Source organism: Lolium perenne, chromosome 2 (genome assembly GCF_019359855.2).
Source record: "Lolium perenne isolate Kyuss_39 chromosome 2, Kyuss_2.0, whole genome shotgun sequence".
Classification (NCBI taxonomy): Eukaryota; Viridiplantae; Streptophyta; class Magnoliopsida; order Poales; family Poaceae; genus Lolium; species Lolium perenne.
Genome location: NC_067245.2, coordinates 245,806,782 through 245,878,695, shown reverse-complemented (window position 1 = coordinate 245,878,695; position 71,914 = coordinate 245,806,782). Strand labels below are relative to the sequence as shown.

At 45.2% G+C, this 71,914-nt stretch overlaps 4 protein-coding genes and 1 long non-coding RNA gene across 5 annotated transcripts; 3 read left to right on the top strand and 2 right to left on the bottom strand.

Annotated features, from left to right (window-relative positions):
* Positions 1 to 20,392: 20,392 nt before the first annotated feature.
* On the bottom strand, positions 20,393 to 22,536 carry LOC127335487 (uncharacterized protein At4g06744). Its single transcript, XM_051362139.2, has one exon. It carries the CDS (start codon positions 22,210 to 22,212, stop codon positions 20,893 to 20,895), a length of 1,320 nt encoding a protein of 439 aa, XP_051218099.1. The 5' UTR covers positions 22,213 to 22,536; the 3' UTR covers positions 20,393 to 20,892.
* Positions 22,537 to 23,449: 913 nt separating this feature from the next.
* Positions 23,450 to 33,832, bottom strand: LOC127335486 (uncharacterized). Its single transcript, XR_007872820.2, has 3 exons — positions 33,504 to 33,832; positions 32,134 to 32,214; positions 23,450 to 24,428 (listed from the first exon to the last, which is right to left on the bottom strand). It is a non-coding gene; the product is annotated as an uncharacterized lncRNA (long non-coding RNA).
* An 18,338-nt stretch (positions 33,833 to 52,170) lies between these two features.
* On the top strand, positions 52,171 to 54,045 carry LOC127335485 (uncharacterized protein At4g06744). Its single transcript, XM_051362138.2, has one exon. It carries the CDS (start codon positions 52,309 to 52,311, stop codon positions 53,638 to 53,640), a length of 1,332 nt encoding a protein of 443 aa, XP_051218098.1. The 5' UTR covers positions 52,171 to 52,308; the 3' UTR covers positions 53,641 to 54,045.
* An 11,597-nt stretch (positions 54,046 to 65,642) lies between these two features.
* LOC139835774 (uncharacterized) lies at positions 65,643 to 66,787 on the top strand. The gene is made up of 5 exons (XM_071825639.1): positions 65,643 to 65,775; positions 65,870 to 66,077; positions 66,171 to 66,365; positions 66,446 to 66,617; positions 66,711 to 66,787. The coding sequence occupies exons 2-5, from the start codon at positions 65,871 to 65,873 to the stop codon at positions 66,785 to 66,787; spliced, it is 651 nt and encodes a 216-aa protein (XP_071681740.1). The 5' UTR covers positions 65,643 to 65,775; position 65,870.
* Positions 66,788 to 66,976: 189 nt separating this feature from the next.
* LOC139835302 (uncharacterized) lies at positions 66,977 to 68,141 on the top strand. The gene is made up of 4 exons (XM_071825180.1): positions 66,977 to 67,079; positions 67,160 to 67,375; positions 67,444 to 67,564; positions 67,844 to 68,141. The coding sequence occupies exons 2-4, from the start codon at positions 67,166 to 67,168 to the stop codon at positions 67,915 to 67,917; spliced, it is 405 nt and encodes a 134-aa protein (XP_071681281.1). The 5' UTR covers positions 66,977 to 67,079; positions 67,160 to 67,165; the 3' UTR covers positions 67,918 to 68,141.
* The last annotated feature ends 3,773 nt before the right edge of the window (positions 68,142 to 71,914 follow it).

The window sequence follows — 71,914 nt, the reverse complement described above, 5'->3', positions numbered from 1 at the left end:
CCATCCTCAAACTAGTGGGAAAGTAGAATTATCAAATAGAGAAATTAAATCTATCTTGCAAAAGACTGTTAATAAATCTAGGAAAAATTGGGCTAGTAAGTTGAAGGAAGCGTTGTGGGCTTATAGAACCGCTTATAAAAATCCTATGGGTATGTCTCCTTATAAAATGGTTTATGGAAAAGCTTGTCATTTACCTTTAGAACTAGAGCACCAGGCTTATTGGGCTGTAAGAGAACTTAATAAAGATTTTAAACTTGCCGGTAAGAAAAGGTTGCTACAATTGAGTTCTTTAGATGAGTGGAGAAGTGAAGCTTATGAAAACGCTAAACTTTTTAAGGAGAAAGTTAAGAAATGGCATGATAGAAGAATTATTAAAAGAGAATTTAATGTTGGAGATAAAGTCCTATTGTATCGGTCTCGTCTTAGATTTTTTTGCAGGGAAATTACTCTCAAAATGGGAAGGACCATATGTCATTATGGAGGTGTATTGTTCAGGAGCAATAAAAATTGGTTCCCTGAAAGGTGATGCCACACAAGTGGTGAATGGACAAAGACTCAAGCATTATATTTCTGGAGATTCTTATAATGAAGATGTTGATGTTATTCGAGTGGTGACTCCGGAAACTTTCATCAAAGATCAAATTGATAGTTCTGCAGAGTTCGACTTTGAATAGGTAACAGTTTTGGTAGTAAAAAGTCTGCGTTTAACTTTTCGAACAATGTTTTTGCTATTTTTAGAAAATATGAAAAATTACGAGATCGAATCGGAGCGGAGGAGACGCACGAGGGCGCGTCCCCACGTGGTGGCGTGGGCCCCACCCTGATCGCGCCGCCATATGGTGACGGCTCCTCGGAGTCCCTCTCCCATTCGGGTTCGACCTGGTACTTTCCTTTTGTCGTGAAAGTTTTTGCTATATAATCCCCTGGATCCCCCGAGGTCCGTATATCGTTTTCTCGCTGTGTTTTGTTTCGACTGTTTTCTGCGAGGATCTGTTTTTGATCTAGAAGCACCATGGTCTCCAACAACAAGGGCAAGGGGCTTTCGGAGGAAGATATTCAAGATCCCGAGTGGAAAGAGATGGATGAGAGTGTCAAGGAAGAAGTGAAGAAGATGTCATCAATAAAAAGAGAGCGGCAAGCTGTTGGGAGTAAGCCAATCTTGGTGGGATCGGTTAATACTCGACGTTCTTTTTCTCATAACTTGCAGGGACCCTTACCACCTGCTCCTAGCCTCAACTCTTTCCCTGATGTGGAGGAAGCTTTACGGGTTACCGATGAGTTTTGCGATCAATACCGCGTTCTGAGAAGGGAAGTGGAGATACTTCAGGAGGAGAATAACCGACTTCGCAGAATGCTAGAGCGGTTCCTCACTCCCATCAGGGTCGTTCCACCATCACCACCGAAGGAGTAATTCATCATTGGTATTGGCACCCCCTTGGTTTGTTCCAAGCTTGGGGGGGTGCCGCGGTATCACATCATCACTATCTTTTACCTTTTTACTGTCAAGTAGTGTCATATCATGAGTAGGGAAGTTATCATATAAGATGGTTTGCAGTGTGGAAGTATCTCTCTTTTAGTTGGTTATCTATGTATCCCTTGGTGTGAGTTATCGTTATGAAATATTAATGAGAAGTTTTATCATTTACATTTTTGCACACCTTATTTTAGTTTGCAATTTATGTTATATGATTGATCTTGTTGTTAGTATTGGTATCACTTTGGAAGCATCAAGTAAATCTATTTGGTTTTGGCAAACTTAGCATTGGTCAATAGCAACAATACTTTGAGGCTTAAGTAGAAAAGAGGGAAGTACATGTCGATAGATTATTTCATTATCTTTCTTTCTTGTTAGCTAATGAGCTTAGTATTCTGAAGTTAAAATTGTTTGTGCTCACAAGGAAGATGCATGATTGTTTCTATCACATGTATATCTGTTTGTTTCCCTCAACTCTTATGCTTCCTAATCAACCTTGCTAGCCAAAGACCTGTACTGAGAGGGAATGCTTCTCGTGCATCCAAAGCCTTAAACCAAACCCCTGCCATTTGTGTCCACCATAACTGCCTATTATGTGGTATTTAGCGCCACTCCAAGTAAATATTTCATGTGCTACCTTTAAACAATTCAAAAGTTATTATCTCTTATTTGTGTCAATGTTTTATAGCTCATGAGGAAGTATGTGGTGTTTTATCTTTCAATCTTGTTGGACGGGCTTTCACCAATGGATTAGTGGCATATACATCCGCTTATCCAATAATTTTGCAAAAAGAGCTGGCAACGGGGTGCCCAGCCCCAATTAATAACTTTCATTACTAATTCTCTTCACATGTTTTGCCCTGATTATCAGTAAGCAACTTAATTTTGCAATAGACACTCCTCCATGGTATGTGAAATGTTGGAAGGCACCCGAGGATTCGGTTAGCCATGGCTTGTGAAAGCAAAGGTTGGGAGGAGTGTCATCCATAAATAAAACTAAAGTACATGTGTAAACAAAAGAGAAGAGGGATGATCTACCTTGCTGGTAGAGATAACGTCCTTCATGGGAGCCGTGATACGTCTCCGACGTATCGATAATTTCTTGTATTCCATGCCACATTATTGATGATATCTACATGTTTTATGCACACTTTATGTCATATTCGTGCATTTTCTGGAACTAACCTATTAACAAGATGCCGAAGTGCCAGTTGTTGTTTTCTGCTGTTTTTGGTTTCAGAAATCCTAGTAACAAAATATTCTCGGAATTGGACGAAATCAACGCCCAGGGTCCTATTTTGCCGCGAAGCTTCCAGAAGACCGAAGAGGAGACGAAGTGGGGCCACGAGGTGGCCAGACTATAGGGCGGCGCGGCCCAAGCCCTGGCCGCGCCGACCTATAGTGTGGGCCCCTCGTGTGGCCCCCTGACCTGCCCTTCCGCCTACAAATAGCCTTCGTCGCGAAACCCCCAGTACCGAGAGCCACGATACGGAAAACCTTACTGAGACGCCGCCGCCGCCAATCCCATCTCGGGGGATTCTGGAGATCTCCTCCGGCACCCTGCCGGAGAGGGGATTCATCTCCCGGAGGACTCTTCACCGCCATGGTCGCCTCCGGAGTGATGAGTGAGTAGTTCACCCCTGGACTATGGGTCCATAGCAGTAGCTAGATGGTTGTCTTCTCCTCATTGTGCTTCATTGTTGGATCTTGTGAGCTGCCTAACATGATCAAGATCATCTATCTGTAATACTATATGTTGTGTTTGTCGGGATCCGATGGATAGAGAATACTATGTTATGTTAATTATCAAGTTATTACCTATGTGTTGTTTATGATCTTGCATGCTCTCCGTTATTAGTAGAGGCTCTGGCCAAGTTTTTGCTCTTAACTCCAAGAGGGAGTATTTATGCTCGATAGTGGGTTCATGCCTCCATTGAATGCAGGGACAAAGTGACGAAAGTTCTAAGGTTGTGGATGTGCTGTTGCCACTAGGGATAAAACATTGATGTTATGTCTAAGGATGTAGTTATTGATTACATTACGCACCATACTTAATGCAATTGTCTGTTGTTTTGCAACTTAATACTGGAAGGGGTTCGGATGATAACCTGAAGGTGGACTTTTTAGGCATAGATGCATGCTGGATAGCGGTCTATGTACTTTGTCGTAATGCCCAATTAAATCTCACTATATTTATCATGACATGTATGTGCATTGTTATGCCCTCTCTATTTGTCAATTGCCCGACTGTAATTTGTTCACCCAACATGCTTTTATCTTATGGGAGAGACACCTCTAGTGAACTGTGGACCCCGGTCCTATTCTTTACATCGCATACAATCTACTGCAATACTTGTTTTACTGTTTTCTGCAAACAATCATCTTCCACACAATACGGTTAATCCTTTGTTACAGCAAGCCGGTGAGATTGACAACCTCACTGTTTCGTTGGGGCAAAGTACTTTGGTTGTGTTGTGCAGGTTCCACGTTGGCGCCGGAATCCCTGGTGTTGCGCCGCACTACATCCCACCGCCATCAACCTTCAACGTGCTTCTTGGCTCCTCCTGGTTCGATAAACCTTGGTTTCTTTCTGAGGGAAAACTTGCTGCTGTGCGCATCATACCTTCCTCTTGGGGTTCCCAACGAACGTGTGAGTTACACGCCATCAAGCTCTTTTTCTGGCGCCGTTGCCGGGGAGATCAAGACACGCTGCAAGGGGAGTCTCCACTTCCCAATCTCTTTACTTTGTTTTTGTCTTGCTTTATTTTATTTACTACTTTGTTTGCTGCATTATATCAAAACACAAAAAAAAATTAGTTGCTAGCTTTACTTTATTTACTGTCTTGCACTCTATATCAAAAACACAAAAAAATTAGTTACTTGCATTTATTTTATCTAGTTTGCTTTATTTACTGTTGCTAAAATGAATACTCCTGAAAATACTAAGTTGTGTGACTTCACAACCACAAATAATAATGATTTCCTATGCACACCTATTGCTCCACCTGCTACTACAGCAGAATTCTTTGAAATTAAACCTGCTTTACTGAATGTTGTTATGCGAGAGCAATTTTCTGGTGTTAGTTCTGATGATGCTGCTGCCCATCTTAATAATTTTGTTGAACTATGTGAAATGCAAAAGTATAAGGATGTAGATGGTGACATTATAAAATTAAAATTGTTCCCTTTCTCATTAAGAGGAAGAGCTAAAGATTGGTTGCTATCTCTGCCTAAGAATAGTATTGATTCCTGGACTAAATGCAAGGATGCTTTTATTGGTAGATATTATCCCCCTGCTAAAATTATATCTTTGAGGAGTAGCATAATGAATTTTAAACAATTAGATACTGAGCATGTTGCACAAGCATGGGAAAGAATGAAATCTTTGGTTAAAAATTGCCCAACCCATGGGCTGACTACTTGGATGATCATCCAAACCTTCTATGCAGGACTAAATTTTTCTTCGCGGAATTTATTGGATTCAGCTGCTGGAGGTACCTTTATGTCCATCACTCTTGGTGAAGCAACAAAGCTCCTTGATAATATGATGATTAATTACTCTGAATGGCACACGGAAAGAGCTCCACAAGGTAAGAAGGTAAATTCTGTTGAAGAATCCTCTTCCTTGAATGATAAGATTGATGCTATTATGTCTATGCTTGTGAATGGTAGGACTAATGTTGATCCTAATAATGTTCCGTTAGCCTCATTGGTTGCTCAAAATTCTAGGCCATATCCTGCTAATGGTAACTCTTATGGTAGATATGTTTCACCTAAGGAGGAAAAGATGTTAGAAATTGAAAGATCCACCAAGGACTTTATGCAATCACAATATGAGCAAAATAAATTGTTTACCAAAACTATGAATGAACAATCTACCTTGTTGAAGAATATAGGAAATCAACTTGAAAATCTGAATATGGAGATTTCTGGGTTGCAAACTAAACTTGCAAATGCTGAAAACCGAATCTCATACATGTCTGCGTCACAATCTTCTTTAATTAATAAAATGGCTGCTAAACCTGAGGATATTGAAAATAAAATTGTTACTACAGCAAATGCCATCCAAGTTAGAATTAATGAGAATATAAGATTAATGGCTGAATTGCGTGCTAGGTGGGATAGAGAAGAAAATGAAAAACTAGCTAAAGAGAAAAATGTAGCTAAAGTTTGGACTATTACCACCACAAGTAATGTTGATTCCTCACATGTTGCTGCACCTCCTACTATCAATGGTAAAATAATTGGTGTTGGTAATGTTTCTACTCCTAGTGCAAAGCGCGCAAAATTACCTGAAATTGCTAAAACTGCTGAAACTGCTTGTGATAAAACTGCTGAAATTTTTTCCAACCTTGGGGATGATGATCCCATTGCTGTAGCTCATAATGATTTAGATTTTGATGATTGCCACATCTCTGAAGTTATAAAATTCTTACAAAAACTTGCTAAGAGTCCCAATGCTAGCGCTGTAAACTTGGCTTTCACAAAACATATTACAAATGCTCTCATAAAAGCTAGAGAAGAGAAACTAAAACTTGAAACTTCTATTCCCAGAAAGCTAGAGGATGGTTGGGAACCCATCATTAAAATGAGGGTCAATTATTTTGATTGTAATGCTTTATGTGATCTGGGTGCAAGTATTTCTGTTATGCCTAAGAAAGTCTATGATATGCTTGACTTGCCACCATTGAAAAATTGTTATTTGGATGTTAATCTCGCTGATAATGCTAAAAAGAAACCTTTGGGGAGGGTTGATAATGTTCATATTATGGTTAACAATAACCTTGTCCCCGTTGATTTTGTTGTCTTGGATATTGAATGCAATGCATCTTGCCCCATTATATTGGGAAGACCTTTTCTTCGAACCGTTGGTGCTACTATTGATATGAAGGAAGGTAATATTAAATATCAATTTCCTCTCAAGAAAGGTATGGAACACTTCCCTAGAAAGAGAATTAAGTTACCTTATGATTCTATTATTAGAATAAATTATGATGTTGATGCTTCATCTCTCGATAATACTTGATTTACACTTTCTGCGCCTAGCTGAAAGGCGTTAAAGAAAAGCGCTTATGGGAGACAACCCATGGTTTTTACTACAGTACTTGGTTTTTATTTTGTGTCTTGGAAGTTGTTTACTACTGTAGCAACCTCTCCTTATCTTAGTTTTGTGTTTTGTTGTGCCAAGTAAAGTCTTTGATAGTAAAGTTCATACTAGATTTGGATTACTGCGCAGTTTCAGATTTCTTTGCTGTCACGAATTTCGACCTGCCTCCCTGTAGGTAGCTCAGAAAATTAAGCCAATTTACGTACGTGATCCTCAGATATGTACGCAACTTTCATTCAATTTGGGCATTTTCATTTGAGCAAGTCTGGTGCCATTTTAAAATTCGTCTTTACGAACTGTTCTGTTTTGACAGATTCTGCCTTTTATTTCGCATTGCCTCTTTTGCTATGTTGGATGAATTTCTTTGATCCATTAATGTCCAGTAGCTTTATGCAATGTCCAGAAGTGTTAAGAATGATTGTGTCACCTCTGAACATGTTAATTTTTATTGTGCACTAACCCTCTAATGAGTTGTTTCGAGTTTGGTGTGGAGGAAGTTTTCAAGGATCAAGAGAGGAGTATGATGCAATATGATCAAGGAGAGTGAAAGCTCTAAGCTTGGGGATGCCCCGGTGGTTCACCCCTGCATATTATAAGAAGACTCAAGCGTCTAAGCTTGGGGATGCCCAAGGCATCCCCTTCTTCATCGACAACATTATCAGGTTCCTCCCCTGAAACTATATTTTTATTCCGTCACATCTTATGTGCTTTGCTTGGAGCGTCGGTTTGTTTTTGTTTTTGTTTTTGTTTGAATAAATGGATCCTAGCATTCACTGTATGGGAGAGAGACACGCTCCGCTGTTGCATATGGACAAGTATGTCCTTAGGCTTTACACATAGTATTCATGGCGAAGTTTCTTCTTCGTTAAATTGTTATATGGTTGGAATTGGAAAATGATACATGTAGTAATTGCTAAAATGTCTTGGATAATGTGATACTTGGCAATTGTTGTGCTCATGTTTAAGCTCTTGCATCATATACTTTGTACCCATTAATGAAGAAACACCTAGAGCTTGCTAATTTGGTTTGCATATTTGGTCTCTCTAAAGTCTAGATAATATCTAGTATTGAGTTTTGAACAACAAGGAAGACGGTGTAGATTCTTATAATGTTTACAATATGTCTTTTATGTGAGTTTTGCTGCACCGTTCATCCTTGTGTTTGTTTCAAATAACCTTGCTAGCCTAAACCTTTTATCGAGAGGGAATACTTCTCATGCATCCAAAATCCTTGAGCCAACCACTATGCCATTTGTGTCCACCATACCTACCTACTACATGGTATTTCTCCGCCATTCCAAAGTAAATTGCTTGAGTGCTACCTTTAAAATTTCATCATTCACCTTTGCAATATATAGCTCATGGGACAAATAGCTTAAAAACTATTGTGGTATTGAATATGTACTTATGCACTTTATCTCTTATTAAGTTGCTTGTTGTGCGATAACCATGTTTCTGGGGACGCCATCAACTATTCTTTGTTGAATATCATGTGAGTTGCTATGCATGTCCGTCTTGTCTGAAGTAAGAGAGATCTACCACCTTAATGGTTGGAGCATACATATTGTTAGAGAAGAACATTGGGCCGCTAACTAAAGCCATGATTCATGGTGGAAGTTTCAGTTTTGGACATATATCCTCAATCTCATATGAGAATAATAATTGTTGCCACATGCTTATGCATTAAAGAGGAGTCCATTATCTGTTGTCCATGTTGTCCCGGTATGGATGTCTAAGTTGAGAATAATCAAAAGCGAGAAATCCAAAATGCGAGCTTTCTCCTTAGACCTTTGTACAGGCGGCATGGAGGTACCCCATTGTGACACTTGGTTAAAACATGTGTATTGCGATGATCCGGTAGTCCAAGCTAATTAGGACAAGGTGCGGGCACTATTAGTATACTATGCATGAGGCTTGCAACTTGTAAGATATAATTTACATAACTCATATGCTTTATTACTACCGTTGACAAAATTGTTTCATGTTTTCAAAATAAAAGCTCTAGCACAAATATAGCAATCGATGCTTTCCTCTTTGAAGAACCATTCTTTTACTTTTATGTTGAGTCAGTTCGCCTATTTCTCTCCACCTCAAGAAGCAAACACTTGTGTGAACTGTGCATTGATTCTTACATGCGTGCATATTGCACTTATTATATTTCTCTATGTTGACGATTATCCATGAGATATACATGTTATAAGTTGAAAGCAACCGCTGAAACTTAATCTTCCTTTGTGTTGCTTCAATACCTTTACTTTGATTTATTGCTTTATGAGTTAACTCTTATGCAAGACTTATTGATGCTTGTCTTGAAGTGCTATTCATGAAAAGTCTTTGCTTTATGATTCACTTGTTTACTCATGTCATTTCCATTGTTTTGATCGCTGCATTCATTACATATGTTTACAAATAGTATGATCAAGGTTATGATGGCATGTCACTCCAGAAATTATCTTTGTTATCATTTTACCTGCTCGGGACGAGCAGAACTAAGCTTGGGGATGCTGATACGTCTCCGACGTATCGATAATTTCTTGTATTTCATGCCACATTATTGATGATATCTACATGTTTTATGCACACTTTATGTCATATTCGTGCATTTTCTGGAACTAACCTATTAACAAGATGCCGAAGTGCCGATTCTTTGTTCCTGCTGTTTTTGGTTTCAGAAATCCTAGTAACAAAATATTCTCGGAATTGGACGAAATCAACGCCCAGGGTTCTATTTTGCCACGAAGCTTCCAGAAGACCGAAGAGGAGACGAAGTGGGGCCACGAGGTGGCCAGACTATAGGGCGGCGCGGCCCAAGCCCTGGCCGTGCCGACCTATAGTGTGGGCCCCTCGTGTGGCCCCCTGACCTGCCCTTCCACCTACAAATAGCCTTCGTCGCGAAACCCCCAGTACCGAGAGCCACGATACGGAAAACCTTACTGAGACGCCGCCGCCGCCAATCCCATCTCGGGGGATTCTGGAGATCTCCTCCGGCACCCTGCCGGAGAGGGGATTCATCTCCCGGAGGACTCTTCACCGCCATGGTCGCCTCCGGAGTGATGAGTGAGTAGTTCACCCCTGGACTATGGGTCCATAGCAGTAGCTAGATGGTTGTCTTCTCCTCATTGTGCTTCATTGTTGGATCTTGTGAGCTGCCTAACATGATCAAGATCATCTATCTGTAATACTATATGTTGTGTTTGTCGGGATCCGATGGATAGAGAATACTATGTTATGTTAATTATCAAGTTATTACCTATGTGTTGTTTATGATCTTGCATGCTCTCCGTTATTAGTAGAGGCTCTGGCCAAGTTTTTGCTCTTAACTCCAAGAGGGAGTATTTATGCTCGATAGTGGGTTCATGCCTCCATTGAATCTCGGGACAGGATGTGAAAGTTCTAAGGTTGTGGATGTGCTGTTGCCACTAGGGATAAAACATTGATGCTATGTCTAAGGATGTAGTTATTGATTACATTACGCACCATACTTAATGCAATTGTCTGTTGTTTTGCAACTTAATACTGGAAGGGGTTCGGATGATAACCTGAAGGTGGACTTTTTAGGCATAGATGCATGCTGGATAGCGGTCTATGTACTTTGTCGTAATGCCCAATTAAATCTCACTATATTTATCATGACATGTATGTGCATTGTTATGCCCTCTCTATTTGTCAATTGCCCGACTGTAATTTGTTCACCCAACATGCTTTTATCTTATGGGAGAGACACCTCTAGTGAACTGTGGACCCCGGTCCTATTCTTTACATCGCATACAATCTACTGCAATACTTATTTTACTATTTTCTGCAAACAATCATCTTCCACACAATACGGTTAATCCTTTGTTACAGCAAGCCGGTGAGATTGACAACCTCACTGTTTCGTTGGGGCAAAGTACTTTGGTTGTGTTGTGCAGGTTCCACGTTGGCGCCGGAATCCCTGGTGTTGCGCCGCACTACATCCCGCCGCCATCAACCTTCAACGTGCTTCTTGGCTCCTCCTGGTTCGATAAACCTTGGTTTCTTTCTGAGGGAAAACTCGCTGCTGTGCGCATCATACCTTCCTCTTGGGGTTCCCAACGAACGTGTGAGTTACACGCCATCAAGCTCTTTTTCTGGCGCCGTTGCCGGGGAGATCAAGACACGCTGCAAGGGGAGTCTCCACTTCCCAATCTCTTTACTTTGTTTTTGTCTTGCTTTATTTTATTTACTACTTTGTTTGCTGCATTATATCAAAACACAAAAAAAAATTAGTTGCTAGCTTTACTTTATTTACTGTCTTGCACTCTATATCAAAAACACAAAAAAATTAGTTACTTGCATTTATTTTATCTAGTTTGCTTTATTTACTGTTGCTAAAATGAATACTCCTGAAAATACTAAGTTGTGTGACTTCACAACCACAAATAATAATGATTTCCTATGCACACCTATTGCTCCACCTGCTACTACAGCAGAATTCTTTGAAATTAAACCTGCTTTACTGAATGTTGTTATGCGAGAGCAATTTTCTGGTGTTAGTTCTGATGATGCTGCTGCCCATCTTAATAATTTTGTTGAACTATGTGAAATGCAAAAGTATAAGGATGTAGATGGTGACATTATAAAATTAAAATTGTTCCCTTTCTCATTAAGAGGAAGAGCTAAAGATTGGTTGCTATCTCTGCCTAAGAATAGTATTGATTCCTGGACTAAATGCAAGGATGCTTTTATTGGTAGATATTATCCCCCTGCTAAAATTATATCTTTGAGGAGTAGCATAATGAATTTTAAACAATTAGATACTGAGCATGTTGCACAAGCATGGGAAAGAATGAAATCTTTGGTTAAAAATTGCCCAACCCATGGGCTGACTACTTGGATGATCATCCAAACCTTCTATGCAGGACTAAATTTTTCTTCGCGGAATTTATTGGATTCAGCTGCTGGAGGTACCTTTATGTCCATCACTCTTGGTGAAGCAACAAAGCTCCTTGATAATATGATGATTAATTACTCTGAATGGCACACGGAAAGAGCTCCACAAGGTAAGAAGGTAAATTCTGTTGAAGAATCCTCTTCCTTGAATGATAAGATTGATGCTATTATGTCTATGCTTGTGAATGGTAGGACTAATATTGATCCTAATAATGTTCCGTTAGCCTCATTGGTTGCTCAAAATTCTAGGCCATATCCTGCTAATGGTAACTCTTATGGTAGATATGTTTCACCTAAGGAGGAAAAGATGTTAGAAATTGAAAGATCCACCAAGGACTTTATGCAATCACAATATGAGCAAAATAAATTGTTTACCAAAACTATGAATGAACAATCTACCTTGTTGAAGAATATAGGAAATCAACTTGAAAATCTGAATATGGAGATTTCTGGGTTGCAAACTAAACTTGCAAATGCTGAAAACCGAATCTCATACATGTCTGCGTCACAATCTTCTTTAATTAATAAAATGGCTGCTAAACCTGAGGATATTGAAAATAAAATTGTTACTACAGCAAATGCCATCCAAGTTAGAATTAATGAGAATATAAGATTAATGGCTGAATTGCGTGCTAGGTGGGATAGAGAAGAAAATGAAAAACTAGCTAAAGAGAAAAATGTAGCTAAAGTTTGGACTATTACCACCACAAGTAATGTTGATTCCTCACATGTTGCTGCACCTCCTACTATCAATGGTAAAATAATTGGTGTTGGTAATGTTTCTACTCCTAGTGCAAAGCGCGCAAAATTACCTGAAATTGCTAAAAAGCTATTTAAACTGCTTGTGATAAAACTGCTGAAATTTTTTCCAACCTTGGGGATGATGATCCCATTGCTGTAGCTCATAATGATTTAGATTTTGATGATTGCCACATCTCTGAAGTTATAAAATTCTTACAAAAACTTGCTAAGAGTCCCAATGCTAGCGCTGTAAACTTGGCTTTCACAAAACATATTACAAATGCTCTCATAAAAGCTAGAGAAGAGAAACTAAAACTTGAAACTTCTATTCCCAGAAAGCTAGAGGATGGTTGGGAACCCATCATTAAAATGAGGGTCAATTATTTTGATTGTAATGCTTTATGTGATCTGGGTGCAAGTATTTCTGTTATGCCTAAGAAAGTCTATGATATGCTTGACTTGCCACCATTGAAAAATTGTTATTTGGATGTTAATCTCGCTGATAATGCTAAAAAGAAACCTTTGGGGAGGGTTGATAATGTTCATATTATGGTTAACAATAACCTTGTCCCCGTTGATTTTGTTGTCTTGGATATTGAATGCAATGCATCTTGCCCCATTATATTGGGAAGACCTTTTCTTCGAACCGTTGGTGCTACTATTGATATGAAGGAAGGTAATATTAAATATCAATTTCCTCTCAAGAAAGGTATGGAACACTTCCCTAGAAAGAGAATTAAGTTACCTTATGATTCTATTATTAGAATAAATTATGATGTTGATGCTTCATCTCTCGATAATACTTGATTTACACTTTCTGCGCCTAGCTGAAAGGCGTTAAAGAAAATCGCTTATGGGAGACAACCCATGGTTTTTACTACAGTACTTGGTTTTTATTTTGTGTCTTGGAAGTTGTTTACTACTGTAGCAACCTCTCCTTATCTTAGTTTTGTGTTTTGTTGTGCCAAGTAAAGTCTTTGATAGTAAAGTTCATACTAGATTTGGATTACTGCGCAGTTTCAGATTTCTTTGCTGTCACGAATTTCGACCTGCCTCCCTGTAGGTAGCTCAGAAAATTAAGCCAATTTACGTACGTGATCCTCAGATATGTACGCAACTTTCATTCAATTTGGGCATTTTCATTTGAGCAAGTCTGGTGCCATTTTAAAATTTGTCTTTACGAACTGTTCTGTTTTGACAGATTCTGCCTTTTATTTCGCATTGCCTCTTTTGCTATGTTGGATGAATTTCTTTGATCCATTAATGTCCAGTAGCTTTATGCAATGTCCAGAAGTGTTAAGAATGATTGTGTCACCTCTGAACATGTTAATTTTTATTGTGCACTAACCCTCTAATGAGTTGTTTCGAGTTTGGTGTGGAGGAAGTTCTCAAGGATCAAGAGAGGAGTATGATGCAATATGATCAAGGAGAGTGAAAGCTCTAAGCTTGGGGATACCCCGGTGGTTCACCCCTGCATATTATAAGAAGACTCAAGCGTCTAAGCTTGGGGATGCCCAAGGCATCCCCTTCTTCATCGACAACATTATCAGGTTCCTCCCCTGAAACTATATTTTTATTCCGTCACATCTTATGTGCTTTGCTTGGAGCGTCGGTTTGTTTTTGTTTTTGTTTTTGTTTGAATAAATGGATCCTAGCATTCACTGTATGGGAGAGAGACACGCTCCGTTGTTGCATATGGACAAGTATGTCCTTAGGCTTTACACATAGTATTCATGGCGAAGTTTCTTCTTCGTTAAATTGTTATATGGTTGGAATTGGAAAATGATACATGTAGTAATTGCTAAAATGTCTTGGATAATGTGATACTTGGCAATTGTTGTGCTCATGTTTAAGCTCTTGCATCATATACTTTGTACCCATTAATGAAGAAACACCTAGAGCTTGCTAATTTGGTTTGCATATTTGGTCTCTCTAAAGTCTAGATAATATCTAGTATTGAGTTTTGAACAACAAGGAAGACGGTGTAGATTCTTATAATGTTTACAATATGTCTTTTATGTGAGTTTTGCTGCACCGTTCATCCTTGTGTTTGTTTCAAATAACCTTGCTAGCCTAAACCTTTTATCGAGAGGGAATACTTCTCATGCATCCAAAATCCTTGAGCCAACCACTATGCCATTTGTGTCCACCATACCTACCTACTACATGGTATTTCTCCGCCATTCCAAAGTAAATTGCTTGAGTGCTACCTTTAAAATTTCATCATTCACCTTTGCAATATATAGCTCATGGGGCAAATAGCTTAAAAACTATTGTGGTATTGAATATGTACTTATGCACTTTATCTCTTATTAAGTTGCTTGTTGTGCGATAACCATGTTTCTGGGGACGCCATCAACTATTCTTTGTTGAATATCATGTGAGTTGCTATGCATGTCCGTCTTGTCTGAAGTAAGAGAGATCTACCACCTTAATGGTTGGAGCATACATATTGTTAGAGAAGAACATTGGGCCGCTAACTAAAGCCATGATTCATGGTGGAAGTTTCAGTTTTGGACATATATCCTCAATCTCATATGAGAATAATAATTGTTGCCACATGCTTATGCATTAAAGAGGAGTCCATTATCTGTTGTCCATGTTGTCCCGGTATGGATGTCTAAGTTGAGAATAATCAAAAGCGAGAAATCCAAAATGCGAGTTTTCTCCTTAGACCTTTGTACAAAGCATGGAGGTACCCCATTGTGACACTTGGTTAAAACATGTGTATTGCGATGATCCGGTAGTCCAAGCTAATTAGGACAAGGTGCGGGCACTATTAGTATACTATGCATGAGGCTTGCAACTTGTAAGATATAATTTACATAACTCATATGCTTTATTACTACCGTTGACAAAATTGTTTCATGTTTTCAAAATAAAAGCTCTAGCACAAATATAGCAATCGATGCTTTCCTCTTTGAAGAACCATTCTTTTACTTTTATGTTGAGTCAGTTCGCCTATTTCTCTCCACCTCAAGAAGCAAACACTTGTGTGAACTGTGCATTGATTCTTACATGCGTGCATATTGCACTTATTATATTTCTCTATGTTGACGATTATCCATGAGATATACATGTTATAAGTTGAAAGCAACCGCTGAAACTTAATCTTCCTTTGTGTTGCTTCAATACCTTTACTTTGATTTATTGCTTTATGAGTTAACTCTTATGCAAGACTTATTGATGCTTGTCTTGAAGTGCTATTCATGAAAAGTCTTTGCTTTATGATTCACTTGTTTACTCATGTCATTTCCATTGTTTTGATCGCTGCATTCATTACATATGTTTACAAATAGTATGATCAAGGTTATGATGGCATGTCACTCCAGAAATTATCTTTGTTATCGTTTTACCTGCTCGGGACGAGCAGAACTAAGCTTGGGGATGCTGATACGTCTCCGACGTATCGATAATTTCTTGTATTCCATGCCACATTATTGATGATATCTACATGTTTTATGCACACTTTATGTCATATTCGTGCATTTTCTGGAACTAACCTATTAACAAGATGCCGAAGTGCCGATTCTTTGTTTTACGCTGTTTTTGGTTTCGTAAATCCTAGTAACAAAATATTCTCGGAATTGGACGAAATCAACGCCCGGGGTTCTATTTTGCCACGAAGCTTCCGTAAGACCGAAGAGGAGACGAAGTGGGGCCACGAGGTGGCCGGACTATAGGCGGCGCGGCCCAAGCCACGGCCGCGCCGACCTATAGTGTGGGCCCTCGTGTGGCCCCCGACCTGCCCTTCCGCCTACAAATAGCCTTCGTCGCGAAACCCCCGCACCGAGAGCCACGATACGGAAAACCTTCCAGAGACGCCGCCGCCGCCAATCCCATCTCGGGGGATTCTGGAGATCTCCTCCGGCACCCTGCCGGAGAGGGGATTCATCTCCCGGAGGACTCTTCACCGCCATGGTCGCCTCCGGAGTGATGAGTGAGTAGTTCACCCCTGGACTATGGGTCCATAGCAGTAGCTAGATGGTTGTCTTCTCCTCATTGTGCTTCATTGTTGGATCTTGTGAGCTGCCTAACATGATCAAGATCATCTATCTGTAATACTATATGTTGTGTTTGTCGGGATCCGATGGATAGAGAATACTATGTTATGTTAATTATCAAGTTATTACCTATGTGTTGTTTATGATCTTGCATGCTCTCCGTTATTAGTAGAGGCTCTGGCCAAGTTTTTGCTCTTAACTCCAAGAGGGAGTATTTATGCTCGATAGTGGGTTCATGCCTCCATTGAATCTGGGACGTTCTAAGGTTGTGGATGTGTTGTTGCCACTAGGGATAAAACATTGATGCTATGTCTAAGGATGTAGTTATTGATTACATTACGAACCATACTTAATGCAATTGTCTGTTGTTTTGCAACTTAATACTGGAAGGGGTTCGGATGATAACCTGAAGGTGGACTTTTTAGGCATAGATGCATGCTGGATAGCGGTCTATGTACTTTGTCGTAATGCCCAATTAAATCTCACTATATTTATCATGACATGTATGTGCATTGTTATGCCCTCTCTATTTGTCAATTGCCCGACTGTAATTTGTTCACCCAACATGCTTTTATCTTATGGGAGAGACACCTCTAGTGAACTGTGGACCCCGGTCCTATTCTTTACATCGCATACAATCTACTGCAATACTTGTTTTACTGTTTTCTGCAAACAATCATCTTCCACACAATACGGTTAATCCTTTGTTACAGCAAGCCGGTGAGATTGACAACCTCACTGTTTCGTTGGGGCAAAGTACTTTGGTTGTGTTGTGCAGGTTCCACGTTGGCGCCGGAATCCCTGGTGTTGCGCCGCACTACATCCCGCCGCCATCAACCTTCAACGTGCTTCTTGGCTCCTCCTGGTTCGATAAACCTTGGTTTCTTTCTGAGGGAAAACTTGCTGATGTGCGCATCATACCTTCCTCTTGGGGTTCCCAACGAACGTGTGAGTTACACGCCATCAAGCCGCTCTTTGAAAGTCTGTTTGACAAGGGGGTTAGAGTGCCCACTACCATTCGTTGACAACAACAAACACCCCTCAAAACTTTACTTTTATGCTCTCTATATGATTTCAAAACTTGAAAAGCTCTAGCACATGATTTAATCCCTGCTTCCCTCTGCGAAGGGCCTATCTTTTACTTTTATGTTGAGTCAGTAAACCTATTTCCCTCTATCTCAAGCAAGCAATTGAGTTGTTGTGATCCAACCATTTATATTGTGATTTATTTAATCATGTCTTTTATTCTTCCTTGTTTAGTACAAATTTTATCTGAATGAATATGACTTTGAAGGTTATCAACAATTATGAGAAGATTGTCATGATTGAGCATGTAAGTTCTGCCATATAAGCTCTAATATAAAGACTCTGCTCAAAAGATAAGTACAATCTGTTAATTGTTCTTTGACCAAGAACGAAGTTTGCCATCACCAATTATAATTTCCTATGCACCTTTAATTGTGATTTCCCTTTACTTGTTTCAAGTTGAGTTATATGAGGAAGTTTTTACTAGAATGTCTTGTGTGAATTAATAAATGTGATGCTTCTTGTCCGTATTTCATTTAACGACTCTTCACTCCATAAACATGTGGTCTTGTTTACTGAGTTCAGTTTCGCTTGGGGACAAGCGAGGTCTAAGCTTCGGGGGAGTTGATACGTCCATTTTGTATCACTATTTTATATCATAATTTACTGTTATTCATTGATATATTTCATATTTAGAGATGATACTTATGTTATTTCACCTATTTTGCATGTTTCATGATTATTGGAGAATTACTCATCGGAGTCAGGATTCTGCTGGAAAAAGCACCGTCATGATACAATATTTCTGAAGATCAACAATTGACGGAAAATATACCGAAGCTCCTATTTTTCCAAATGACGGAGCTAGCCAGAAGGGGAGGCCGAGGAGGGCCACCATGGGCCCTCCCCATAGGCCGGTGCGGCCACCAGGCCTAGCGCGCCGCCATGTGGGGAGGGGGCCCACAACCCCCCTCGGCCATCTCCCTTTCGCGTACTTCATCTCCCAAAAACCCTAAGGTGCGGGGGATCATCGAGGAGAGACACAGCCGCCTCTGCGGGGCGGAAAAACACCAGAGAGAAAAGAGCTCTACGGCAGGCTGAAATCTGCCGGGAAATTCCCTCCCGGAGGGGGAAATCGTCGCCATCGTCACCGTCATCGAGCTGGACTTCATTGGGATCATCATCATCATCATCTCCACCGCCGACACCATCATCTCCACCGCTGCACCTCGTCTCCGCTGTAACATCTAGGGTTGAATCTTGATTATTTCATAGGGGAAACTCTCCCGGTGTTGATTACTCCTTGTTATTGATGCTATTGAGTGAAACCATTGAACCAATGTTTATGTTCAGATTGTTATTCATCATCATATCACCTCTGATCATGTTCCATATGATGTCTTGTGAGTAGTTCGTTTAGTTCTTGAGGACATGGGTGAAGTCTAAATATTAGTAGTGAACTATGTTGAGTAATATTTAATGGTTTGATATTTAAGTTGTGGTGTTATTCTTCTACTGGTGTCATGTGAACGTCGACTACATGATACTTCACCTTTATGGGCCTAGGGGAATGCATCTTGTATTCGTTTGCTAATTGTGGGGTTGCCGGAGTGACAGCAACCTGAACCCCCGTTGGTATATCGATGCATGAGGGATAGCAGGATCTCAGAGTTTAAGGCTGTGGTTAGATTTATCTTAATTAATTTCTTATATTTGCGGATGCTTGCAAGGGTTTTAATCACAAGTATGTATTAGTCCTAGGAAGGGCGGTGCATTAGCATAGGTTCACCCACACAACACTTATCAAAACAATGAAGATTAATCAACTATATGAAGCGAAAGCACTAGACTAAATTCCCGTGTGTCCTCAAGAACGTTTGGTCATCATAAGTAAACAAACCGGCTTGTCCTTTGTGCTAAAAAGGATTAGGCCACTCGCTGCAATTATTATTCCCGCATTTTACTTACTTGTATTTTACTTATCTGCTATATCAAAACCCCCTGAAAACTTGTCTATGAGCATTTACAGTGAATCCTTCATCGAAATTGCTTGTCAACACCTTCTGCTCCTCGTTGGGTTCGACACTCTTATTTATCGAAAGTACTACGATACACCCCCTATACTTGTGGGTCATCAAAGCGTTAAGGTAAGAAAGCTTGAAGGCACTGGCGGACCGTGGTTGTCACTCAAGGCGAGGCCTGTCGAGGTAGACTGGGCCAATTATTGTTGATAAATTAATATTTAATGAAGCTGTTGGCTGAAAACACCTTGTTAATATTTCTTTTCAGTTAGGAAAGACCGGGCCATAGCCTGGTTTGGTCCCCAAGAGGATCCAACAGTGCTTGAAGGTGTGATGTATAACATGTCTGCCATAAACATAACAAATAATCCGGTTCAACATGACCGAACCAAAGATGTGGAGATAGACATGTTATTTAATAAAGAAAACATTGATTTAGGAATTATATCATTGTCTTATGTGAGATCAGAAAAACAAGTTGTTTACTATTTGGGTTAGAAACAAAAGAGTGTAATCTTGTCTGTGCAAAGATGAGAATGCTTGACATTTATCACCCATCTTAGAGGAAATGTTGGATATCTGTTAAAAAAAATATTTGATACCTGTGGGGCCTTCATTAAGTTCCAAATGGTCCATGAGGCCCAACCTAGTGCCTGACCTACTGAAGGTCCTTTTTTTCCTCTACTCAACATCCCATCTACGAGAGGGAGTTTCTCCCAGCCACCAGTGAAAACCCCAAACCAGGTTAGGCCCTCAACTTTAACCACATCGGTTGATGTTGGAGCGTGTATCGAGGATAGGCTATGTCCAACCTTGAATTTTTCTCAAAGCAGATGCTTAGCCTTGATATTTGATATCTTCCTAATAATACGCTCGCACCCAGTGGCCAGAAAGTAAAGCCCTAGCTCTCTCTAAGAGATGTTAATTTCAAAAGGCTACACTTATCATGGGAAAACTATCATAAACATATATGGTGAATATTAGCGTGCTGCCCAATAATCATGTGTGGTCAACCAAACAACATTCGGATTGTTCGAAAACTTTTCCTGAAAGGCAAGTTCTTAGCTTGTTTTCGATTAAGTGTATGTAGTCTACAGATGCATCATGCTGAACAAAATCAGGATCCTAATACAACACGATGACATCTGCACAGATTCATTACACTTATGGAGAAAAATGAAAAAAAAACATAAATTGAGAACTACTAGTACAAGCACATCTTTCTCAAGGTCACAACTCACAACCACCTAGCTGTCCCTAGCTTGAATGATCGATCTGCATTATCGTTATCGTTATGATTCATTAAATGAAACTCAGTCACTTGTGAATTGTGACTTGTGACCTATGACCACGTCGAGGCATGCCGGGTAGTACACATACCATGCAAAGCACCTGAACTATAAGTGGGCCGTAACAGTGGATGATGAACGGAACACAACTACTAGAAAAGTACACACGACAACAATATGGATCAACCAAACCAGCCGTCGCAACGACGAAGCAGCTAGCTCTGCGCCGTGTCGCATACGCACGTTCACGAGACGGCCGGACAGTGCTTTCTTCCTTTAAACACCTGTACGTACGTGCCCTCGCCGGCCGGTCTGGGCCTTACGGTTTCAGTGCCGAGTAGGTCCGGTACTGGTACTCCTCCGCCGCCTTCGCCTCCTCCCTGCCGGCGTCCACACTGCCGTAGCCCTCGTGGTGGTCCTCGCATGGCACGTGGAAGTTGACGGGGCACGTCGTCATCTTGGTCCAGTTCTCGTGGAAGAACTCGGCGCACTCCTCGTAGGACCGCTGGTTGGGCGCATAAGGGATGCAGTTGCGGTCGACGTTGAGCTTCCCCTCGCTGATCAGGTCCCAGCAGGATTCCCCCAGCCACGTGAAGTAGTTGCCGGAGAGCGTGAGGTTGGCGAGGTGGCCGTCGGTGGCGAGACGGCAGAGCGCGTCGGGCACCACGCCGTAGAGGAGGTTGTCCGCCAGGTTGAGCTGCTCCACGTTCCGCAGGCACGCGTACGAGCACGGGATGGGGCCCGTGAGCCGGTTCGTGCCGGCGTCGATGACCGTGGCCTGGGCGAGCAGGCCGAGCTCGTAGGGAAGGCAGCCGCTGAGCATGTTGTTGAGGAAGAGCACCTCGAGGAGCGTGTCGGCGGCGTGGGCGATGGACGCGGGGATCGGCCCGGTGAACTGGTTGTTGGCGAGGGAGAGGTAGTTCACGGGGGAGTCGCCGAGGTTGTCCGGGAGGTTGCCGGAGAACTGGTTGTTGTTGACGAAGATGGCCTGCACCTCCGGGAACGAGGAGAAGATCCCCGCCGGCAGCTCGCCGAAGAAGCTGTTGAAGCGGATGTCGATGAAGGTGGCGTTGGCGAGGCCCAGCACGTCCGTCGGGAACGGCGCGGGCGCGAGCCTGTTGTTGCTCACGTCCAGCTCGTAGAAGTACTGCAGCTTGTTGAGGTTGGGCAGGGCGCCGCCGAAGTTGTTGGAGTTGGCGTGGAACAGCGCCAGGTCCGGGAGGCCGTCCACGAAGCCCTGCAGGGAGTCGGCATGCAGCTGGTAGCCGTTAAAGTCGACGGACGCGACGGTCCTGTCAGGGATGTTGCGCGGCCGCTCGCAGAAGAAGCCCTTGTAGGAGCCGCAGAGGTCGGTGCCGGTCCAGGTGCTGGTGACGCCCTTGGGGTCGCGGGTCACCGTCTTCTTGAACTTCTTGATCACGAGGTACGCCTTGTACAGGCGCAAGTTCTCGAACTCGCATGCCCGCGGCTCGGACGACATCGGCGGTGGCGGAGGCGCGGCGTACCTGATGGGGTGCTTGTCGGTGCCGACGCCAGCGTCCCGCCCGGTGGCGTCGGAGGTGCGCGCCGCGAGCGCAATGCACGAAACAGCCAAGACGCAGAAGAGAGCGAGGCGGCCGCCGCCTGGCAGACCTGCCATTTTTCTGATCGCGGCGGCAGAATTGAGAACAGTGTGTCGGGCAAGTTTGGCGCGGAGTTGCCCTCGCGCAAACTGAGTGGCCTGGTTCTAAGGGCGCGGGATGTATATAAACACTTGCACCCACGGACCACGGTTAAGAAAGCATGCAGACTCTACCAACTGTTGTTGATGTTTGTTCAGAGAAGCTGGAACTCGTCCTGCGTTGGCTGTCGCTTACTGTAGTGTGTTGGATGGGTGTAGGAGTTCCATCGCTATACTGATCCTCCTCCCCTGTTTCCAAGTTATTGCAGAGCTCATTTGCATGTGCGGTGGCCTAATAAAGGCCAACCCCCAGATAAATGTAGAGCGTGACATCGTGACCGAGTGGACTAATCTTCTCATCCTGAGGGCAGCAAATTGTACTAGTGTGTTTCATGCACACTTGTCTTATTTTGTGTGTGTAATCGTGATGTAAATAAACACCGGTACAACGAAATAAAGAAGTGATTACAAAACAGAGCGAGTTCGAGAGTGTTTACCGTTAAATACATGGTCTTAAAAAATCAAAGTACATATACACATAACAAAGATAAGATACGTTGATTGATAGCTATACAGATGACTACAACTTCACAGTTCATAATAAAGACCGTTCCTTATGGTTTCCTCGAACAATCAGTTCTTGATATATCTGAGCAGACTAATTAAGAAACCATTCAATGTTTCAGATAACTCTAATTAACGGAACACATCATGAGTTAGACAAAAAAAATGCTGCATGCGAAAATTTCCATCTGCAAAATGCACCAAAATATTTGAGTAACTAATAAATACAGAAGGACCAGGGGCACCGTCAAAATCCTTACATTTTGAGCCTGCACTTGAAAATTTTGGTGTTACTTCACTTGGCTCTTCCTGAGATGCAGTAAAAAAATGCATATATATTGATCAGCGAGAGTAAACATTGATCAAAATGATAGATTGAATGGAAGATAAATTGTAAGATTAGATATCTTTACTCCAGAATATTTCTTCTCTCCCGTGTCGCTGCCGCAGGTGATCCAGGAGGAGCCCATGAAAGCGTATCTTGATCCCAAAGATCTTTTGGATTATTCATGACAAGGCAATCTCAGGGAACTAACCAATTTTGTGCAAAGTTTGCAGATTTTAGTTCTCTATCATCAAGCCATGACCAGTTCTTCTTTTTAACATCCTTTGATCAGGGATATCGCAAAAGTGGATCATGCTGGGTGTGGCGTACTACGAAAAGAGCACATCACAAAGCATAACGAGAAATGATCCCACATATACATACCCTACAGAGTTTCGTTCAAAATCTACTTGAAAAAAATCTCCAAACTCACATTTTTAACACTTACTCGGTACCTCCATGTTTCTCCATCTCGGTTAGTCAGACCATGTGAGTTTGAGACTCGCAAAGACATGCGTTTTTGTCAACTCTCTATTTCTGCCGGTACTTCTAGTGCGGTCAAGTCGGAACCTCCGATTCTTCATTAAAATGTGTCCAGAAATATTCCTATATACGGCTGGTATTTCCAGGACAAATCCATCTGGCACCTTCAAGAGGCAACTTAGCAGCTTTTGTCAAAACTAAATTGTGAGAGTGCTACATTCGATCCGGTACTACCGAGACGATTCTCAAGAACCTCCCAGCTTTTGTTGTCTTCACTTTCGGGTAACATTCAACTTTTGAGTGTTATGGTAAGTCTTTGGCTCCCATACCTCAAAGATCTAAATTTGTAAGGAGGCCATGACGTCTCTTAGTTCCCATGGAACCTGCTGAGCGGAGATGGAGTTTGTCGCTGAAGCTCTTGCAAGAGAAAGATTGTCCGTCAGAAAAGTAACTTGTTGTAGCTGAAGCGACCGCGCCACCTTTGTCGCAAGAAGAAGAGCTGCCGCATCGGCATGAAATGGTGTTGGCGCTTGCTCTGCAAGGCTTGAATCATGAAGAAAGAGACCAATGCCAGTTGCTTGGGAGTCATCTCTTCCTGGTATCTTCATGTTTTTCCACGAGGCGTCCGAGAAGATCTAATTCCCTGTAATGACAAGATCTGTCCTTATTGTTGTTCTTATTGCTGGTAGATAATTGGTTGCATGAGTTGCTTCTTTTATGATGGCCTGAGCCTGCAAAATGGAATCAACCAGGATCGAGCATCTCCATGTTTTGTTGAATTGTTCTTGCCGCTTGGTACACCTGGTATGGAGGCCCTGGTTTTCTGCAAAATAGGTTGTCATTTCTAGGCTTCCAAATACACCACATAAATGTTAGAATGTTTTCCAGGGTAGCATAAGGGTGATTCATGGACAAATTTATAAAAAAAAATTGAGACATAAGAGTTGCAGTCTGTAATAAGCATCAGATCTGACGAACCAAAGGATAGCTGAACCATGCCACACGAGCAAAGTGACAAGTAAAAAAGAGATGTATGTAACACAGAGTGCTTATGTGAGTGGAATACTTACCTGCTCTTGCTCCTGTCGGCACTACACTTCTTAGAACAACCCAATTTCGGAGACAAAGCAAGGCTCTGACTGACTCGAAACTGGCGATTATTCTTTGCAAAGTTTATGAGCATATTTGAAGAAATCATATTTTTCTTTGCACCCCTAGTATAGGGGTCGATATAACATTATTTTGCAAGTTCGGAGTAATATTTTCTTTGTCATGATTCCTTTTAAGCAACTGCAAATATACAAGTGCACTTTAGAGCATCTCCAGCCGCGTCCCCCAAACCGCACTGGATTGAGCGTTTGGGGGACGTGTTTTGTTCGTGCCGCGTTTGGGGACGTCGCTCCCCAGCCGCGTCCCCCAAACGCCGCCCCCAATCAAAAGAGATCGTTCCCGCCGAATCGTCGCGATCAGAGTAGCGGCGATCAAAGTACTGGGCGCGCGATCATATTACAGACCATAGTGCATGCTAAATTAGAAGAAGGGGTTGGCCGACGGCGACGTATCCTGAGTCGACGCAGGCCCATCGATCACGATGACCTCGTCGCGATCTGCCTGGTGCTGTGCATGCTCGGTCTGCTCCGCCGTCGTCGCATAGGCCGACGCAGGTGTAGCAGTCGAAGACGCGTCAGCCGGCTCTTGCTCTGCGGTTGCTGCCGCTGCCGCTTCCTGGGCCGCCGCGTCAGCCACAGCATCGGCCGCTGCCATTTTGGCTTCGATGTCGTCGAGGATCTGGCTTTGAAGAAGTTGTGCGCCGCCCGCGTCCGGGGAGACATTCCCTCTGTCGACGCTCTCAGCAAGGACATGTCGTCCCTGCGTTTCTTGAGCTCCAACTTCTCCTCTTGCCTCTTGAGCAGCTCCGCCCACCTTTCGTCGGCCTTTTTGTCGCGGGAGAGAAAGGTCGAGGAGACGTCCGCGAGTCATTTCGTGATCGACGCCTGAGTCTTCTCACACGACGCGGCGTCAGCCAAGGCGGCCTTAGCAGCCTTGTTGCCAGTAGGACGCCATGCCGACGTTACCAGCGGCGCGTCCAGATCAATGGTGTCCTTCCCCTTGGACAGTGACAGGCACGTCAACCGCCATTTCTCGTTCACTTTGAGCTTGCTATAGCAATGCATCAACGCAAACGACTTATGGCCATCCGAGTTCCTCCGGTAAACCTCCATGGCCCTATCAAACTAGCCAAAGGAAGCGGAATCATTTCATCGAACACAATGTAGGCGCTACAGATTATGGAAGAAAGAGTCGTACCATTTGGGAGACGTCGGCGCCGCTGTCGGCTCTCATCACTAAGTCGTGATGGTATCCATGGAAGGAGTTCACCGACGCCTGGATGATGGCCCATCGCGTCGACATTGCCTTTTGGCTCCTCTTCATTGTCACTTTGTTGTAGTCGTTGTTGATGAGCTTGCGCTCATCGAACTCAGCCTTGATCCTCGCCCAATACTTCCCGTATTTTTGGTTGGTGCCGATGATGGAGTCATGGCTCATCGTCGCCCACGACTCGCACAGACAAAGATCCTCCAAAACCGTCCACTTGGGGCCTCGTGTGCCCGACGCCTTCTTCTTCTTCTTCTTCACGCCGTCCGCGTCCACCTCCACGAGATCATTGTCACCGGCACCCTCCTCGTCCTCTTCCTCTCCGCCCTCTTCGTCCTCGTCGTCGTCCTCATCCTCCACCTCCTCCTCTTCATCATCCTCCTCGTCCTCACTCCCGCCCTCTTCCTCAGCACCCTCAGCACCGGCGCCATCGAATTCGAGCGGCCCCCTACGGCCAGTGAAAGGGTCGCCGTCCGCACCAAGTCCTGGCTCGCGCTGCTCGTACGCCGGGGAGTAGAGGTTGTTGGGGTTGAAGCCGCCATGCGGCAGCGCATCCTGGTAGTGGGGCAACAAGTTAGGCGTCACGCACCCGGGAGTGCCGGAGGGGCCGTCGTTGTAGAAGGCGGATGACGACGGGGAGAACACTCCCGGAACGTACACTGGCACGTTCGTACTATATGGGCTCGCGTTGGTGGCGGCGAGACACCCGGCCATTATGTGTTGGCTGCTCCGTCGCCCTCCGTCCTTTCCGCTCCGCCGTCTCCATCTTCCGGCGCAGACAGTCTTGATGTCACTGATCATCGGTCCATCCTTCCGGCTTATTCTTCGGAGCCGGCGCCTTCCGCGGCTTCGCGAACGGCGCTTTCGCCCCTTTCCAAGCATTGCCCAGCGGCTTCTTGGCCGCTTGCTTGGCCATCTTTTTGGGGGCTGTCGGCGGCGCCATGGAATGGGGAGAGGGTAGCGGCGGCGGGTGGACGGCGGGAGGGAGAAACAAATCGGCGGGATAGGAGAAATGAATCGGCGGCGGGATATGTGTTGGGAGGCCAGAAATGCGTGGCGGGATAGGCGCGATATGGCGGGAGGGGCGGGATTTGGTGGGAGTGGGAGACGATTTTTCACTGAGCCACTGACACGTCGGGCCCGTCTCGCTTCGCCTCGCTTTTCGTTGTGTCCGGCGTGCCCGGAGCGTCCCCTATGGGACGGGGACGGGCTCGGGGCGCCGGACACCGTATCGGGGCACGCCGAACAAAATTGGGCTTTGGGGGACGCGGTTGGAACGGATTTTTGGTCCGGCGCGTCCCAAATTGCTTTGGGGGATGCTTTGGGGGACGCGGCTGGAGATGCTCTTAAGCAATTCAAGTAAAGAACATAAATATTTTAAGTTATCAAACATATGACTATAATCACCTATTGGTTTTCCAGTTGTTGGCTCAATTTTCTAAACTTTGCCATCCTGTATTTTTCAAATTGCAATCTTGAACTTCGCTCCGCTTCCAAAAATCTTTCCCTCTCATCATGTTCTTCCTTTAACCTCTCCTCAAGGATTTCTCTCTCGGCACGCTCCATGTTAATCATCTCTTGTGTACTTGCAAGTTCAACTTCTAGTTGATCATGTAATTCTTTGACCTATTGGCTGACCTCAGAGTTGTGCTTTCGGTTTTGTACTGTAGCACGAACTTGCGCATCCACCTGGCATCGAATCCTTTTAGAACCATATGCTGGTTTGGCCATGTGTCCAAACCCACGAGGCAGCGATGACTTGCATTTCAAATTGTCCTTTTATGCAGTATAGAAAATATTGTTTCTCTATTTACTTGATACTTGAAACTGGACCTTGAGTTTATCTTTCTCTTATTTTCAATCTCACTACATGATTTGTCCTAAATACGAAAAGTACAATTATAGGTATGTCATCAATATTCACACTATAAGAGATGAAACAATAATAATACAATGCACAACTTGAATAATCATGACAACCTGTGTAACGCACACCGCTGAATATCTAGAGAATAACCCAATGTCAGTTTAGTCACATAAACATCCTTGGACACTATGTTAGACCATGTTCCTTTCGCCGTGTGGGTCAGTTCCCAAGGAGCAATCAAGTCTAGCTCTTCTCGACTTTCCAAGTCTTTATAGTATAACAATGAGATACTTGAATCATGAAAGCATTGTTATCAGCAAAGCATACATATTTAGATAGACTTGTACCTTCTCAAAACTTAGTTTGGAGTATGATTTTGATTCAGTTTTGTGTTTTGTATTCATTTTCTTATTTTGGGTGCTTCGCTATGCATTTATTGAAACAAAATAAAACCAGTTAGACAAGCCGTTTCATCTAAGTACTTAGTAGAGAAGCAGTGAACTTAGAGATAAGTACAAATTTTCAATCAGTGCCAAAGAACTTAATCATCCATTCTCACTCTTTTGGTTGTAAATCTTCTGGCACATTAGCCAATCTAGCAGCATCAGTTTTGTATGCCTTGTAAGTAGAGGAAAGAGTTGATCGCGAGCCTCTATATCGCTCTTTCGCAATTTTCAGATTTGTTTTCTTCTGTTTCTGGTTTATATTTCAAATCTCATATGTCAGGTAAGGCATACACCAAAAGAATAGACTTAAGTAGTGCATTGTCGATGAAAAAATAAGATTGCACATGACAACAAGGTTGTACGCATTATGATTGCTGCAACAATGAGTTGAGGGATACTAGGTTGAATGTCTGACCACCTCCTCACTCGAATGAGTGGTAATTTTCTTTTTATTATGACTACCATGTCATCCTTGAATGAACGATTGTTCATACCTATTGTACAACCCAACTTCCCACAGAATTCAATATTAAGCTTTGCAGATCCAATGGCAAAACGCATCTTACTTGCTTTGAAACCTTTGAAAAAAGCTGGCGATTTGTTCTTCTATCCATTTGTTTCTAAAACCCGAAATAATAAATGAAGTATTACATTACTCGGTATAAATTGTAAGAAATGAAAATGTGATGGCTGGGATCGAATGTAGAGTATAGCCCAGAGTTTCTTAGTAGGAATACAACCTTAATGGAATACCGAGGATCATTTTTGTTCTTTTTTTCTTCATAATAGGATTTAATACCGAGTAATGCAATACTTCATTTATTATTTTGGATTGTAGCAATGGACAGAAGAAGAAACCATGAGGTGTTCTGAAAGGTTTCAAAACAAATAAGAAGTGTCTTGCCAATGGATCTGCAAATCTTAATATTGAATTCTTTGAGAAATTGTGTGGTACAATAGGAATAAACAATCGTTCATTCAAGGATGACGTGGTAGTCATAATGAAAAGAAAGTTACCACTCATTGGAGTGAGAAGGTGGTCGGACATTCACCCTACCATCCATCGATTCATAGTTGCAGCAATTATAGTGCGTACAACCTTGTTGTCATGTGTTATCTTATTTTTCTATCGACAATGCACTACTTAAGGCTGTTCCTTCGGTGTATGATTTGGAAGATACACCAGAAACAGAAGAATTTTTTTTTGAAAGTTGCGAAAGAGCGATACAGAGGCAGGCGGTCAACTCTTTCCTCTATTTACAAGGCATACACGAAACTAGTGCTACTAGATTGGCTAATGTGCCGAAAGATTTACAACCAGAAGAGTGGGAATAGATGGCATTGATTCAAAATTTCTAGTTATCTCTATGCTCACTGTTTCTCTACTATGTATTTAGATGAAATGGTTTATCCGACTAAAAAAGACTAAAGACTCTGATGTAAAAATTGAATGCAAAACACAGAACTAGATCAAAATCATACTCCCAACTAAGTTTTGAGAAGGTATGCATCTAATAAAATATGTATGCTTCGCTTCTAACTATGCTTTCACGACTCAAGCATCTCATTGTTATACTACTGACATCGAGAGTTGGAAAATGGAGAAGAGTTAGACTAGATTACTCCGTGGGAACTGACCCACACGAAAGGAATATTGTCTAACACAAAGTCCAATGATGTTTATGTGAGTAAATCAACTTTGGATTATTCTCTAGTTATTCAGTGTTGTGCGTTAGGCATGCTTCTTTGTTGCCATGATTATTCATGTTGTGCATCGTATTATTGTTGTTTCATCTCTTCTAGTATGAATACTGATAACATACCTATAATTGTACTTTTGTATTTAGAACAAAGTACTGAGATTGAAAATAAGGAAAAGAAACTGAAGGTCCAGTTTCAAGTGAATAGAGAAAAATATTTTCTAGACTGCATACAAGGACACTCTGAAATGCAAGTGATCGCAGCCTCGTGGGTATAAGCTCGTGCTACAGCAGAAACCCAAAAGCACAACTCTAAGCTCAACCAACAGGTCAACAAATTATAACAACAACTAGAAGCTCTACATGCAAGTACACGAGAGTGATGTCTCTAAATATTGTCGAAGGTGAGGAAGAGGTACAAAGGTAGAGCAAAACGAACGAGAGACAATGTTTGTGTCGCGCACAACTTGCGATCTTTTCTGTTTACGCCTCATTCCTTTTATTCGAGCTACAAAGCAAAGGCACGAGCCCGCGATCCAATTAGTCGCACCACAGACCGAATCGTGCCTCGCACAAGAATCGCTCCAAGTTGTTAGAAACTTGGAGCAGCTAAACGCTAACTGAAACTAAACATGAAACTTGCTAAGTGATGAAACAGACTAACAGCTAACTAACTGAATATGCTGCGCTGGTTTATTACAACAAACTCCCCGTAAGCCAGACGCAGCAAACTATTTAATCCTGACAATGTTGATCTTCTCGCGGAGCAGCTAGAATCACACTCGACCCCTAGAGCCTTTGTGAGAACATCTGCAAGTTGATCTTCAGTGCCAACAAACTGAACCGTGACGGTTCCATCCTCGATGCAGTTCCTGATAAAGTGGTAATGCACCTCGATGTGCTTGCTACGGTCGTGGAACACGGGGTTCTTGCACAATTGGATTGCAGACTTGTTGTCCACGTGCAGATCAGCAACGAGGGGATCAGTCCCCAGCAGATCGCCAAGCAAACGGCCGAGCCATACTCCTTGGCACGCCGCCGTCGCCACTGCGATGTATTCAGATTCGCAGGACGACATTGGTGGGCGTGTGGCATTGTGTTGTATTGGTTTTTAGTCAGTTTCCCTTATAAACTAGCTAATGCTCTTCTTTATCGATGAAAAGGAATATTTTGCCTTGGTTCAAGAAAGACGAACCAAATTGTTATTAGTACCACAACACAAATATGAACACTACAAATATGGCCAACACTATAAAAAATCAGACCTGACAGCTCAGACTTCATTAGTTTGTATATTTGTTCCAATGGTAATAGCATAGTAACAACGGTGGTTTTTGTCGGTTTATGGGTCAGTTTGGAAACTCTTCCTACATGCTGCTGGAGCAATGGACCGACAAGCTTAAACACATGAACCATGTGCTAGGGAAAAACTTCATGGCCCAAACTGAAAAAGGTGACCTTGCAGTGTTTATAATTAGGGGAGCCCTTCTCAACAAAACATAAGAAATCAAAGAAGTGGGGGATTATACAGCTACTGGACTAAGTGGAATCACTGATGCAGATCTTTTCTACACCCTCCTCATGACAAGACAAGTCACGTTGACCAAAATGTCTTTGTTACTGGCTCAAGGACAATGAACACAACACGACAAAGTAGAAGGGTATTTTTTCGATAAAGAGAATATATTAATATCAAATTGATATCAACTACACCCAGCCTGTTTTTGTATTATTTCCATGGATAAGATAAAAAAAAGGACGTACCCAGTGCTAAGAGCTCCCGCAATGTGCGGGGTCTGGGGAAGGTGTTAGTGGCAAGCCTTACCCTCATGAAGTGCAATGTGAGGAGACCGCGACTCGAACCTGGGACCTCTCGGTCACAGGCGGTGAGGCTCTACCGCTGCACCAGGCCCGCCCTTCATTTCCATGGATAAGATATACAAGAAAAAAAAAACAAAGCTGATTGTAGCCCCCGGGAGAAATTTAGAAAAAGACGTATGTACTGCTAGATCAGTTTCTGAAGAGCGTGTGACGATTAGAGGTACCAGAAAAACTTCCACGTAAGAAAGACACATAGCATTGCAAGGCATCGTGACAGCTAAACTGCTAAACCTTATGTTGCAGCTACAAAAACTATACCTGAAATTCTTCAAAAATAGCTTGAGACTCTAGTGATGGTGATGATGATTTCAAGCTTCAAAGCCCTAGCCTGACATGGGTCTGACGCACATATGAACAAGTATTAATAATGTGGAGTAAACAATGAATGAGCAGTCTTGGCAAAAAGTAAACTAATATATTGCTAAGCATCTGCAAGAATAAAAACTTTTCAGTTAAACAAGAAATTTAAATTAGAAAAATGCGCAAAAATAGGTAAATTATCAGATTCTTATGCCTGCACAAGAAACCCAATTAATGCTCAGCTTTGTAGCTTCATGTTCCAATGTGTGAGTGCAAATTTGTGCTTGTGTTCTATACGGAGATCAACCAATCACAGAAACAGAACTCACGCATGACACCTTCTACGAGTAGCCTTAGCCATTACGAAATTGTTATTCGACTTACCAGTTACTACACAACGATATTTAACACAAGTTAGTTATTCCAACTTAGAAATGATTAGTCAAGCATTCCATACCATACTTAATCATAGTCAAGAACTGGGACGTGAACCAAGGGAAAATCATCTAGAAAGTATCTCATATGTTGCATCAGGACAAGAGCGTAGAGTAAACAAAATCGGTCCAACAATTATCTTCACTTTCTCGGGGTAATGATCTAGTCAACACTTGCTAATGTAAAAACTAACCCCACTATTTTAGCTCTACAGAAGAGGCAATGTGCATTTCAAAAGAATTGAGACATCATCGTTTGAGCTAGTAGCGACAAGAACAAAACCAGAATTTAGTGTCCTGCGTGTCCTTAATATTCTTCAGTGTAATGCTGAAAACATGTCATGCTTGACATAGTGCTACGAACTCCATTAACAATAGTTCCAGCTTGGGTGCAGGACATACAGGAACTGAATCCCTACCACCATCAAGAAAAATATGAAGCAAATATCGTTTTGGTCCCACTAGGGAACAGATCTGACAGCGTGTTTGGTTGGGTGTGGGGGGGGGGGGGGGGGGGGGGGTGGGGGGGTGGATTACAACTAGGGAATGGGAACTAAAGGGGTATGAGACTTAAAATCTCGTGGGAAGGCATGGGAGTTGAGGAGGGAAGGGGATGAGGAATTAAGGGAGACAATTCCCTCAGATCTGTTAACTACAACATCAAAAGAATTGGAACTTATGAAATATCATGATCCTTGTGTACAACATCAAAAGAATTTGATTTACATATCAAAGATGCACTGCCAGGCGCCAGCCAATTTAAGCATCCGCCTAGTGCGTGAATCTATCTGAAGCAACAGTAATAGCCACCACATCGCCCACATATATAGTTGCCCCGATCTGTCTCGACTATCACAGGCAAGGAGAAATACAAACGAAGGGGACTTAGCTTACTTCTCGTCGTAGTGGAGCGGGTAGAGGTGACGAGCTACCGCGCCGCCAGTTGACCCGGGATATTTTACCGCCAGTTTCTTGACCACCTGCGCCGCACGCACGCACGCACACACACAATTCAGCAGTCGAAATCAGGTGATGAACCGCGAACGGGAGGATGAGAATCTCCGAAGAGGTCGGCGACAGGATGGAGGCGTCGTTGTAGAGGTGCGCGACCGTTCCCACGACGCCACCGCGCCCTTGTCCTGCAGCCCGAATCTCTCCGTTCGCGGCGGCGAGGGGGCCGCCGTTTGCGTTTCCGATTCACGCGACGGCGACGCCAAGGACCACGATTTTAAGCCAGCGCTGTACGAAACCGGAGAACGTAACGGAACTGCGCAAGGGATTACTTACGCTGACTGGGCCGCATTTTGGTATGGGTAAGCTGGGCCTCCAGCAAGAGGGCCTCGTGGTCTGGGCTTTCGCATCCATCCATCCATCCGCGGACGGCGCTGTACGCAGTGCACTGCCGAGGCCTTCTCTTCTCCTCTGTGTATCGCTCTGAGGTCATGAACGATGCATCTATAAATTCTCATTAAATTATTTAAGTTCGAAGCAATTGATCTAAGAAGGATAAGCCACCTATTAATAAGTTAATAAGGTGCAGTAATCTGAACAGAAATGGACTGGAGTTTCGCCATAGTGTTTATTTCCTTAGATGGCTGTGTGCTGATGAGGTTGGACGAGGTGATGCTGCTGGGAAGAAATGTGGTACTTCAGAGAAGTATGTTGCACCTGATCCAGAATCATGAAGATGCGGTTGCAATTTGTCTCGCTGATGGTATGCTCTAAAGGATGTTGCTTAACATTACTACTCTACCCGGTCCATATTTTTAAACATAAGGTCACACGGCCCGGCTTTTATATATAAAGCCACAAGGCAACCACGAAGTACACCGGCTTCCTCAAACCCCACAACACGCACTAAGACAAAGAATACGCACATCACATCATCACATCACATAGTCCGACTCAACTAACACTGGAGATAACAATGAAGATACAACAGCGTCGGCTTCCGCTGCTCCCGGGTCTCAGGCTCCCGCACGAAGTCTCGTCTGCAGGCTCCTAACCTCTCCCATCAGCACGTCCAGCGTCCCTCGGTCCCTTGGCTTGACGAGGACCCTCCACCTCTGCATATAAGTGATCATGTGGAAGAAAGTATTAGCGGGGTTGTTGATAATTTTTCCTTCTATAGCTAGTTTGTTCCTAATGTTCCAAAGCGCCCAACACTGAGCCGCAAAGGTAAACCAAGCTAGCCTACGTAAGGACCCCGATAGATTCCGGACGAGACCGATGAAGTGTCCAGCCCCCGCTGGATTCCAATCGCAGTGCAGGAGCTCCCTAGCCCCCGCCCACATCAGCTTCGCAAGGTGGCATGAGAAGAAGATGTCGTCGCAGTCCTCCTGCTCCCCGCAAAGTGCACATGCACCATTGGTAGGGCCATTTCGACCCGGTCCATATTAACTGTTGCTAATATTAATGTATCTATGGGAAAGACCAATGGCTGGTAACATCCCGATATTAAGGTGGAATAATAAGATGCGTGCTCTACGCAAAATGTTGGAGATATGCCCGAGAGGCAATAATAAAATAATTATTGTTATATCTTAGTGTTGATGATAAATGTTTACACTCCATGCTATAATTGTATTAACCGGAAACATTGATACATGTGTGAGCCTCTCATTTAACTAGTTTGTTGATTAATAGATGATCATGGTTTCCTGATCATGAACATAAGATGTTACTAATAACAAGATCATATCATTAGGTGAATGATGTGATGGACACACCCATAGTAAGCATAGCATGAGATCAAGTCATTAAGTTCAACTTGCTGTAAGCTTTCGATACATAGTTACCTAGTCCTTCGACCATGAGATCATGTAAATCACTTACACCGAAAGGATGCTTTAATTATATCAAACGCCATTGCGTAAATGGTGGTTATAAAGATGGGATTAAGTATTCGGAAAGAGTGAGTTGACGCATATGGATCAAGAGTGGGATTTGTCCATCCCGATGACAGATAGATATACTCTGGGCCCTCTCGGTGGAATGTCGTCTGATTAGCTTGCAAGCATGTGACTAGGTCACAAGAGATGACATACCGCGGTACGAGTAAAGAGTACTTGTCGGTAACGAGGTTGAACTAGGTATGGAGATACCGATGATCGAACCTCGGACAAGTAAAATATCGCGTGACAAAGGAAATCAGTATTTTATGTGAATGGTTATTTCGATCACGAAGTCATCGTTGAATATGTGGGAGCTATTATGGATCTCCAGGTCCCGCTATTAGTTATTGATCGGAGAGGAGTCTCGATCATGTCCGCAGAGTTCTCGAACCGTAGGGTGACACACTTAAGGTTTGATGTCGTTTTAAGTAGATATGGAATATGGAATGGAGTTCGAATGTTGTTCGGAGTCTCGGATGGGATCCAGGACATCACGAGGAGTTCCGGAATGGTCCGGAGAATAAGATTCATATATAGGAAGTCACTTTCCAAGTTTGGAAACCATCCGGTGCATTTATGGAAGGCGCTAGAATGTTCTAGAACCTTCCGGAAGAAATCACCATGGAAGGTGGAGTCCCGGATGGACTCCACCAACCCTAGCCGGACAGCCAAAGGGGAAGGTGGAGTCCATGGTGGACTCCACCTCCATGGCCGGCCATAGGGGAAGGAAAGGGAGCAATCCCACTTCCCCTAGGTTTCACCTATATGGAAGTTTTTGAGTTGGACTCTTATTCGGATTTTGGGCAAACCCTTGGGGGTTCCACCTATATAAAAAGAGGGAGAGGGAGAGAGCTGGACACCACTTGGCCGCACCACCAAGGGGCTCCCTGGCCGGCGCCTTAAGCCCCCTCTCTCCCAAACCCTAGCTACTCCCTCCTCCTTCTCCTGCGGTGCTTACGGCGAAGCGCTGCCGGAGATATCCACCACCACCGACACCACGCCGTCGTGCTGGCGGGATTCCGAGGAGGATCTACTACATCCGCTGCCCGCTGGAACGGGGAGAAGGATGTCGTCATCAACACCGAACGTGTGACCGAGTGCGGAGGTGCTGCCCGACTGTGGCACCTTCAAGATCTTCTACGCGCTTTTGAAAGCGGCAAGTGATCGACTACATCAACCACGAGATCTAATCTCGTAGACTTTGGAATCTTCGAGGGTTAGTCTCACATACATCTCGTTGCTACCATCTACTAGATTAGATCTTGGCTTGTTATTCGTCCTTGCCGTAGGAATTTTTTGTTTTCTTTGCTACGAATCTCTACACAAACACCTGTTTTTAGAACACAGTACAACGCAGACGCTCACAAACATGCACGTACAAACACTCCTATGAACGCACGCACACCCTACCCCTATGAGCACCTCCGAGGGACTGAGCCGGCATATCTTGAGGTTGACGAAGTCACCACTGGCGCCTCGCTGTTGACGGGCACGTCACCTATCACTGAAATCATAGCGCCGATTAAAACCTGGAATAAAACCAGGTAAATGCAAACACCCATGCCAAGTCTAGGACTTGAATCTGGGTGGGCTGGTTCCACCACAAGGGACCTAACCACCAGAGCCAAGCTCTATTTGCTACGCAAACACCTTTCTGGATGGGCCAGTGATGCGTGTGGTTGGCACGTCCGTTGGGAACCCCAAGAGGAAGGTGTGATGCGCACAGCGGCAAGTTTCCCTCAGTAAGAAACCAAGGTTTAATCGGACCAGTAGGAGTCAAGAAGCACGTTGAAGGTTGATGGCGGCGAGATGTAGTGCGGCGCAACACCAGTGATTCCGGTGCCAACGTGGAACCTGCACAACACAACCAAAATACTTTGCCCCAACGAAACAGTGAGGTTGTCAATCTCACCGGCTTGCTGTAACAAAGAGTTAACCGTATTGTGTGGAAGATGATTGTTTGCAGAAAACAGTAGAACAAGATTGCAAGAGATTGTATTTCAGTAAAGAGAATTGGACCGGGGTCCACAGTTCACTAGAGGTGTCTCTCCCATAAGACGAACAGCATGTTGGGTGAACAAATTACAGTTGGGCAATTGACAAATAAAGAGAGCATGACCATGCACATACATATCATGATGAGTATAGTGAGATTTAATTGGGCATTACGACAAAGTACATAGACCGCCATCCAACTGCATCTATGCCTAAAAAGTCCACCTTCAGGTTATCATCCGAACCCCCTCCAGTATTAAGTTGCAAAGCAACAGACATTTGCATTAAGTATGGTGCGTAATGTAATCAACAACTACATCCTTAGACATAGCATCAATGTTTTATCCCTAGTGGCAACAGCACAACACAACCTTAGAACTTTCATCACGTCCCTGTGTTAATGCAGGCATGAACCCACTATCGAGCATAAGTACTCCCTCTTGGAGTTACAAGCATCTACTTGGCCAGAGCATCTACTAGTAACGGAAAGCATGCAAGATCATAAACAACACATAGATATAACTTTGATAATCAACATAACAAGTATTCTCTATTCATCGGATCCCAACAAACGCAACATATAGAATTACAGATAGATGATCTTGATCATGTTAGGCAGCTCACAAGATCCGACAATGATAGCACAATGGGGAGAAGACAACCATCTAGCTACTGCTATGGACCCATAGTCCAGGGGTAGACTACTCACACATCACCCCGGAGGCGACCATGGCGGCGTAGAGTCCTCCGGAGATGATTCCCCTCTCCGGCAGTGGTGCCGGAGGCGATCTCTGGATCCCCGAGATGGGATCGGCGGCGGCGGCGTCTCCGGGAAGGTTTTCCGTATCGTGGTTCTCGGTACTGGGGTTTTCGTCACGGAGACTTTTTATAGGCGGAAGGGCAGGTCAAGAGGCGGCACGGGGGCCCCACACTACAGGCCGGCGCGGCCAAGGGGGGGGCCGCGCCGCCCTATAGTGTGGCCCCTCCGTGGCCCCTCTTCGTCTCTCCTTCGGACTTCGGGAAGCTTCGTGAGAAAATAGGCCCCGGGGCTTTGATTTCGTCCAATTCCGAGAATATTTCCTTACTAGGATTTCTGAAACCAAAAACAGAAAACAAAGAATCGGCACTTCGGCCTCTTGTTAATAGGTTAGTTCCAGAAAATGCACGAATATGACATAAAGTGTGCATAAAAAATGTAGATAACATCAATAATGTGGCATGGAACATAAGAAATTATCGATACGTCGGAGACGTATCAGCATCCCCAAGCTTAGTTCTGCTCGTCCCGAGCAGGTAAAACGATAACACGTATAATTTCGGAGTGACATGCCATCATAATCTTGATCATACTATTTGTAAAGCATATGTAGTGAATGCAGCGATCAAAACAATGTATATGATATGAGTAAACAAGTGAATCATATAGCAAAGACTTTTCATGAATAGCACTTCAAGACAAGCATCAATAAGTCTTGCATAAGAGTTAACTCATAAAGCAATAATTCAAAGTAAAGGTATTGAAGCAACACAAAAGAAGATTAAGTTTCAGCGGTTGCTTTCAACTTGTAACATGTATATCTCATGGATATTGTCAACATAGAGTAATATAATAAGTGCAATAAGCAAGTATGTAGGAATCAATGCATAGTTCACACAAGTGTTTGCTTCTTGAGGTGGAGAGAAATAGGTGAACTGACTCAACATTGAAAGTAAAAGAATGGTCCTCATAGAGGAAAAGCATCGATTGCTATATTTGTGCTAGAGCTTTGATTTTGAAAACATGAAACAATTTTGTCAACGGTAGTAATAAAGCATATGCATCATGTAAATTATATCTTATAAGTTGCAAGCCTCATGCATAGTGTACCAATAGTGCCCGCACCTTGTCCTAATTAGCTTGGACTACCGGATCATCACAATGCATTGTTTTTACCAAGTGTCACAAAGGGGTACCTCTATGCCGCCTGTACAAAGGTCTAAGGAGAAAGCTCGCATTGGATTTCTCGCTATTGATTATTCTTCAACTTAGACATCCATACCGGGACAACATAGACAACAGATAATGGACTCCTCTTTTATGCATAAGCATATAACAACAATTAATAATTTTCTCATTTGAGATTTGAGGATTGTTGTCCAAAACTGAAACTTCCACCATGGATCATGGCTTTAGTTAGCGGCCCAATGTTCTTCTCTAACATATGCATGCTTAACCATAAGGTGGTAGATCTCTCTTACTTCAGACAAGACGGACATGCATAGCAACTCACATGAAATTCAACAATGAATAATTGATGGCGTCCCCAGTGAACATGGTTATCGCGCAACAAGCAACTTAATAAGAGATAAAGTGCATAATTACATATTCAATACCACAATAGTTTTTAAGCTATTTGTCCCATGAGCTATATATTGCAAAGGTGAATGATGGAATTTTAAAGGTAGCACTCAAGCAATTTACTTTGGAATGGCGGGAAAATACCATGTAGTAAGTAGGTATGGTGGACACAAATGGCATAGTGGTTGGCTCAAGTATTTTGGATGCATGAGAAGTATTCCCTCTCGATACAAGGTTTAGGCTAGCAAGGCTTATTTGAAACAAACACAAGGATGAACCGGTGCAGCAAAACTCACATAAAAGACATATTGAAAACATTATAAGACTCTACACCGTCTTCCTTGTTGTTCAAACTCAATACTAGAAATTATCTAGACCTTAGAGAAACCAAATATGCAAACCAAATTTTAGCATGCTCTATGTATTTCTTCATTAATGGGTGCAAAGCATATGATGCAAGAGCTTAAACATGAGCACAACAATTGCCAAGTATCACATTACCCAAGACATTTATAGCAATTACTACATGTATCATTTTCCAATTCCAACCATATAACAATTTAACGAAGGAGAAACTTCGCCATGAATACTATGAGTAGAAACCAAGGACATACTTGTCCATATGCTACAGCGGAGCGTGTCTCTCTCCCATAAAGTGAATGCTAGGATCCATTTTATTCAAACAAAACAAAAAACAAAAACAAACCGACGCTCCAAGAAAAAGCACATAAGATGTGATGGAATAAAAATATAGTTTCAGGGGAGGAACCTGATAATGTTGTCGATGAAGAAGGGGATGCCTTGGGCATCCCCAAGCTTAGACGCTTGAGTCTTCTTGATATATGCAGGGGTGAACCACCGGGTGCATCCCCAAGCTTAGAGCTTTCACTCTCCTTGATCATGTTGCATCATACTCCTCTCTTGATCCTTGAAAACTTCCTCCACACCAAACTCGAAACAACTCATTAGAGGGTTAGTGCACATTATAAATTGACATATTCAGAGGTGACACAATCATTCTTAACACTTCTGGACATTGCATAATGCTACTGGACATTAGTGGATCGAAGAAATTCATCCAACATAGCGAAAGAGGCAATGCGAAATAAAAGGCAGAATCTGTCAAAACAGAACAGTTCGTATTGACGAATTTTAAAATGGCACCAGACTTGCTCAAATGAAAATGCTCAAATTTAATGAAAGTTGCGTACATATCTGAGGATCATGCACGTAAATTGGCTTAATTTTCTGAGTTACCTACAGGGAGGTGGACCCAGATTCGTGACAGCAAAGAAATCTGGAACTGTGCAGTAATCCAAATCTAGTACTTACTTTTCTATCAACGGCTTAACTTGGCACAACAAAACACAAAACTAAGATAAGGAGAGGTTGCTACAGTAGTAAACAACTTCCAAGACACAAAATAAAAAATAAAGTACTGTAGGTAAAAACATGGGTTGTCTCCCATAAGCGCTTTTCTTTAACGCCTTTCAGCTAGGCGCAGAAAGTGTGTATCAAGTATTATCGAAAGGTGATGCATTCTCAGTGGGGTGTGGAGTTTTCTCAACTAGGCATAGTATATTGGATACATAAGTTTCAGCATCTCCCTTTTCATTAGTCTTAGGCGTGCTACTCTCATCAAACAAATTTTCAGGAACTAGCCAAGCATAGTTATTTTCTAGTGCATCATTCATAGCCAGGAGCTTACATGGTATTGGTGCTTTGATCTCCCCTCTATCATCAATATTATTAGTGAATCTTATTCTATCCATATCCATCTTTTCAAGGAGACTAACAAAATTAGTAGGAGAACCAAGCATATTGAATTTAGCAAACACCTTTCTAGCTTCTCTTGCTAGACCACCAAATTCTCTAAGAAGGGTTTCTAATACAAAATCTTTCTTTTCCCCTTCTTCCATATCGCCAAGTGTGAAGAACATGTGTTGGATTATAGGATTAAGATTAACAAATTTAGTTTCCAACAAGCGAATTAAATGTGCAGCAGCAATTTCATAGGTAGGCGCAAGGTCTATCAAGTGTCTATCTTCAAAATTTTCAATAGTACTAACATGATTGAAAAATTCTTCTATATTATTTCTCCCAACTATAGACCCACGTCCTACCGGTATGTTTTTTGTGGTAAAATTAAAAGGAAACATGATGAGTAAAGTAAATGCAAGTAAACTAATTTTTTTGTGTTTTTGATATAGTAAACAAGATAACAAGTAAAGTAAAACTAGCAACTAATTTTTTTGTATTTTGATTTAGTGCAGCAAACAAAGTAGTAAATAAAACTAAGCAAGACAAAAACAAAGTAAAGAGATTGAGAAGTGGAGACTCCCCTTGCAGCGTGTCTTGATCTCCCCGGCAACGGCGCCAGAAATTTGCTTGATGCGTGTGGTTGGCACGTCCGTTGGGAACCCCAAGAGGAAGGTGTGATGCGCACAGCGGCAAGTTTCCCTCAGTAAGAAACCAAGGTTTAATCGGACCAGTAGGAGTCAAGAAGCACGTTGAAGGTTGATGGCGGCGAGATGTAGTGCGGCGCAACACCAGTGATTCCGGCGCCAACGTGGAACCTGCACAACACAACCAAAATACTTTGCCCCAACGAAACAGTGAGGTTGTCAATCTCACCGGCTTGCTGTAACAAAGAGTTAACCGTATTGTGTGGAAGATGATTGTTTGCGTAAAACAAGAGAACAAGATTGCAAGAGATTGTATTTCAAGAAAGAGAATTGGACCGGGGTCCACAGTTCACTAGAGGTGTCTCTCCCATAAGACGAACAAGCATGTTGGGTGAACAAATTACGCTTGGGCAATTGACAAATAAAGAGAGCATGACCATGCACATACATATCATGATGAGTATAGTGAGATTTAATTGGGCATTACGACAAAGTACATAGACCGCCATCCAACCGCATCTATGCCTAAAAAGTCCACCTTCAAAGTTATCATCCGAACCCCTCCAGTATTAAGTTGCAAAGCAACAGACAATTGCATTAAGTATGGTGCGTAATGTAATCAACAACTACATCCTTAGACATAGCATCAATGTTTTATCCCTAGTGGCAACAAGCACAACACAACCTTAGAACTTTCATCCTTTGTCCCGGTGTTAATGCGAGCATGAACCCACTATCGAGCATAAGTACTCCCTCTTGGAGTTACAAGCATCTACTTGGCCAGAGCATCTACTAGTAACGGAAAGCATGCAAGATCATAAACAACACATAGATATAACTTTGATAATCAACATAACAAGTATTCTCTATTCATCGGATCCCAACAAACGCAACATATAGAATTACAGATAGATGATCTTGATCATGATAGGCAGCTCACAAGATCCGACAATGATAGCACAATGGGGAGAAGACAACCATCTAGCTACTGCTATGGACCCATAGTCCAGGGGTAGACTACTCACACATCACACCGGAGGCGACCATGGCGGCGTAGAGTCCTCCGGGAGATGATTCCCCTCTCCGGCAGGGTGCCGGAGGCGATCTCCTGGATCCCCCGAGATGGGATCGGCGGCGGCGGCGTCTCTGGAAGGTTTTCCGTATCGTGGTTCTCGGTACTGGGGTTTTCGTCACGGAGACTTTTTATAGGCGGAAGGGCAGGTCAAGAGGCGGCACGGGGGCCCCACACTACAGGCCGGCGCGGCCAAGGGGGGGGGCCGCGCCGCCCTATAGTGTGGCCCCTCCGTGGCCCCTCTTCGTCTCTCCTTCGGACTTCTGGAAGCTTCGTGAGAAAATAGGCCCCTGGGCTTTGATTTCGTCCAATTCCGAGAATATTTCCTTACTAGGATTTCTGAAACCAAAAACAATGAAAACAAAGAATCGGCACTTCGGCATCTTGTTAATAGGTTAGTTCCAGAAAATGCACGAATATGACATAAAGTGTGCATAAAACATGTAGATAACATCAATAATGTGGCATGGAACATAAGAAATTATCGATACGTCGGAGACGTATCAGCCAGTCATATTATTGGTATCCTCAAAAGAGAGAAGCTTCGCTAAACAAACATAATAGATGAGTTGGAGGCGTATGCGAAAGTTCGCCCGCTAACGAGCTTAGAGATTGAGTTGAAAAGCCCTAATGCTCATTTGGTGGGTCTCCTCAGAGAAGAGGAATTGAAATGGTACCAGCGTTCAAAGGCTCAATTCATTCTAGAACGAGATTCGAATACTAGATATTTTCATGGGATTGCCAATGGCCATCACATGAAAAAAACGTATTCAATCTTTAGTACATGATGAGGGGTTTATTGAAGGCCATGATCAACTCAAATTCTACATTACGAATTACTATAAAGGGTTATTTGGTCCACCGGCGGAGAGTTCTTTCTCTCTGGATAAATCTCAAGTAGCCGATATATCCCAAGTATCTCCGGAGGAGAATGCTATATTAACGGCTCCTTATTCTGAGGAAGAAGTTAATAAAGCTATTTTCCAGATGGAACAAAATAAAACCCCAGGTCCGAATGGTTTCCCAGCTGAATTTTATCAGACTTTTTGGGATACCATTAAGACGAATCTGTTGCAAATGTTTAGTGTTTTACACGCTAGACAGTTGGAGCTATTTCGTCTAAATTTTGGTGAGGTTATCTTGTTACCTAAGGTTAAGGAGGCAGAACGGATTCAGCACTACATACTGATTTGTTTTCTCAACGTGAGTTTCAAGATTTTCACGAAAGTTGCCATCATTAGACTAAATAGAGTGGCTGATCATGTGGTGAGGCTGTCGCAGACTACATTCATGCAAGGGCGTAACATCCTAGATGGAGTAGTAGTCCTACATGAAGCGGTGCATGAGCTTCACACTAAAAAGATGAATGAGGTTATTTTAAAATTGGATTTCGAGAAGGCCTATGATAAAGTTAAGTGGTCTTTTCTTCACCAGACACTCAGGATGAAAGGTTTTTCATCAGAGTGGCGTTCTTTGATCAATGATTTCGTGTCTGGAGGAAGTGTTACGATCCGTGTTAATGATGACACGAGACATTTCTTTCAGACTAGAAAAGGTTTACCCCAAGGGGATTCTCTATCACCACTTTTGTTTAACATTGTGGCTGATATCCTCGCCATCCTGATCGAACGTGCCAAGTCTGATAGTCTTATTGAAGGCGTGATCCCTCATCTAGTTGATGGGGGTTTATCAATTCTTCAATACGCTGATGATATAATTTTATTTATGGAACATGAACTCGATAAAGCTCGGAATCTAAAGCTAATATTAGCTACTTTTGAGCAACTATCGGGTCTCAAAATTAATTTCCATAAAAGTGAATTGTTCTGCTTTGGTGAATCCCAGGACTTAGTTGTCGATTACACGGAACTGTTTGGTTGTGGGCAAGACCAGTTTCCTATCAATTATTTGGGAATCCCGATTCATTATCAGATATTAACAATAGCTGAATGGAAACAAGTGGAGGAGAGACTTCAGAAACGTTTGAGTAGTTCGAATGGTAAAGTGTTATCTCTAGGAGGAAGACTGGTAATCATTAATTCAGTACTTTCTAATATGGTGGTGTACATGATATCCTTCTTCCTCTTGCCGGAAGGTGTTTTGCACAAACTCGACTATTATAGATTGAGAGTTTTTTTGGCAAGGAGATAGCGAGAAAAAGAAATATCGATTGGTTAAGTGAAATGTTGTATGCCGTCCTAGATATGGGGGGTTGGGTATTCATGACCTTGCGGTCAAGAACTCGGCCTTACTAGGTAAATGACTTTTCAAGCTACTTACTGAAGATGGCGTATGGCAGACCCTTCTTAAGAGAAAGTACATTGGCAAGAAAGCGTTATCCCAAATCATATGGAAATCAGGGGACTCGCACTTCTGGGCCGGCCTAATGGTAACGAAGAAATTTTTCTTCAAATTTGGTACTTTTTCAATTAAGGATGGATCGCAGATACGGTTCTGGGAAGATTCTTGGTTAGGGAATAGACCTCTTGATGTCTACGGGTGCTTCTATTCTTGTAGACAGTGTTGGGCCTCCAAGAGCAGAGGTTTGTAGAACATCAGCAAGTTTCCCTTAAGTGGATCACCCAAGGTTTATCGAACTCAGGGAGGAAGAGGTCAAAGATATCCCTCTCAAGCAACCCTGCAACCACAAAGCAAGAAGTCTCTTGTGTCCCCAACACACCAAATACACTTGTCAGATGTATAGGTGCACTAGTTCGGCGAAGAGATAGTGAAATACAGGTGGTATGAATGTATATGAGCAGTAGTAACGGCACCAGAAAATAGCTTGATGCTACGACTGACGTGTGGTTGATGGTGGGAATATTGCAGGCAGTACAGATGCAGTAAAACAGTAAACAAGCAGCGATGATTGCAGTATTTAGGAACAAGGTCTAGGGATTATACTTTCACTAGTGGACACTCTCAACATTGATCACATAACAGAATAAATAGATATATGCTATACTCTACACTCTCTTGTTGGATGATGAACACCACTAATTGTGTAGGATTACACGAACCCTCAATGCCGGAGTTAACAAGCTCCACAATATTCGATATTCATGTTTAAATAACCTTAGAGTGCATGATAGATCATTGCAATTACACCAAGTACTAACATAGCATGCACACTGTCACCATCACACTATGAAGGAGGCATAGATCACATCAATACTATCATAGCAATAATTAACTTCATAACCTACAAGAGATTACAATCATAACCTACGCCAAGTACTACACGATGCACACACTGTCACCATTACACCATGCAGGAGGAATAGACTACTTTAATAACATCACTAGAGTAGCACATAGATAAATAGTGATACAAAGCACATTGCAATCATAAAGGGATATAAATAAGCACTTCACTATGCTATTCATAACAGTGAATAAGTATTCTGTGAAATATAGCCTAAGAGACCCACATGGTGCACACACTGTCACCTTTACACACGTGAGACAAGGAGTCTCCGGAGATCACATAAGTAAAATCCACTTGACTAGCATAATGACATCTAGATTACAAGCATCATCATATGAATCTCAATCATGTAAGGCAGCTCATGAGATTATTGTATTGAAGTACATAGGGAGAGAGATTAACCACATATCTACCGGTACAACCCCTTAGGCTCGATGGAGAACTACTCCCTCCTCATGGGAGACAGCAGCGGTGATGAAGATGGCGGTGGAGATGGCAGCGGTGTTGATGGAGAAGCCTTCCAGGGGCACTTCCCCGTCCCGGCGGCGTGCCGGAACAGAGACTCCTGTCCCCCAGATCTTGGCTTCGCGATGGCGGCGGCTCTAGATGGTTTCTCGTACCGTGGCTTTTCCGTCTCGATGTTTTAGGTCAGGGACCTTTAAATAGGCGAAGAGGCGGAGTCGGAAGGTCGACGAGGCGACGACACAACAGGGGGGCGCGGCCCACACCCTGGCCGCGCCGGCCTATCATCTGGGGGCCACAGGGCCCTCCTCTGGTGGCTCTTGGGTGTTCTGGAAGCTTCATGCAATTCTAAGACTCTGGGCGTTGATTTCGTCCAATTCCGAGAATATTTCCTTACTAGGATTTCTTAAACCAAAAACAGCAGAAAACAGGAACTGTCACTTCGGCATCTTGTCAATAGGTTAGTTCCGGAAAATGCATAAAATCATCATAAAGTGTGAACAAAACATGTAGGTATTGTCATAAAACAAGCATGGAACATAAGAAATTATCGATACGTCGGAGACGTATCACCTCTCTCTAAACAATATTCGGCGTTATATAGCATTGTTCGTCGTAAAAGTGATACCATTGCTCTAGTAATGACGACCTCACCACCATCTGTGACATTTAGACGAGATTTATACGGACAGAGGCTTATTGTGTGGAATTCCTTACTTCTTCGTTTGGAATCCATTCAGTTACTCCAAGGGCCGGATGAATTTCGTTGGAACTTACAATCCAATGGGAAGTTCACAGTAAGTTCGTTATACAATGCAATTATCCAACATGACATTCCAGTTGATAAGAACAAGAAGATTTGGAAGAAGAAAATACCGCTAAAAATAAAAAAAATTGGATGGTATTTACGTTGAGGGGTAATCCTAACCAAAGATAATCTTCTGAAATGAAATTGGCTTGGGAGTACTAAGTGTGTATTCTGTCATCACAATGAGACAATTAAACACTTACTCTTCAAGTGCCGCTTTGCCAGATCTATATGGTCATGCATCCAAGTAGCTTCAGACATGTATCCTTCGACCAGTGTAACCAATATCTTTGGGAATTGGCTTCATGGTATTGATCACAGGTTTAGAACGCTTATTAGGGTGGGAGCGCTTGCCGTTATATGGTCGCTATGGCTATGTAGAAATGACAAAGTTTTTAATGATAAGAATTACTCCCTTTTGCAGGTTATATACAGATGCACCGCTATTCTCCGTTCGTGGTCTGCGCTACAGAGAGTGGAGAATCGAGACCTATTTACGAAGGTTTGTACACGGTTGAAGGATACGGCGAGGGATACTTTTTCCCTACATGAATGGCAGCATAATCTACGGATTGGGTCTCCACCATCATCTTAGGCGTTCTACAATTGCTCATGAATGATATGTAGTTCGCCTACGTCTTTTTTCTTCGGAACTTTTTGTGACTCCCAAACGGCTGTGTGCATCCTTATTATGCAGAGACCGGGTGCAATTGATTGATTAAGTAATAAAGTGCCCATTTTCAAAAAAAAAATATCTAGACACATTTTACTACTCCCTCCGATTCATATTACTTGATGCTAAAATTAATAGATGTATCTATGATTAAAATATGTTTAGATATATCTTTATTAATATTAAATAATATGGATCAGAGGTATCTATATTAGTGACAACTAGTACGAACTGGAGGGAGTACTAAATTACGCATGGAATGTAATCGTATGGAGCTAGCCAAGGTGGAGGCTGACTTGACATCAGATCTAATGACTTCTTTGCAAATGTTCAATCCACCGAGTAGCGAGTATACATACGTAGCAGAAACTCAGCATGCATATGGAGAAATCATGTCTGACTGCAATGGAGCCCTCGTTTTCTTTCAGACTTGGTTTTTCCTCAGAATGCTAAGCTGCCAGTCATATAAGAATGCAACTGGACGCATACCTATATTTAAATCTTTTTTACTGGCTCCAAATTCCTGCCAACAAGAGACACATATTGATCAGGAAAAACTTCAGTGGAGTAGCTGGCATTTCCTGCATCCTGCAGGTTCCATGTGACAAGTCTTCTTCTTTTCCTTTCAAGTTTTCGCCGGAGCTCCGTACATCTGGAAACAAATAGATGACAAAAAAATCAGCACTCTAGACCGTCTTTTACCCTGCTGGAAGGATGGGACATCAGTTCTTTCAAGGACTTCCGGTTTTTATTAGGCCATCTTCAACGGCTCAACGTAAATGGACGTAAAGTGAGTTTTTGTGCCTGCGTGGATAAAAATTGGGTCTGTTCCTAGTTTAGCGGCCCCATGCTCAGGCTGTTTGCTGGGACGCAAACGTGGCCTAAATTTGAGTCGGGAATGTGTCCACGCGGACACAACACGACACGGTGTGTTCAGCTCGCATGACCTACGTGGCCCCGTCCACCAGGACAGCGAAATCCATCGGACTGAAATCGCTCCTCCCCTTCTTTGCGGCCCTAGGGCGCTCCCCCCCTCGCCGTAGTAACTATGTTCGGGACACAACTAGCCGGAGTACATGATCGGTGCCTGGGTTGGGGAGAGCCATTGCTCGCATCGCTAGCGTCGTAGTTGGCTGCCCATCTGGTCGGAACCCCCCCCCCCCCCCCCCCCCCATCGGCGGGCATGTTCGGTCAAATGCGTGGTATGATACCGACGAACTGTTCGACCATTAGCACCACCTATGTTGGCAATTTATCCATTGTTGTTGCCCCGTAGATGGACCTCAGGAAGTTGCTTGAAATTCTCCCAAGTCTCCTTCTCTTCTTCATTCAATGGTGTGATGGTGGTGTTGGTGAAGATCTATGGCGGCAGGGCACTGCCGTGCCAAGATGGAAATGAGATTGTTTATGGCGGCTAGGGTTCTGCTCTCCTTTCATAACCTCGCAGTGGTCGGTTTCGCGTTCTATGTAACCCCGCACCAGATATGGCCTATGAACTTTCACAAATGTTTTTCGGTTTGAGTTAACACTTCGGACAGAGGGTGGTACAAGCATCCGATACGCTCATTGATGACCATACCACTAGTTGTTAAAGTTTCTGGATTCTGCAGTAATTTGGGCGCCATTTCTTCACACGAACTCTGATTTAGGTTCCTTCAACTCGTTGGATTCATACGGAAGAGGGCTACAACATCATGGTCTTGGATCTATCTTGTGATGTAAAATTTGGGTTCTTTTCGCCGTTGAAATGGCGAAGTCCTGGTGCATGTAACTCCTCCATATTGGATCAATTTGGCTCATTTCCTAGTGCTTTGGCCATAAAGGTTCACAATACCTACACACACGAAAGACAAGGAAACTTGATAAAATCCTAATAAAAATATTAGTTGTGCAAATATCCCATGAAAATGAAGCAAGACTTTTAATCATGCATTTTATGACATAGTAAAAACTAGATAGAGTATGTAATAAGACAAAAGAAGTATATATTTATGTAATGAAAAGCAAGTTGCTTTTTGGACCCATCAGGCCCCAACCCTGGACTCAAGACTACCGGGAAAACCACTGACGTGCATCCCGAGTCCCGGCCTTCCTTTCCCGGGCGACATCACTGCCACCGGAAGAGGACAGTGTTGCCACCCTCCAGAGATGCTACCAAAACCACGTCGACTCGCCTTCGCACCGATTTAGTTTCCTGCCTCCATCCAGCCCAAAGCGCGCGAAGAGGAAAGACCTCGTGACCGCCGTCAACCGTGTGACCAAACCCCGATGGCTCCTACTGTCAGCGACGGGGGTGGGTGGGGGAAAAGAGGGCGCTTCCGCTAGGTTTCTTTTTAATGATTTTGTTAGTTCTCCGTCGATTACCAAACCACTCGATTACATCGTGATCTGTGCTGGACATGAGTTGCAACATGGCTTATCCCAAATTTTATACAAATGTTTGCAGTTCATTTACCGGAACCTCGGTATGTAAGACTGCCATGTTGACGAAATTATTGTTACTTTGACAAAGAAAAAATAATCACAGACAGAGTTTTATTATCATGTGAAAGCCACCAAATTCTCTCGAGGCCTCTATGCTCCTCTCGCACTCGGACGTGAGCTCAGTAGATCCTTCATTCAGATTTTTAACAAAGAACAAAGCAGGGTCTAGGAGACCTCACAGGGGCTTCATTCCAACACGTGGTGGGTACAAATTACATAGAGACCCTTTACAACACTCACACTAAAGAACCTAGTATTTGAGAGTAGGGCCTGCACTTTTACATAAAACCACCTGACAGATAAAAGAGAAAGGCAATCGAGTATAGTGGGAGCTCTGCCACCACTCGCTGACAACCTCCGGGCGTTGCCGTCGAGATCAAAGAGAAGGTTGCTCGAAATCTCCATTCTGACAAAGCAATCTAGCCGCCGGCCACTTCTAGGGTTCCGAGGATGCACCACTTGGCTCCCTAGAGGCGTCGAGCTCCAGCGAAGGATTCGAAAGAAGGCCTCCGAAGTGGAGGTTGAAGATGGGCAGCCATAGTGGCCAAGGATCATGACGACGACGGCGGTCACCATGTGTTCCGCACGAGAAAAGCCCCAAAGCCACCTGAATCCTCCTTGAGCAACATCCCTTGATTTCTTCCTTCCGCCACCACACCGACCAAGAAGAAGAGCAAGAACTCGTCTATCAGAACTAATCCGAGCAAGAACACGAACCACATGCTTATTTTGAGGGTAGGCTGCAAGATCTGCGCTACTCATCTTCGGCTCCAACCTCCAGAGCACCATGAGCAGGAAGACCACCGCCGCCAGCCGCCATAAGCCTCCCGAGAGCTTGAGCAGCTTGCTCCCCTTCGGCATATCGTCATACTCCACATGGGTAAGAACATCTACGGTTAGCCTACCTCTACTATGCACAGGGAGGGGCCGGCCTCCTCTACCCACCCTCTCCAGCAGGGCGAAGCCGCCGGAGACGAGAGGGGAGAGGATCCGGAGAGAAGAAGGCGACTCTCAAAGGGATAGAGGAGAGAAAGGGAGAAGAGAAATGAGAGTCTCTTGGATCATTCATTCAGTTGGAACCCGAATCCAGAGCAGCGGGGTAAAATTGCAGGTTTCAGAAGCATCTGGTGGTGGTTTGCGCGCACATGCCAACTGCCGCTTTGGCGAGAAATGTCATTGTTTTGGCTCCGTGCAGCCGCACAGGTGTTTATATACACGTCCCTCAGTGAGGACCAGGCCACTCAATCCTCTGGAGCCCTGCAACCTCGCCCCCAACTTGCCGGCTACCCGGGCCGGACACACCAGTGTAGCACAAAACACAAGCACTGTTCTCCACCGACACCTTGAGTAATCGGCAAAAATGGCAGGTCTGCTGAGCGGCAGCCGCCTCGCTCGCTTCTGCTTCTTGGCCTCCTGCATTGCGCTCGCGGCACACACCTCCGAAGCCAGCCGGCGGGACCTCATCGGCATCAGCATCGGCAAAGGCGGGGGGATCAGCATCGGCATCGGCGGTGGTGGAGGCAGCTCGCCCCCGAAGCAGCAGCCGCCGTCGTCCGAGCCGCAGGCATGCGACTTCGAGAACGAGCGGATATACAGGGCGTACCTCGTCATCCAGAGGTTCAAGAGGACGATTACCAGCGACCCCCAGTGCATCACCAACACCTGGACCGGCACCGACGTCTGCGGCTCCTACAAGGGCTTCTTCTGCGAGAAACCGCCCAACGTCAACGAGCGGGCCCTCGCCTCCGTCGACTTCAACGGCTACATGCTGCAGTCCGCCTCCTTGGTGAGCTTCGTGGACGCGCTCCCCGACCTCGCGCTCTTCCACGCCAACTCCAACAACTTCGGCGGCGTCGTCCCCAACCTCAGGGCGCTGCAGTACTTCTACGAGCTTGACCTGAGCAACAACAAGCTCGCGCCCTGCCCCTTCCCGACGGACGTGCTGGGGCTCACCAACTCCACCTTCATCGACATCCGGTTCAACAAATTTCTCGGCGGGCTGCCGGCGGGGCTCTTCTGCTCGTTCCCGATCGTGGAGGCCATCTTCGTCAACAACAACAAGTTCGACGGCAAGCTCCCGGACAACCTGGGCGACTCCCCCGTGAACTACCTCTCCCTCGCCAACAACCAGTTCACGGGACCGATCCCCTCCTCCATCGCCCGCGCCGCCAACACGCTCCTCGAGGTGCTCTTCCTCAACAACAAGCTCAGCGGCTGCCTCCCGTACGAGCTCGGCCTGCTCGCCAAGGCCACCGTCATCGACGCCGGCACGAACCAGCTCACGGGCACCATCCCGGCGTCCTACGCGTGCCTGCGGAAGGTGGAGCAGCTCAACCTGGCGAACAACCTCCTCTACGGCGTGGTGCCCGACGCGCTCTGCCGCCTCGCCTACGACGGCCACCTCACCAACCTCACGCTCTCCGGCAACTACTTCACGGGGCTCGGGGCGTGCTGCTGGGACCTGATCAAGCAGGGGAAGCTCAACGTCGACCGCAACTGCATCCCTTATGCGCCCAACCAGCGGTCGCACGACGAGTGCGCCGGGTTCTTCCACAGGACCAAGATGACCTGTCCCGTCAGCACCCATGTCCCGTGTTACCACAAGAGCTACGGTGTGGACGCCGCCGCGGAGGAGGCCAAGGCGGCGGCGGAGGAGGCCAAGTACCGGACCTACTCGGCGCTGAAACCGTGAGCCCAAGCTAGGCTCTCAGCTGCCGACGGCAGCCGAGGATACATGCGTTGAAACTCCAAAAACTCGAAAGTGAAGATGGAATTGCACTGTGCGCCTCGTGAACGTACGCTACGCGACGCAGCTGCTTGGCTAGTTGCGATGCATTCCCCGGTTGTTGTGTTGATATTGTTTGTCGTGTGTACGTATTTTTCTAGTTCTGCTCCCTTTTCCATACCGCCAGCACATGGCAAAGAATCTTCAGTTGCTGATGATTGGCCGTGTCCGGAAGCTCCTGCGCGACCTCTTTTCATTTCCTTTCGCTGCATCAGCTATCTTGGAACTTTCGTCTTTGGGCAATTCCTTCCTTCTTGTAATCACTGTTTATGCATGGCAACACCTCCTATAAATTTCCTTTTTCACATTCAACACTATGGTCAACTTTAAGTCAGGTACACGGATGCATATGATATACTACTCCGTATTGTCACTACGGGAAAAAGTCTCACTGCCGTGCGCGCCTCTTTGCCGTGTGCCTTTGCGACCCTTTGCCGTGAGGCAGTTCTTTGCCGTGCGCCGCGCGCACGGCAATGACAGCTTTGCCGTGCAGCAGGGGAACGACGCACGGCAAACAAAAGGCGCACGGCAAAGATACAGCTCGGCACTCGGCAAAGCATACCCGCACGGTAAAGCAGCCAGATAGCGCACGGCAAAGTAACCCCCCACGGCAAAGAGGCCACGAAGGCGCACGGCAAAGATGCAGGCACGGCAACGACGGCTTTGCCGTGCAGGCCACACCTTTGCCGTGCGTTTTTGCACGGCACAGAGTACAGTTTCATTTCTTTCCCCTCTTTTGTAGTATTCATATTTATATTAATACTTATATTTGTTGTAAAATTAGTTTTTACTTTTTGTAGACTATTTGTTAGTGTTACTTAATACAATCTGTATACCGATAAAACAAGTAATCTACATCTTCATCGACCCCTCCCCCCAACATATCAGGGTTTCGGAGCAAATTAACGGGGGTTCGGTGTCTGCTAAGTGTTATCGCCCCACATTTTTGTTGCAATTTGTTGCATATTTTCACCTGACCCGACACCTACAAAAATATTCTAGGTCCAAATGAAAGTTTGGCTGGGTTTAAAGTTCTCCGGAGGTCTTCCCCCCCCCCCCCCCCCCAAAAGAGCGGTCTATATATGGGCCCCGGCGGTCTACCCCCCCTAGATTTCTCCGTGCGAGGTTCCACCAATGTACTTTTTCATATGTTTAGTTTTGTTTAGACCATATACACATGGAAAGCTAGGTTTGGCACACTTTGGCACATTATAGCCACTCGTTACCCGCAGCGGGACACTTCAGCCTACAAGTCGAGGAATCTTCCAAGTGTTATCGTCTGAAAGAGAGGAATGCCACACATGGGAGCTATGCCTTGCACCATTTGGTGAATCACACCTTCCAACACACTTTGACACATATCCTGGGTCCACATGGAAGTTTTGGTGGCATTCCGGTGCTCCGGCGGTCGTTCCCCCCCGATAACGGCGGTCTACGTGCCTCGGGGGGTCTACCCCCCTAGATTTCACCGCGCGAGGTTTCACAAACATACTTTTTGATAGGTTTAGTTTTGTTTAGGACATATACACATGGAAAGCTAGGTTTGGCACACTTTGGCACATTATAGCCACCGGTATACCCGCAGCGGGACACTTCAGCCTACAAGTCGAGAAATCTTCCAAGTGTTATCGCCTGAAAGAGAGGAATGTCACACATGGGAGCAATGCCTTGCACCATTTGGTGAATCACACCTTCCAACACACTTTCACACATATCCTGGGTCCACATGGAAGTTTTGGTGGCATTCCGGTGCTCCGGCGGTCGTTCCCCCCCGAAAACGGCGGTCTGCGTGCCTCGGGGGGTCTACCCCCCTAGATTTCACTGCGCGAGGTTCCACCAACATACTTTTTGATAGGTTTTATTTTGGTTAGTCCATATACACATGGAAAACAAGGTTTGGCACACTTTGGCACATTATAGCCACCGGTATACCCGCAGCGGGACACTTCAGCCTACAAGTCGAGGAATCTTCCAAGTGTTATCGCCTGAAAGAGAGGAATTTCACACATGGGAGCAATGCCTTGCACCATTTGGTGAATCACACCTTCCACCACACTTTCACACATATCCTGGGTCCACATGCAAGTTTTGGTGGCATTCCGGTGCTCCGGCGGTCGTTCCCCCCCCGAAAACGGCGGTCTGCGTGCCTCGGGGGGTCTACCCCCCTAGATTTCACCACGCGAGGTTCCACCAACATACTTTTTGATAGGTTTAGTTTTGTTTAGGTCATATACACATGGAAAGCTAGGTTTGGCACATTTTGGCACATTATAGCCACCGGTATACCCGCAGCGGGACACTTCAGCCTACAGGTCGAGGAATCTTCCAAGTGTTATCGCCCGAAAGAGAGGAATCTCACACATGGGAGCTATGCCTTGCACCATTTGGTGAATCACACCTTCCACCACACTTTCACACATATCCTAGGTCCACTTGCAAGTTTTGGTGGCATTCCGGTGCTCCGGCGGTCGTTCCCCCCCCCCCCCGAAAACGGCGGTCTGCGTGCCTCGGGGGGTCTACCCCCCTAGATTTCACCACGCGAGGTTCCACCAACATACTTTTTGATAGGTTTAGTTTTGTTTAGGTCATATACACATGGAAAGCTAGGTTTGACACACTTTGGCACACTATAGCCACCGGTATACCCGCAGCGGGACACTTCAGCCTACAGGTCGAGGAATCTTCCAAGTGTTATCGCCTGAAAGAGAGGAATTTCACACATGGGAGCTATGCCTTGCACCATTTGGTGAATCACACCTTCCACCACACTTTCACTCATATCGTGGGTCCACATGCAAGTTTTGGTGGCATTCCGGTGCCCCGGCGGTCGTTCCCCCCCGAAAACGGCGGTCTGCGTGCCTCGGGGGGTCTACCCCCTAGATTTCTCCGCGCGAGGTTCCACCAACATACTTTTTGATAGGTTTAGTTTTGTTTAGTACATATACACATGGAAAGCTAGGTTTGACACACTTTGGCACACTATAGCCACCGGTATACCCGCAGCGGGACACTTCAGCCTACAAGTCGAGGAATCTTCCAAGTGTTATCGCCCGAAAGAGAGGAATCTCACACATGGGAGCTATGCCTTGCACCATTTGGTGAATCACACCTTCCACCACACTTTCACACATATCCAGGGTCCACATGCAAGTTTTGGTGGCATTCCGGTGCCCCGGCGGTCATTCCCCCCCGATAACGGCGGTCTGCGTGCCTCGGGGGGTCTACCCCCCTAGATTTCTCCGCGCGAGGTTCCACCAACATACTTTTTGATAGGTTTAGTTTTGTTTAGTCCATATACACATGGAAAGCTAGGTTTGACACACTTTGGCACACTATAGCCACCGGTATACCCGCAGCGGGACACTTCAGCCTACAGGTCGAGGAATCTTCCAAGTGTTATCGCCCGAAAGAGAGGAATCTCACACATGGGAGCTATGCCTTGCACCATTTGGTGAATCACACCTTCCAACACACTTTCACACATATCCTAGGTCCACTTGCAAGTTTTGGTGGCATTCCGGTGCCCCGGCGGTCATTCCCCCCCGATAATGGCGGTCTGCGTGCCTCGGGGGGTCTACCCCCCTAGATTTCTCCGCGCGAGGTTCCACCAACATACTTTTTGATAGGTTTAGTTTTGTTTAGTCCATATACACATGGAAAGCTTGGTTTGACACACTTTGGCACACAATAGCCACCGGTATACCCGCAGCGGGACACTTCAGCCTACAAGTCGAGGAATCTTCCAAGTGTTATCGCCCGAAAGAGAGAAATCTCACACATGGGAGCTATGCCTTGCACCATTTGGTGAATCAAACCTTCCACCACACTTTCAAACATATCCTAGGTCCACTTGCTAGTTTTGGTTGCATTCCGGTGCCCCGGCGGTCATTCCCCCCCGATAACGGCGGTCTACGTGCCTCGGGGGGTCTACCCACCTAGATTTCTCCGCGCGAGGTTCCACCAACATACTTTTTGATAGGTTTAGTTTTGTTTAGTCCATATACACATGGAAAGCTAGGTTTGACACACTTTGGCACACTATAGCCACCGGTATACCCGCAGCGGGACACTTCAGCCTACAGGTCGAGGAATCTTCCAAGTGTTATCGCCCGAAAGAGAGGAATCTCACACATGGGAGCTATGCCTTGCACCATTTGGTGAATCACACCTTCCAACACACTTTCACACATATCCTAGGTCCACTTGGAAGTTTTGGTGGCATTCCGGTGCCCCGGCGGTCATTCCCCCCCGATAACGGCGGTCTGCGTGCCTCGGGGGGTCTACCCCCTAGATTTCTCCGCGCGAGGTTCCACCAACATACTTTTTGATAGGTTTAGTTTTGTTTAGTCCATATACACATGGAAAGCTAGGTTTGACACACTTTGGCACACTATAGCCACCGGTATACCCGCAGCGGGACACTTCAGCCTACAAGTCGAGGAATCTTCCAAGTGTTATCGCCCGAAAGAGAGAAATCTCACACATGGGAGCTATGCCTTGCACCATTTGGTGAATCAAACCTTCTACCACACTTTCAAACATATCCTAGGTCCACTTGCTAGTTTTGGTTGCATTCCGGTGCCCCGGCGGTCATTCCCCCCCGATAACGGCGGTCTACGTGCCTCGGGGGGTCTACCCCCCTAGATTTCTCCGCGCGAGGTTCCACCAACATACTTTTTGATAGGTTTAGTTTTGTTTAGTCCATATACACATGGAAAGCTAGGTTTGACACACTTTGGCACACTATAGCCACCGGTATACCCGCAATGGACACTTCAGCCTACAGGTCGAGGAATCTTCCAAGTGTTATCGCCCGAAAGAGAGGAATCTCACACATGGGAGCTATGCCTTGCACCATTTGGTGAATCACACCTTCCAACACACTTTCACACATATCCTAGGTCCACTTGCAAGTTTTGGTGGCATTCCGGTGCCCCGGCGGTCATTCCCCCCCCGATAACGGCGGTCTGCGTGCCTCGGGGGGTCTACCCCCCTAGATTTCTCCGCGCGAGATTCCACCAACATACTTTTTGATAGGTTTAGTTTTGTTTAGTCCATATACACATGGAAAGCTAGGTTTGACACACTTTGGCACACTATAGCCACCGGTATACCCGCAGCGGGACACTTCAGCCTACAAGTCGAGGAATCTTCCAAGTGTTATCGCCCGAAAGAGAGAAATCTCACACATGGGAGCTATGCCTTGCACCATTTGGTGAATCAAACCTTCCAACACACTTTCAAACATATCCTAGGTCCACTTGCTAGTTTTGGTTGCATTCCGGTGCCCCGGCGGTCGTTCCCCCCCCCGATAACGGCGGTCTACGTGCCTCGGGGGGTCTACCCCCCTAGATTTCACCGCGCGAGGTTCCACAAACATACTTTTTGATAGGTTTAGTTTTGTTTAGGACATATACACATGGAAAGCTAGGTTTGGCACACTTTGGCAAATTATAGCCACCGGTATACCCGCAGCGGGACACTTCAGCCTACAAGTCGAGGAATCTTCAAAGTGTTAGCCCGAAAGAGAGGAATCTCACACATGGGAGCTATGACTTGCACCATTTGGTGAATCACACCTTTCAACACACTTTCACACATATCCTAGGTCCACTTGCAAGTTTTGGTGGCATTCCGGTGCCCCGGCGGTCATTCCCCCCCGATAACGGCGGTCTGCGTGCCTCGGGGGGTCTACCCCTAGATTTCTCCGCGCGAGGTTCACCTATCACAAATGATATCCCAAATACATAAAATTTTGTGGTAAAAATTAGTTGGACACGATGTTTATACACCAGGATGCATATATACACCCTAAACTAAAAAGTTGAATAAAAAAAATCGTTGCCGTGCACTGTCGCATGGCAAAGACCTCTGCCGTGCAAAGGCGCACGGCAAAGATCTTTGCCGTGCAAAAGCACACGGCAATGCCTCCCTGCGCACGGCAAAGACGCTTTGCCGCACGGCAAAGCCGGCTCGCACGGCAAAGGCCATGGATAAGGGTTCGGGCGCGCGCGACTCCCCCTCCACACAAAACAGACACGCACGCGCCCCTCTCCTACCCAGCTCGCCGCCGCCCACGCCCGCCCGCCGCCGCCTCGACCTCCCCCGCCGCCGCCGGTCCCCGCCGCGGCAGCGGCTGCTCCCCGCCGCGACCTCCCCCGCCCGCCGCCCGACACGCCGCCCACGCCCGCCCGCCGCCGCCTCGACCTCCCCCGCCGCTGCCGGTCCCCGCCGCCGCGGTCCCCGCCGCGCCGGTCCCCGCCGCCGCCGGTCCCCGCCGCGGCAGCTGCTGCTCCCCGCCACGACCTCCCCGCCGCCGCTTCCCCGGCCGCGGCCGCTGCTGCCGCTCCCCGGCGCTGTTGTTCGCCATCGCTTCTCCCGGCCGCTGCTGCTCCTCGTCCGGCCTCTCGTCGCTGCCGCTCCCCCGCCGCTGTTTCTCCGCCGCTGCTGTCGCTCCCCGGCCGTGGCCGCTGCTGCTCCCGTGCCACTGCCGCTCACCCGCACCTGCCGGCCCCCGCACCTGTCGCTGCTGCTCACCCGCCGGCGGCCAGCCGGTATGTGAAATCATATTATGCATGCTAATTTGTATTTATGGTAGTTAAATCATATTATGCATATTAGTATTTATGGTAGTTAAATCATATTATGCATGCTAATTTGTAGTTAAAACATATTATGCCAGCCGGTATACTAGTGTTTAGGGTAGAAATGGGATTTAGGGCACAATTTGTTAGAAATAGTGTATTTATACTAATTAGTTTTCTCGATATGCAGACGATGTTTCGAGGTGGACACAGGGGCTGGTGTTGTCGCGGTGCTTGAGGAGCGTTGCTCAGAGAGTCCGTTTTCCTGGAGGGGATTTTGTCGGAGGGTCGTTGGTCTTCTTCGCCGGCTGTCGATCAAGCTTCGAGGGTGAGAATCCATTCGCCTCTCTCGTACCTAGGTTTTTTTTGGGTCTAGATCACCAAGTATGTCGCTTTACCTAGGCGTCTCTTCCCGACCGTAAGGGTTACGCGGATAAATATGCATTAGTGGTCTCGCATATTATGAAGCGTAACTCTTACGGCATTTATCGGGACAGTCGGCGGATGCGTAGTTGGGTACGTTCTCCCTGCTCTACCCCGATCCGAGTCAGGATTTCGGCAGCGCCTCCCCGTTGTTCTCCGGATGCACACCCCTCTCGGCTTTTTGGCGAGACATGTATCGGGAGAGCAGCGGGGAGGTGCTGCCGAAATCCTGACTCGGATCAGGGTAGAGCAGGGAGAACGTACTCAATCTACGGATCCGGCGGCTGCTAGGAGCCCACCTAGTAGAGATTCAGGTTGATGCATGCGTAAAAAAGGAAAAATTAAAATGCGGATCATGTTTGATATAAATTCTAAGTTTGTCTATTTTGGTGCTGGTTAGAGGATGGATAATCGTGACTGGATGTACGATGGCAGAATTGGTCCGTGGAAATATACTGAGGAATGGGGAGAAAAGACCAAGCAGTTCGTGGACAGGGCGTTTGACATCCCTAGCAAACCCAGAACAGTTTTTTGCCCTTGTAGTAAGTGCAACAACCAAAAAACACAGGACAAGGAAACTATGAGTCTTCACCTGATCAAGTCTGGGTTCAAACCGTCCTACAAGATTTGGACTTTTCATGGAGAAAAGACGAAGAAACGTGCTAGGAAGGAGGTGCGGCAGATTCAGCCTACGAGAGAATATGATACTGGGTTTGATAGGTGCCTAGAGAACTTGGCTAATGGTAATGTGCCTGAAAGCCCTCATGTAGAGGCGGAGACATCTAGGGATGCGGAGACAAGTGAGGAGCCGGAGGAAAACACAAAGAAGTATTACGAGGCTTTGTTTGCTTCGTAAAACCCCTACACGTAAATACGTATGTTACCCAACTAGATGCCATCGCTCGCCTTTTGGCCTTTAAGTGCCACAGAATGCATGCAGAGATGGGTTCGATGAACTTCTGGTCCTCGTTGGCGCATTCTGCCGAAAGGGCACCTCTTGCCGCAAAACTTCTACTATTCGAAAAAATTGCTCAGTGACCTCAAGATGTCATCTCAGCAGATACACGCTTGTCCAAAGGGATGCATGCTATTCAGAGAGGAGCATGCTAACACAAACTATTGCATCCATTGCAAAAGCTCTAGGTACTTTGAGGTTGACACCAATGGTGATGGTCAGAAGAGGCAGACCACGGTTGCCAAGAATATCCTCCGCTATCTTCCAGTCCTACCGAGGATCCAGCGGCTCTTCATGACCGAGGATACTGCCCAGCAGATGAGGTGGGCTGTAGAAGGGATCAGACCAGACAGTGGCAAGATGATACATCCGTCGGATGGTACTGCATGGAAGAACTTTGTCAAGAAATATCCCTGAAAGCCGGTGACCCGAGGAGCGTAGCAATTGCGATATCAACCGATGGGTTCAATCCATATGGTATGTCGGCTGCGGTATACAGTTGTTGGCCGTTGTTTGTTATTCCCCTGAACCTACCCCCCGGCGTCTCGCACGAGATCGTAGTACATGTTTGTGTCGATGATAATCCCAGGACCGAAATACCCGGTAAGAACATGAACGTGTATCTGGAACCACCGATTGATGACTTGCTTCTTGGCTGGGAAGATCGCGGGATCCGAACTTATGACGCGGCAAAGAAGGAACACTTCGATATGTATGTCCGGTACCACACGTCTCGCATGACTTGCCGGCACGTGCTTTGTTCTGCGGGTGGTGTACACATGGGAAGTGGCCTTGTCCTGAGTGTGCAAGCCGTGACTTTCTTCTGGCTAAACAAGGGTGGCAAGTATTCCTGCTTTGATGAAGCTCGACAGTTCCTTGAGCAGAGTCATGAATACAGGAGTGATGTAAAGAGCTTCAAACAAGGCCGCGTTGTCCATGCACCGAAGCCAATTCCGAAGACCGGACAGAAACCAAGGCCGAGTTAGACGCTCTCACCCTAACCCCGATGGGAATGGTTTCTTGGGATATGGGGAGACACACCAATGGACCCACAAGCCGTGCTTCCGGAAGCTTCCTTACTTTGAGTTTCGGAGCTCCCGCATAACATTGATGTAATGCACACCGAGAAGAATATCGGTGAAGCCATTTGGAGCACCATAGTGGACACCGAGAAGACGAAGGATAACATAAAGGCTCGAATTGACCAAGAAAAGTTGTGCGATAGGGCCGTAGTTGAACATGAAGCCACCTCAAGGTGCCAAAAAAACTTGGACTAAGCCACACGCTCCGTTCTGCCTCACAAAGGCCCAAAAAAGGGAGGTCTTCCAATGGATGAAGGACTCCTTGTTTTTCCCTGATGGGTTCGCAGCCAATTGGATGAGGGTCTTAACATTGAAATGTTGCGAGTACAAGGACTGAAGAGTCATGACTACCACGTATGGATTGAGCGGATAATGCCGGTGATGATTCGAGGCTATGTCCCTGAGAAGACTTGGCGAGTGCTAGCGAGGTTGAGTTATTTCTTCCGCCAGATTTGTGCTAGGGAGTTAGACACTAAAGTGATTGAGAAGCTGGATGAACAGGCACCCATGTTGCTTTACGATCTAGAGAAGATCTTTCCTCCAGCGTTCTTTAATCCGATGCAACATATGATCCTCCACCTCGCGAAGGAATGCTTAAAGGGGGGGCCGAATTGGGGCCGTTGGCAGTTTGGTCCCGAGAGAGAAACACAAAAGCTTCGTCAGATGACTGGCAATAAATGCAAGATCGAAGCATCCATAGCCGAGGCAGTCCTGAACGTGGAGGTGGCAAACTTCACCACTAAGCACTATGATCCCAACATTCCCACAAAGCACAACCCGGTCCTCCTGTTACAATGCCGCCAACAATGAAGATGTACCCAAGCTTAGCATCTTCATAGGGCTTGGCGGCAAGTCAAGTGGCTCGAAGCCGTACACAACGAATTTACATGAGCGGGAGTTGATCCACTCATATGTCTTGAACACCATGGTGGAAGTGAAGCCGTACATCAAGTAAGTGCTAACCATTTAGTTATTCGCAAACATTCATCGTATGTTCGTGGCTAACTCTTCCTCCATTCACTGTTGTAGACAATTCACGACTAAATATTGGAGGTATACCCACAGGGATCCTACCTCGGAAGAATCCAAGGATATTTTCGATAAGGGCGGCGGTCACGGTTTCAGTAGCTGGTTCTGTGGTTTGGTACTATCCTATCCAAATTTGTTTGTACACCGTCGACATTTCGGCCGACATTTCTTGTTCTAAACTTGTCGTCCTAATCTTGTAGGCAAGAATCGACAAAGACATGAATCCCTTGCTACGAAAAATTGCTAGGGGCTTCAACCATTCCGTCGACTCGTTCAATTCTTATGACGTGAACGGGTATCGTCTGCACTCCATCAATACACAACAAGCCGTCCAAACAAGAAGACAATAAATAGCGGGGTGGTATGTCAAGGTGATGATGGACTCCATTACTATGGAAGAGTCGAGGGTATATACGAGCTGAATTACGGGTTTGACAAAGGGCTAAATCCCGTCGTATTCAAATGCCATTGGTTCGACCCACGCCGCGTGAGACGGGATCCTGAAATTGGATTGGTCGAAGTTGAAAGAAGCTCTGTTTATAAGGGAGAGGACGTGTACATTTTGGCCACCCAAGCCTTCCAAGTATTCTATCTCCCGTACGCGTGCCGAAACCCGACCAAACGTCTACATGGATGGGATGTTGTGATGACGGTTCCTTCACGCATTAGGCCACCCCCGCCAAACAAGGATGATTACCGGCCACGTAGACCCCTCAACAAGGAGTGTTGATTTTTATCAAGAAGAAGGGCTCCCCGGTCATTTCACTATCGACTTGTCGGCCGTTGTTGATAACATGGTCGTAGACGATGAGCAAGAAGAAGATGCGGTTATGGAGGAAGACAATGAAGAATATGAAGCTGAGGATGTGTGTGCCGTAGAAGACCTAAGTTTGCTCGAGGCGTTCAAAGCAGGCATTGACCTAGGTCCAAATGGACCACCTCCAGGTTTCATCGATGATTATTGGTTCGCTGAGCCTGATGATGATGAAACATGTGGTCCGATTACGGATGTCGACATAGGCTACTGATCTATGTAGTTGTAATTGTGAGGCTATCCTATGTAATAAACTATGTGCTATGTAGTTGTAATTGTGAGGCTATCCTATGTACTGAACTATGTGCTATTTGTAATAAACTATGTGCTATGTAGTTGTAATTGTGAGGCTATCCTATGTACTGAACTATGTGCTATTTGTAATAAACTTTGATCTATGTAGTTGTAATTGTGAGGCTATCCTATGTACTGAACTATGTGCTATTTGTAATAAACTTTGATCTATGTAGTTGTAATTGTGAGGCTATCATATGTACTGAACTATGTGCTATTTGTAATAAACTATGATCTATGTACTGAACTATGTGCTATTTATTGTTGATTTCACTAATATTCATCTGTTTACATTGCATACTAATAAACCACTCTTTTCATTGTGTTTGCAGGTGATTGAAACATGCCGCCAAGAAAAAGAAAGGGAGGTTTCAAAAAGAAGATCAAGGCCGTGGCTGAGCTTGTGGGACTTTCGAGTGGTTCGTCGTCGCAGACACGTCCTCCTAGCGCTCCTCCTAGCCCTCCACCACGTATGAAGAATGCCCAGCCACGGCGACTTCAGACCCCTTCCCCTAGTCCTCCCCCAGCCGAGGATGATGACGAGGAGCAGTGGGGTGGGGAGGACGAGGAGGACGGTGAGGAGCACGGTGGGCAGGATGAGGAGGATGGTGGGGAGGACGGTGGGGAGGACGGTGGGGAGGACGGTGGGGAGGAGCTTGAGGAGGATGAGGGGTTGGGGGGTTTGCCGCAGGAGCTAAACAAAGACCTAGCTTGGTATCCGCCCGAGGAGGAGGTGTACGTTGCAGCCGAGGAGAGGCTGGAACCACGGGACAAGAAGCCGTATAAGCGCGGGATTACGAAACTCCCCAAGCTAAAAACTTGGGCCTTCCGCGATGTTGTTCTCGTGCCCGCTGGAAAGAGGTACATACTGATTTTGGCATTCCATTATTGAAATTTTTATCATTATACAAATTTTTTATCACATGCATACTGATTTTGGCAATTCGTTGTGCAGCATGTTCAAGTATGGTGACCCGAGGAGGCTCCCGACACGTGAGTACTCGAACATCCTTGGAGGCCTAATTAGGAAGCATTTCCCTGGGATTGTCAATCTCCCTAGTGGTGGCCGCGATGTGGCTTGGACTTGGAAGCACTACAGCTACGCGGAAGATCCTAGCGGCAAGTGCGCCAACATGCAAGAGCGGGTTGTCCGCCACTTCTGGGTACGTGACTTTTGGCTTCTTAGCATTCAAACACTTCTTGACTACCAATAGTTGCTCTAATTCCTCTTGTTTTACCTATGTGCATGGTTGCAGAAATACTTCACGAGGGCTGAGGGCAAGGAAATTGCGTGCGACGTTATCTTACACGAGTTGTGCAGGGTGAGGGTGACTGGCATGCACTACGAGGCACGTGTCCAGTGCGTCCGCGACTGGCACGCCGAGCGCAAAGTTTGGATGAGTAAGGCTGATTGTCGGGATACGCTCATGGCACCGTGGCAGTACCTGCAGGTATTAGCATCGATGTGTTCTTTATTTCCGCATTTTCATGTAGTTTATGTTCTAATAATGGGTCTATCTTGTGTATGTAGAACCCTCCTCAGTACGTCGGGGAAGACAAGGCGTGCTTTCTTGCGATGGTCATATGGTGGACATCCCCCGAGTACGCCCTAAGCACGAGGAGGGCAAGCGAAGCGTTTAGAGATGGGAGGTGGATCACATGTCCTGGGCAGCAAGAACTTGGCCCTTACCTTGCAGCAAGAGGTGAGCAAATGGTTTCTTCATTCTTTCGTTTCATGTTATTGTTAGCCCCGCAAGGGTGTCCCTCTTCACTTACTTGCATGTACTCTTTTGCAGGAAGTGAAGACAGGCGTGACACCAAACTTGTTTGGCCTTTTCCAAAAGTCCAAGACCAGGAGGGAGCCGCATCCTGAAACGGGGTCCGTGTGGGTCAACGGGCTAGCGGAGGCCCAGTGTGGCGCGTACCGCTCGAAGTTCAAGGACAAGCACGGCGAAGATGCCGACCCAACCACCGAAGACTTTGACGTTGAGGTTGCGGTGCTTGCGGGACAAGGCAAGAAGAGTGGCCGCCTATGGATTGCTGACGGGTTAGTCGGCCCAACGACCATTCCATCTCTACGCCAGATCCGTCGTGGGCGTACGAGCGAGCAGCCTCGGGTAGAGACCCGCCCACGGGCTTCGGACCTAGCTGTGGAGAAGTTACGGGTAAGTTCTTCGTCGATCCTCTACGCTTCATTACATGTTTTCCATTGCAATGTTATCGACATCGCGGCAACACAACGTAGGCGGAGATGGAAGAAAGGGAACGGAGGCACCAAGAGGAGCAGATGCAGATGCAGCAGCAGCTTAGGGAGAACATGCAGATGCAGCAGCAGATGTTGCAGCAGATGCAACAACAGCAGCAGATGTTCCAGCAGATGTTCATGAACCAGACCGTGCTGACTTCACCACCGGGGAGTAGTGGTCCTAGCACGTCGTGTCCTCCTATGTTCCCACATTTTGTAAGTGGTTAACTTAATATCTCCGTCTCAATCTTGTTTGTTGTCTAACCGAACTTTGGATATTGCAGATCCCCACGCCCGATCCGGCTGTGATGGCGCTCCTCCAGCAAGCGCCAAGTCAGAGCCCGCTGACACCTGGCTTGACCGTCAACAATACGGGCATCATCCGGAGCCTGCAGCAGTTTCTAGGTGAGTTCTCCTACACATCTAATTCTTCCATACCATGTCACTTGTGAATTTTAGCCATTCAACCATGTCAATTTTAGCCATTATGTTCAATTTTAGCTATTCCATGTTAATTTTACTCATTCCATGTCATTTTTAGCCATTATGTTGAATTTTAGCCATTTCATGTCAATTCTAGCGATTATGTTCAATTTTAGCCATTTCATGTCAATTCTAGTTCTTCCATGTCTTACATGTCAATTTTAGTCATTCCATGCCACTTATGCATCAATGAACTTGTAGGAGGACAAGGAGGTGGAGAAGGACAAGGAGGTGGAGAAGGACAAGGAGGTGGAGACGGAAATGGAGAAGGTTGATGTTGGTTGTATGAACTTTGTTGTGCTATTTGGATCATTCTATGTTGGAGACTTTGTTGTTGGACTATTGTATGGACTTTGTTGGACTATATTATGTATGAACTTTGTTGTTGATGATGTGCAAATACTCTATATATTATGCTATATATGGATCTGGATATATATTTGTATTTGTGAATTGTATATGCAGGGATTAATGAGAAACAGAAAAAATCTGGAATTTTTTCAGCACCTTTGCCGTGCATATGCACACGGCAAAGAAGGCCTTTGCCGTGCACATACACACGGCAAAGGTTGCCCTGCTGTGCACTGCGCGGCTGTGGCAGTTCTGCTGTAGCATGTTTGCCGTGCGGGGTGGAGGGGAAGCGCACGGCAAAGAGGAGACTTTGCCGTGCGGGATGGGGGTGGAGCACACGGCAAAGCCGGCCGCACGGCAAAGACTGAAGGCGCACGGCAACGACATTCGCACGGCAACGCTGGCCCAGCGCACGGCAAAGCCAGTGCGCACGGCAAAGGCTTTGCCGTGCCATTTTCGCGCGGTGCACGGCAAAGACGGCTTTGCCGGGCGGTTCATTGCCGAGCAATCTTTGCCGTGCAAGCCCGCACGGCAAAGGTTTTGCCGAGCGTATTTTGGCCTTTGCCGTGCGTTCCTGCTGCACGGCAAAGCGCAGTTCTCCCGTAGTTCCTGTGTGGGGCCCGACTGGCTAGCTAGGTACATGGTCACAAGTCACAAACGCGGCATGTTAGACGTTTTCTCAACGAGGCGGCACACATTTTTGCTAGAACTTGTGATGTTTCTAGCTTAGGCTTTATTTATGATTTTGCTCCGGATTGTATCCGGAAGATCCTTTGTATTGATGCTTTGTGATCAATAAAGTGACGTGTTCTCTCTCTCAAAAAAAAAGTCACAATCGCGGCGAATCCCGTGTGAGAATAGAGGGTGGACTCGAAGTATAAGCGGCTAAGCTAAATCAAGGAGAAGACATCAAGTATAAGCTTTGCTAGAGAAAAAGGCGGTATTGGCACGACTTATCTTGTCCAAGTGTGTTGTTTGATGAATAACATGTGTAGTCCGCAAATAGAGATAGGTGTTGTCACATACCAGCCCTAGAGAGGATAGTATCCCCTAATTCATGGCGAAGGCAAAGAAGCGATGCAGTGCCTACATTACCGTGATGAAGATCACCATGCCGTACGTAGTTCCCTCCTACTCATTGTTAAAATTAGGTACAATTTTTTTTTTCATTCACATTTGAATGAAAATTAACTTAGACCTCTGGGGCTGAATATTTTTTGGTTACTCTATAATTGCATATAAATGTCTTTATGTTTGATGCATGTAAAAACGTACGTGCAAGTTGCCCCTTTTAGTAAAAAAGTTGGAAAGAAGCATGAAGCCATCCTATCAAGCCATCTAATGCAGCAACGATGGTGGTTTTTTCGAAGAAAAAATTTAAAAAAACAAAAATTGCTAGAGCTCACACGAGTTCAACGCCTGGTAACTTTGGATGGCGTTAATTAACGTGGCCATGTTCACCTAGTACATTAGAATTTTCGAAATAGATGTATAGTACTCTCTCCAATTATAAAATAATGTCTTACACTTATCTAAATTTAGATGTATGTATACACTACTAAATAGTGCCTACATACATCTAAACTTTCACAAATCTATAATAACCTTTTATAGGAAAAAAGAATTATACAATTTTATCTAGAGATAAGAAATACACATGTGGTCGATCGACCCGTCCATTTGGCCAGTTCACTGCCCGGCTAACTCGGACGGACCACGTGATGGTCGATCCATAGTTGTACCTACGGAGAATGTTCAACCGTGTCGCTCTCCGTCGTGACCATGCGAATTGGCGCCCCAAAACAACTTTCAACAACCAGCGAGGACATCACAGAACGCATCACATCATATATACCTTATTTTTTTGCGAATTATATTACAGATGCAAACACTGATAAATAGTACGTATAAACATTTGAACGCTCACACAGACAACATACCTCTGTAAACATATTCGAAAGGGTAAGTCCAAGAAATTTCTCCAGCGAGTCTTTATATTGATGAAGCTGCGATAAACGTCTCGCTGTTAAGAAACGTCATCTCCCACTGAACTAAATTTCGTCTTTTATGAGACACTAAAGTGTTAAATTTGAGGTTCGATTTTTGGTAGGCTGCGGGTGTCACTACCCTCCTGACCATCCAACAATGTATTCTCATGCATGTACTTCCACCGGTGAAGTCGGCTAGCACAGCAACGTCGCAACTTGCATCTGTGAATGTGATGATATGTATATTTCAGATATACCTAGGTATAGTATTGTGTACTATTGTACACATGCGGTATGCGGAGGGTAGGGTGGTTGCGACGCCCCTTTCGCCTGCCTGGCTGTTCACTTTGGTGCTAGCTTCTCTCGGTTCGACATGCATGGTATTATTGCAAAGGCGCCCGTCAATCCGTGTGTACGAATGGAGCAGGGCCAACACCGACGCCATGGGGGGCTTAAGAAAAGGGTGAGCTTACGTCGGATACAGTACGTAGAGCCATAGAGGTTGACGCACGCTGGCGCGGTCGCTGGGTCACGGGCTCGATCGCGGGCGAGCACAATAATGCGGCGCCCCTTGTCTTGTCCGATCGCGGCGAGAGCTAGCGGCCGGCGGCATGTGCACAGGCTCCCGGGTCCCCCGGCCGGTGAGCAGTCCGTTCGGTCGGCAGCGCTCAAATATGCGCGACGCGAGCGGGCGGGAGGAGCGGTTGGCTGGGTCGCGGGCACGGGATGGATAGGCCACCGCGTTTGGTTTTCCATGCCGACTGCGACTACGTCCCTCCGCAACTCGCACACGCTCGATTGCACATCCATCCAACAATTTATGACATAGGTTTCGCTGAGTACAGATGATGATAACCTAGCTAAAAGAATCTACGATAAGAGTAAGAATTGTTGTTTCCATAACTCGGAGGAGACCGTGGGACATTTATTTCTTTCGTGTCTTTCCACTCCTCTGTTTGGCCAGAGTATCTACTAGCAACGGAGAGCATGCAAGATCACAATTAACATATGACATGAATATATAATCGACCTCAATATAGTATACAATATTCATCGGATCCCAACAAACACAACATGTATGATTACATAAAGATGATCTTGATCATGTAGGGCAGCTCACAAGATCTAAACATGAGGCACAAATTGGAGAAGACAACCATCTAGCTACTGCTATGGGCCCATAGTTCACGGATGAACTACTCACGCATCACTTCGAAGACGGGCATGGCTATGTAGATGCCTCCGACCATGATCTCCCCCTCCGGCAGGGTGCCGGGAAGAGCTTCAGAACCACCCGAGATGGGTTCTGCGATGGCAGCCGCGACGGAACTTTTCGTGGATAGAGCCTCGGGTATCCAGGGTTTTCCCGAAATCGTGAATAAATATGCGGAGGAGCCGAGGTCGGTGGCCGCCTGGGGGGGCCACACCACCCCTAGGAGCGGGTCACACCCAGGCCGCGCCATGGAGTGGTCTGGCCGCCCTATAGCTCCACTTCGTGCCCCCTCTGGACTCTGTCTTCGTTTCGATAAAATATTGACTTCGGCTTTTGTTTCGTCCAATTCCGAGAATATTTCCTGTACAACTTTTCTGAAATATAAAAACAATAAAAAACAGAGAACTGACACTGTGGTATCTTGTTAATAGGTTAGTGCCAGAAATCATATAAAAGTGCATCGAAGTGTAAGCAAAACATATATGAATTGGTGTAAATCAAGCATGGAGTATCAAAAATTATAGATACGTTTAAGACGTATCAAGCTTCTCCAAGCTTAACTCCTGATCGTCCTCGAGTAGGTAAGTGATAACAAAGATAATTTTTGAGGTGACATGCAGCCAACACAATCTTGATCAAGCATTGTAAAGCATTGTGAGCTTGATCAAAGTACTCTAAACATAGGCATGATAGATATAATTCTAACAATAGAACTTAGCA

Bases quoted from the DNA above. Each gene is read 5' to 3' on its own strand.
- LOC127335487 (XM_051362139.2), bottom strand. From the start codon at position 22,212: ATGGCAGGTCTGCCAGGCGGCGGCCGCCTCGCTCTCTTCTGCGTCTTG.
- LOC127335485 (XM_051362138.2), top strand. From the start codon at position 52,309: ATGGCAGGTCTGCTGAGCGGCAGCCGCCTCGCTCGCTTCTGCTTCTTG.
- LOC139835774 (XM_071825639.1), top strand. From the start codon at position 65,871: ATGTTCAAGTATGGTGACCCGAGGAGGCTCCCGACACGTGAGTACTCG. The intron at 66,078-66,170 runs GTACGTGACTTT...GCATGGTTGCAG, and splicing joins GGGTTGTCCGCCACTTCTGG to AAATACTTCACGAGGGCTGA. The intron at 66,366-66,445 runs GTATTAGCATCG...TTGTGTATGTAG, and splicing joins CACCGTGGCAGTACCTGCAG to AACCCTCCTCAGTACGTCGG.
- LOC139835302 (XM_071825180.1), top strand. From the start codon at position 67,166: ATGGAAGAAAGGGAACGGAGGCACCAAGAGGAGCAGATGCAGATGCAG. The intron at 67,376-67,443 runs GTAAGTGGTTAA...TGGATATTGCAG, and splicing joins CTCCTATGTTCCCACATTTT to ATCCCCACGCCCGATCCGGC. The intron at 67,565-67,843 runs GTGAGTTCTCCT...ATGAACTTGTAG, and splicing joins GAGCCTGCAGCAGTTTCTAG to GAGGACAAGGAGGTGGAGAA.